Source organism: Callithrix jacchus, chromosome 1 (genome assembly GCF_049354715.1).
Source record: "Callithrix jacchus isolate 240 chromosome 1, calJac240_pri, whole genome shotgun sequence".
Lineage (NCBI taxonomy): Eukaryota > Metazoa > Chordata > Mammalia > Primates > Cebidae > Callithrix > Callithrix jacchus.
In genome coordinates this window covers 118,480,133-118,552,221 of record NC_133502.1, presented here as the reverse complement: position 1 = coordinate 118,552,221, position 72,089 = coordinate 118,480,133, and the positions used below count along the sequence as shown (strand labels likewise).

At 39.3% G+C, this 72,089-nt stretch overlaps 1 protein-coding gene and 1 long non-coding RNA gene across 2 annotated transcripts; one reads left to right on the top strand and one right to left on the bottom strand.

The window, feature by feature from the left end:
• The first annotated feature begins 36,778 nt into the window (after nt 1-36,778).
• LOC144579320 (uncharacterized) lies at nt 36,779-66,418 on the top strand. The gene is made up of 4 exons (XR_013526663.1): nt 36,779-36,970; nt 38,635-38,778; nt 57,565-57,609; nt 59,093-66,418. It is a non-coding gene; the product is annotated as an uncharacterized LOC144579320 (long non-coding RNA).
• On the bottom strand, nt 47,519-54,320 carry LOC100406234 (spermatogenesis-associated protein 31A6-like). The gene is made up of 4 exons (XM_035305576.2): nt 54,077-54,320; nt 52,885-52,978; nt 52,267-52,327; nt 47,519-51,755 (listed from the first exon to the last, which is right to left on the bottom strand). Exons 1-4 carry the CDS (start codon nt 54,305-54,307, stop codon nt 48,191-48,193), a joined length of 3,951 nt encoding a protein of 1,316 aa, XP_035161467.1. The 5' UTR covers nt 54,308-54,320; the 3' UTR covers nt 47,519-48,190.
• Nucleotides 66,419-72,089: the final 5,671 nt, after the last annotated feature.

Genomic DNA, 72,089 nt, shown 5'->3' with positions numbered 1-72,089 from the left:
CAGTCATTGGCTTTGTGTGCAGGAAACAGCAGGACCTAGACCAAGTCCCTGGTGTTTCAGTAACATTAACAATGTTCCTTTGGCAGGTGTGCTAACTTTTGCTTTTATGAAAGGTTTTACAATGACCAAATAGGCAATGAGCGATTCATAAATTTATGGTTTATTGTGAGAAATTTACACACACATAAACAAACATTCACAATACAATAATAAAAGGCAGTAGTTAGGGTGTAATGAACCACAGCAGAGGATAAGGAGACCAGTCCACTTACAGAGAAACTCAAGCAAGTCTGGATGTCTCTCCTGGGTGCTGATCAGTGGTAGGCAAAGCTGCTTTTCTGTGGGCAGTCTTTCAGGGATACAGCTGCCAAAGTTAGGAGAAAGCTTTCAGAAGTCTCACAGGCCATGATTCCAAAAACTCCTCAGAAATTGCCTGTCCCTGGTCCTTTTATGATTCTCTGCATGTGTGCTCACTGTCTCGCTGTTGTTATCTTGGCCACTGGGTCTCAGGGGTTACTGAGCCACAGCAGGTGTTGTCTCATCACCTTAGTCTATTATACAATGCATATCACATGGCCATAAGTGGGAGTAAGAGAGAGATGGGGGAGGTGCCACACACTTTTCAGTGACCAGATCTTTCAAGAAGTCACTCACTATCTGGAGGACAGCACCAAGGAGATGATGTTAAATCATTCATGAGAAATCTACCCTCATGATCCAATCACCTTCCACCAGGTCCCACCTCCAACATTGGGAATTGCAATTGACCAAAAGATTTGGGTGGAGACACAAATCTAAACCATGTAAGCCATTAAAAAGTCCTTTAAGATTTCCAACAGTAGATTTTCTTAAGAGAAAAAAGGGAGGGAAAGAAATATGATATATTCTGACATACATATAGACACAGTTACATGTTTATTTAATCCAGATATAAAGATTTTGCTCTGGCCTCTTCAACCAGGATATTAAAAGTTCAGGCTCACTACCCTAGATTCTGCTATATCTAGAAAATAATGTACATATAATAACTGTACATCACTGACAGTGCAGTGACAGCACAATCTTTTTATCTGTAAAGTGTCAGTCTGTATAAAAACACTATTCAGTTGCCAATTCTTTAATGTTTATCTTCCTTAATGTAAAATCAATATTTCAAAGAAAACTAATTGCACTAGGCATTAACCAACAAAAACATCTTGTCTTTTCAGGTGACTTAGACATTAAAGGATGTTCAAGAACAGGTCAGCTATGAGTAAATGCTAATTGGACTGATAGCAATTTATGAAAATTTTACATAAAATAGGTGAATTTGTCTAGTTTCAGTCTTTGAGGCTGCTAACACTTCGAGAGGGTGTTTTTTTTTTTTTTTTTGAGCTGGAGTTTCGCTCTTGTTACCTGCTGGAGTGCAATGGCGCGATCTCGGCTCACCGCAAGCTCCACCTCCTGGGTTCAGTCAATTCTCCTGCCTCAGCTTCCTGAGAAGCTGGGATTACAGGCACGCGCCACCATGCCCAGCTAATTTTTTGTATTTTTAGTAGAGACGGGGTTTCACCATGTTAATCAGAATGGTCTCGATCTTTTGACCTCGTGATCCACCCGCCTCGGCCTCCCAAAGTGCTGGGATTACAGGCGTGAGCCACCGCGCCCGGCTGTGGGGGCATTTTGTTGTTGTTGTTGTTGTTGATGATGATGATGATGATGATGTTGTTGTTGCTTTGTGCTTTTCTTTCAATGGTCAAGTTCCGCTTCTGTAAGGCTGCTGCAGTTTTCTGGGGTTTCACTTCAGGCTCTATTCATCTGATTTGCTCTGGTGCCTGGAGATGTCACTAAGGAGGCTGGAGAGCAGCAAAGGTGGGTCCCTCTCCTTCTTCTGGGACTTCTGACATCAAGGGGCACCAACATGATGCCAGTAGAATTGCTCCTGTATAGGCTGTCTGACGACCCCTGTAGGAGGGTCTCACCCAGTTGGGTGGCATGGGGAGCAGAACCTGTTTAATGAAGCATGTTGTCCCTTGGTGTAGAGGGTGTGTTTCATGGGGGGCAAACCCACTTGTCTGGACTGCCCAGATTCCTCAGAACTACCAGGAGGAGAAGCTAAAACTGCTGATCCACAGGGACTGCGGCCACTTCTTTCCCTATGAGCTCAGGCCCAGGGAGATACAAATTCTGTCCCTGAGCCTCTGGCTGGAGTTACTGGAGACTTTGCAGGGAAGCCCTTCCCACTGAGGAAGGATGGGTCAGGGTTAGACTTGAAGAGCTATTCTGGCTGCAGATTGCCACAGCTGGTGTATTGGGCTTTGGGGACAAATCTTAGATGAAGCCACTCCCCAGAGGAAAAGTGCAGCCTCCAGCTATAGAAATGGGTGCCGTTCTTCCCTTGTCCAGGTAGCTTAGCATGTTAGGCAGTTGCAAGTCCCAGTGCTGGCTTCTGCCCCTCCTCCAAGGAGCTCAAATGGCTTAGACAGCAGGCAGTATCAGCTGGTGCTGGTCGCCCCTCCCACTAGGAGTTCTGTAGTCCTAAGCAGATTCCAGCTCAGAGGCTGCAAGAATCTTTGCATTCCAGGGTTGTGACACTAGGCCATGGTGGCCTGAGTTCACAAGTGGGGTTTTCCAATCTGTGGATCTCACAGTTCCGTGGAAAAAGCAGTTTTCCCAGCTGAATAGTGTGCTCACTCACTGCCTCCCTTGGCTGGGGGTTGGGGGCTCTCCTCTGTGTGGCTCTCAGGTGGGCTGCCACACCACACTGCTCTTCCTTCTCTCCATGGGTCACATCAGCCTCTAGTCAATGTTAATAAGAGAACCTGGATACCTTGGTTGTCGGTGAAGGATTCACATGCTTACTATGTTTTTATTCTGTGGGAGCCTCTGAATGGTGGTACTTCTAGTCAGCCATTTTGGTCCCACCACCAAATTAATTTTTTTATGAAGACCTCCTCTCAATCCCCCACCCCCACTACCCATCTATGTATTCGAGTTCATGGACAAATAGAATAATCTCCACTAAAATCTGGACAGACTTCAGACTTTATGGACATTTGAAATAGATATTCAAACAACAATATGCAATTTTCTGATTTCTTTTTTAAAAAAGAAAATATCTCTTTCTCTTTTGAACGTAGGAAATTACCTATATTAGCTTCTTATTGGTACTATAACAAATTATCACAAATTCAGTGACTTAAAAATGTGAATATGTTGTTTTATAGTTCTTATGGTCAGACGTTCAAAGCAAGTCTCACCAGGCTACGACGTCATCAGGGCTGCATTCCCTTCTGGAGATTCTAGTGGGTAATCAATTTCCTTGTCTTTTCAGGCCTCTGAAGTCTGCCTATGTACGTTGGTTCATGGCCCCACCTTCTTAGGTCTTCAACTCCAACAATTTACCATACTAGAAACTGGCCTCCCAGAAAGTACACATTTTTATAATTATCTAATATAACATTGTCTTGGTGCCATGGCATAAGAGGATCTAAGTCCCCATTTCTGATCCTCACATGCTTTCTATTTGTTGCATCTCCTGACCCTTCTCCCAGAGTCACATACCCTCTGACCAGAACCAGGAAAAGGTCTCCATTATTAAGGGCCAGTGTGATTAGATTGTGGCCACCTGGATAATCCAGTATTATCTCCCATCTTAATTTCCTTAATCTTAAATGCTTCTGCAGAGCCTCTTTTGCCGTGTAAGAGAACATAATCATAGGTTCCAGGGATTAGGGTATGGAAATTTTATTTAGTTATTTATTTATTTAAATAGGGAATCATTGTTCTATGAAAACATTTTTCTTTTTTTTAAAAAAAAACTATTTCTTGAAGATTGTTTTAGCTGCTCATAAATCAAGAACATCAGGGAACTTTTTCATACTTCACAGACTTTATTTTACTCTAAAGTGTGTACATGGCACAGGGACAAAGAGTGCTTTAAAACAAGACCCTAAGAAACCCATTTATCTGCCATCACTGTTGATGAAGAAGCTAAAAATTACTTTGATACCATTCTAATCGCAAGCTACTGTTTCTCAAGGACAGAAATTGTGTATAGGATCATAGATGAATGTGACTCTTGGAAATGTAGTTTTAGAGCTTCCAACCCATGTTAAAAAATTAAAAAGAGTGAGAGAAAGAATAGAAAAATAGAGAGATAAATATTCATTGCTGTAAGAAAGCATATCCCTAGCAATTGAAATAAATTTAAATCACTAATGTGTAATATAAATCAAGCCTCAAACTGTAAGCTTAATAGATACTTACTTATGTTTGCAATGAAAAATGTTTCAGGTGTTAAATGGTTAATGTGTTGCAAATTCTTTAAAGTGTGTATATGTGTGTGAGTTTATCAATTTCTGTTAAATAACTCCTACTTGAGAAGCTTTATTTTTGAGAACTATACTTCCTGGAGGAATTGTGGCATAAACAACGCTATGAGTTTACCAAACCATTTCATTTTCCTAGACATATAACTAAGCTGTAGTTATAAACCACATTGCATCTTGATTGGCTAATGTCTTTAATTCGCAAGATTAGAAGGTAAACAAGATGTATTATTTCTTTTCTGAATTACATTTAGTAAATGAAAGTGATATTTCCATATTGTTTTTGCCATTCATGACAAGTGACAGACCCATTTGTTCAAAATAAAAGTTTCAAAAGGGAGGAGGGCTGCTTAACCTGAATTTGACTTTAAATGAAAGAACAAACATGCTTTTATTGTTAAGCCATTAATAGTTGAGAAATTTACCTGATACCACAATGTAGCTTACCCTTTTCTGACTATTGTAGATATATTTTCAGATTTTCAGGCAATAAATAATACAGAAATATGTTGATTGGTAACAAATATATCTAACACTGTCATTTCACATACTTTCTAGATTTTTCTCTTTACTTTCTATTTTTTGCATAACATTGTGCTAAACCCCAATTTACCATGTTAGAAACTGGCCCCCCAGAAATTACACATTTTTATAATTACCTAATATAACATTGCCCTGGTGCCATGGCATAAGAGAAGCTAATTCTTCATTTCTGATCCTCACATGCTTTCTATTTGTCAATTTGTATATGTTTTTTCTCTGGTATATATTTGACATCATGGAAATGAGAGAAAATAATTTCCTGTGGGAGCAAAATGACATTGGTAAACTTGGCAGGGATCTGACTGCCATTTCTGCAATTTGAAAGACTTTTTCTTTCTGACATAGAAAATGAAGTAGTTACAAGTGAAAAAATGAAAGAATATTTCTTCAAAGTGAAATAATGTTTTATTTTTAAAACTAGAAGAATTGTAAGAAATATAAGGCCATCAAAAATACTAAGAAGAAAGAAAAATTTTTCATTTTTCTCTCTCTTCTTAAAAAAAATAAACAAATGTGAGTTGTCTCTAAAGGTATAATTAACGGAGATGGGAAAAGTAACACTGAACCAAACTAAAAGTAGGTCAGTTCATTGGAGGTTCTTGGCTGCACAAGCTCTGACAGCTGGCTGAATATTTCTATATACATAGAGGATACATGGTGATTTATTGGTCTTTCCTTCCCTATGCCTGTTATATAAATACATAGAAAAGAAAACCTATAGTTTTTCCTTCTTGCTCAGGAAAAACCTGCATTGGGGACTTGAGTGTAATTATGAAATGGAGTTCGCAATACCCAACTGCACAAAACACATTGCTAATTACATTCAAACACACAGGAACTATGATTGATGAAATAAATTTTGGTACTTTCTGGGCCTACAGATATTTTATGTAAATTTTACTTTATATGCATATATCAACTAATTATTATACTTTAAAATTAAATATATATTTCCTCCTCACTACACACCCATAAAAAACCAAATAAATATTTACATCCTTTCATTTAAAAATATTTTCAAAGTTTTGAAAGCAATGAAATTCTAGGAAAGTCAAAGTGACCCTCTTTCAGTAACTAGCAAATCCTACCATGCTTGATTCATGAGACTCATTTGTCCCATTTCAAGGACATACAGAACAATTCATCACACACACCTCTCTAAGTAACCCATTGTGCACACTGTCTGTTGTGGAAAGCATACTTAATTGAATCTTCTATTCTGGCAAACCAAGTCCTATAGCCAAAATATATTGGAAATCTTTTTGTCTTTGAATTTTGACTTATAAATTTGAGTATTTTTCACTATGCCTGCTATTCTATTCTCAAGTCCATCCTCTTCCAAGAACCATTTCAATCCACTTCTGTTTAGAAGGGTATCTCTTCTTTTTCTTATGTCCTATCACTCTTTGCAGTCAGTTTAATATGAAACTACTACTTCTGCACAATATCTTTTCTACATCAAACCTCTGAAAATGGGCTTCTATTCCTACAACCCCAACAATAACATCAATAAACTTACTTGCTAAGTTCAATAAAAAATATGGCCCATATATCAGTTAAATTTAACCAGAGGTGAGACTATGATACTATTTCTCATTGATTACTTTTTCTCCTTACATGGTTTCCAACAAATTACATTTTGAACCATCCTTATTTACCTTTGTTCAGAGCTCTTATTCCCCAGCCAATTTATCCAGAAAAGTTTCAAACTGTGAGTTTTTTTTCACATTTCCTTACACTTCCTAAAATATTTATGTAAAAACTATAGGCTGATGACTATTAAATTTATATATTTAAATGTACACACACACATTAACTTAGTCTTTAACTATCATTATCTTATATACATATCAAACTTAACGTGTTAATACTTGAGTTTACACCTTAAAAGAACGTATAAGAGACAAATATTTGTTAAATAAACTAAAATTTTTCATAGTGAAGTGGGTAAGTGTATGAACTTTATAATCGGTCACGCCAGATTTAAATTCTAGCTTTGCCACTGAGTATAATCCCGTAATACCTGCTTCATACTGTTGCAATTTTTATGAAGATTAAAGAAGACAATTTACTTATACAGAAAGCATATAGAAAATGCTTAAATATGTTATTGTTGTTAATATAATTTTTAAACAAATTATGTCCTGTTTAATTTTCTCTCTAAATGTCTTTGAAATATATCCCATTTTGTCATCCACACTAACATTGTTTTAGTCTAAGCCCTTAAAATTTCTTGCTAGTATTGCTGAAATGGACCTCTAACAGGTTCCTAAACTTTTCAACTCAGTTCTTGAATACCATTAAAGTAGTCTCCTGAAAAAAAAATAAGTCATAATACTTCTGTGTTAAAAATCATTCATGATTCTGCATGTAATTACTAAATACATTTAAACTACTGAGTAAAGCAGTCAATATTTTCTCCTACTTCTCCAGGCTCACCTCTCATCATTACTCTTGCATTCTATACTACAACTATATTCAGTCACTTTTAGTATTCCTGACGGATCATTCTCACTGTCGCGTTTAGGCCATTTTATGTGAAGCACTCCTATCCTGTCTCAACTTTATCTTGGTTTGCATAGCACATTATTATCTTACTTCAAAATTCATACGAGGCAACAACTCAAGCTTTCCCTGATCTCAGACTAAATTTCTTGTTCCCTTTTTGGTACTTCAGTAGTATTCTGAGCACAAGTATAGCTTTCAATAGCAGCAGCAACGAATTTTAAGCCATTTTTAAAGGCAACTAAAATCATACTCATATGCCAGCAATAGTAGAATTAACATGAATATCATTATATATTATATGTTAAAAGCTCTATAAAATATAACATGCAAGAATAGATGGGTTATCTAATCAAATAGATTAAAACTCAAAAACAAAATCAAAAGAGAATACTGCAAATTAAAAAAAAAAAGCTACTTAAACAGAAATGAAGAATGCTTAGATATCAGTAAATAGAAACATTTCAAACTGAAATGCAGAGAGAGAAAGCAAAAATTAACACTTAACAGAACATTCCAAACCTAAGGTATAATATCAAATCTGCAGCATACACACAATTGAAATCCTAAAAGAAAAAGAGAGACAATATGGCAGAAGAAATACTGGAAAAAATAATGGCTAGGGATTTTCCAAATTTAAAGAAAGACATCAACAGATCTAGAAAGCTCATACAACGCCAAGCAGTGATATGGACAGGAGACAGTGAAATACTGGGTAGAAGAGGGTGGTTCCCTGGCAAAGGAAAAGAACCCTGGCCCTAAATGGGGATGGCCATTCTTGTTTTCACACCCAGAAGTTACCTTTTGGCTTGCCATACCCTGCTTTCTTGTACTGATAAAAACCCCAGACCTCAGGCTTCAGAAGATGAGGAGACAAACAGAAGAGCGCAAGAGTGGCAGAACAGCACTGCAGAGAGAAGAGAAGGAGCCTCTGAACACTGAGAGGAGTTCTGCTGGGGGCAGCTGGAGAGGAGATCTGCTGCTGGATAGCCAAATTCCAGGAGAAGATCATTTTCCCAATCCATCCCCCTTCCATCTTCCCATTCATCCTACTGACAGCTACCTTCACCACTCAATAAAACCCCCACATTCATCCCTCAAGTATGTATGTGACATGATTCTTTCTGGATGCTAGAAAAGGACCTGGTTACAAAGTGGGCACTGAGCTGGTTACCACTTAAGCCAACTGCAGACTGCAAAGCTAAAAGAGTGCACTGTAACACATGTCCACTTGGGCTTTGGGAGTCACAGGCACCCACGCTTAGACACTACTGTGGGGCTGAAGCCCCAAAGTACTCATCCAGCTCCTGCACCTGCCTCTCTGTGTACTCCCCCTCTCCTAAGGGGTTTGAGTAGGTGCCACAGACAAACAGGTGAGCCACACTCCTGTTGTATGTTCTGGGAGGGGTTCAGGAACTCTCCCATTTCAGCAGGATAAGAAAGAAACAAATCTACAACTAAGCATGTATAAAGGAAAATGAAATATCAGGTCCTCCAAATTCCTTATGACAAAGGTAAAATTAATCCTGGAAGCTGAGACACTATGCAGCCATTCTCTTTCCAGATAAATAACTGTTTCTTTGCAACTATGTGATGTAACATTATACATCAATCAAACTCTCATGGAAAAGGAAAAAACCTTAGGAATTTCCTCAGGATTATTCTCACAAAATCACTCATAAGTAAATTATTTGCTTTTCTCAAAATGTATATATGCTTTCATAAACCAAGGAGATGTCAATTGTAACTCTAGATCTGCAATCTAAATCTGGCTCCTAAAACTAAAATCTGTTCAATTCCACACTGATAACATTTATTATAACTAATTTTCCAAGGTTCAGAACAAAGGCAAGATGAGATCAATAACTGCTCCACCCACCCTGAGAAGTTTACACAATTGTTTCTTCCTCTACTCACTTTTTCTTCAGATGTTCACCTTCTCTTTGTTAAATGTAGATTTCCTGTGGATTAACTAAATTCTCGCAAGAATGTAACCATTTGGCTCATTATGGTAACTGAATAGATGACTATAAAGGGGAATTTTGGGGGTGGTAAATCTTTCTATATGCTATTGTGGTCGTGCAAACACTAAAAGAGAAACTTGTCAAAACCTATGTAATTTACAAAACATGGAGAAAAGTTAACATATGCAAACAAAAAATATTTAGGGTCCTAGGAGATCTCATGATAAAATGTGAAATGCTATAAAGCAATCGATATTGCAAATGCATGAAAAAAAACCTCATGTATGTGAGTGTGGTATGAAATTTGCTAAGTAACTTTAAAAATGCTTGGAGTATGCAAGACTAAATGTGAAAGAAACTGCCTAAGTATTGTCTTCTAGATGATAATTTTTCTGGCACATTACGATATGAGCTAAGGCTATACCACTGTTGAAATTACACCAGCAATGTAAAGAGGCTAGAACTGTCTACATAGCAATGGATTCAAACTGAAGCTATCAATATGACCTCATTCCTACTTTAATATGACGGTTCTATCTAGATATCCATCTAGCTAGTATACACACATGTATTTCCCTTCTCTGAGAGCTGAGATATTCTAGAAACAACAAACAATAATACAACAAACAACAATTATATCTTGGTTTATATTATCTTTCTCCTCTACAAGGAAACAGAATTCTTTGAAGAAATAGCTAATTCTAATACTGGTCAAGAAATCTGGAAGGTGACTCTGAAGAATCTTATAGTGTCAGAAAGTAATAAAGTACTCAACCACCACCATCACCACCACCAACAGCAAAACCCAAGAGGATGGAACTAGTGATGGGAGAAACTAAAAGGGATTCAGAAACCAATAGAAAGAGCTCCAAATGACAAAACTGTAATATTTTAAACCACAGAGTCACTTTAGTACAATTGGATGTTAACCCAAACATTAAAAAAAAAAATTGGCTCTGTACTGATACATTTAGATCATTAAACAAATAAATAGGGGGTGAAAACTTACCTCCCTTGCAGAACATTCCAGATAATTTAAGTAGAGTACTCCACCATTAAAGAGGTGAATCTCTTTCTTTAGGTGTGGACTTAAATGGACAAATCCTTTAGCTAGGTGTGGACTGCACACAGAAAATTTCTTTCAGATAGTTTATTTTAGGTAGTATAAAAATGGGAATGAGGAGTGGCTCTGTCATGGAGAAACCTGACAAACACCCCAACTAGGTGATGAAGATCAAATAAATTATACATCATATTAGTAGTATCATGTGTTGAAAAAGGCCTTTTACTATTAAATCACCCTTCTTGCAAAAACTCATACCTCCAGTCTAATTGTAAAAAAAAATCAGACAAATTCTAGTTGAGTGACTTTCTACAAAATACCCGACCAACATTTCTTAGAATTTGCAAGGTCACTTGCAAAGTAAGAAATGTCTAAGAAACTCTTATAACCTGGAGAAGGCTAAAGAGATATAGCAAATAAATTGAGTGTGATATGTTACATGGACTACAGGGACAGAAAAAGAACATCAGGTAAAAACGTGGAATTATGGGTAAAATATCAATTTAATTCTTAATAACATGTTAATATTTGTACATTAATTTTAACAAATGTAACATAGTGTCCTAAGATTTTAATAAGGAAAGTTGCACGTGGAGTATATAAGAATGTTCTGAACTATCTTTGCAGTTCATCTGTAAATTTAACTTTGTTCCAAATTAAAATTTTCTAAAACTTTAAGGTTAAAGTATGGATTTTTTCAGATGTAAGCAAAGAAAATTTCTTGCCAGTATACCTGCAGCACGTGAGATTTTAAGCAAATTTGTGAAGGTTTATTGTTGGTGTATTTTTTAGAATATTTGAAATCAAGAGTAAAAAGATTATTTTATATAAAAAATTGTTAATGTGTATTAACACAGCTTAATAAAGTTTTTTTTATATTTTAAATTCTATAAATTGAATTAAAATGTACTTGTGCACCACCATTACAATACTATATTATTTTATATTTGATCTATATATTTACCTTTATAAGGGGTTTATACTCAAATACACTTTTGTGTTGCTTTTCAGCATCTTTTCATTTCAGAATCTCATTTTAGAATTTTTAGTAAAGTAAGCCTACTGGTAATGAACTCCCTCAACTTTGGTTTAAATGCTAAGTCCTTTTCTCTTCTCATTTTAAAAGGATAATTTTGCCAAATTTGGTATTATTGGTTGGCTGGGTGTTTTTTGTTGTTTGGTTGCTTTTGTTGTTACACTTTAAATATAAACCCCACTTTCTTCTGGCCTCCAAGATATCTGCTGAAAAATCTGCTGATAGTCTTAGCATCTTTCCTTTGTATGCGATGTATCCCTTTAATCTTGCTTCTTTTAAAATTATCTGTCTTTTGCTTTTTTTTTTTTTTTTTTTTTTTGAGATAGAGTTTCGCTGTTGTTACCCAGACTGGAGTGCAATGGCAAGATCTCAGCTCACTGCAACCTCCGCCTTCTGAGTTCAAGCAATTCTCCTGCCTCGGCCTCTCGAGTAGGTGGGACTACAGGCACGCACCACCATGCCCAGCTAATTTTTGTATTTTTAGTAGAGATGGGGTTTCACCATGTTGACCAGGATGGTCTCAGTCTCTTGACCTCGTGATCCACCTGCCTCGGCCTCCCAAAGTGCTGAGATTATAGGTGTGAGCCACCACGCCTGGCCTGTCTTTTGCTTTTGACAATTTTATTGCAAAGTATCTTTGTGTTTTAAGATACACATAAGATGACAGGAAAGGATGGATAAAGATATTTCATTCAAACAGTAACCAAAAGAGAACAAGCTGAACATATTTTCATAAAGCAGAGTAGACTTTAGATTCAAAAACTCACAAAATACAAAAAAGGATACTGCAATAGTAAAATATCACCAGAAAAATATAACAATTACAAGTATGTATATAGCAAGCACTGGAGAAGCGAAATATGTAAAGTAAATGTTGACAAGACTCAAGTGAGAAATGACAACTAAAAGATTTTAATAGCCCACTTTCAATAATAGACAAAATATTCAAATAGAAGATCAATAAGGGAATAGAGGACTTGAACAACACTGTAAAGTAAATGGACTTAACAGAATAAACAAAGTATTTCACCCCAGTACTGCAGATACTTATTTTTTCTCAAGCACACATAGGACATTCTCAAAGATGGACCACATGTTAGGTCACCAAACAAACAAACAAAAAAGTCTTAACAAATTTAAGAAGATAAAAATTCTACACAGTATTATTTTAAACTAAAATTAACAGGGGACTAAGTGTGGTGGCAGGTACCTATAGTTTCAACTATTTGAGAGACTGAAATATGAGAGCTCAGGAGTTCCAGGCTTCAGTGTGCTATAACTACACCTGAAAATAGGCACTGAACTTTAGTCTGGGCAAAAAAGTGAGGCCCCCATCTCTAAAAATTATATGAAAATAAAAAGAAACTAAAACTCAGTTACAAAAGGATAACTGGACAATTCAAAAGTATATGAATATTAAACAATTTGCTCTTGAACAATGAAATAGTCCAAGAAGAAATTGAAGGAAAAATTAGAAAATATATGTGTCAAACTGAAAAGAAAGCACAATATAGCAAAACTTATGGAAAACAGAAAAAAAACACTACTAAGAGAGAAATTTGTAGCAATAAATATCTACATTAAATTTAAAAAACCTCAAATAATCAACCTAACACCATAGCATTAATAACAAGCAAAAGAGAAACAAACTTAACTCTAAGTTAGAAGAGGAGAAAAATAATAATAATAATAAAAGAACAGACATACAGAAACATAATAAAAAAAAGCTATATAAAAATTATTGAAACTGAGAATTGACTTTGTAAAGGATCAACAAAAGTGACAAACATTTAGTAAAACTAAGAAAAATTTAGAAAACATTAAATAAATTAAAACAGAAATTAAAGAGGAGATAATGCAGCAGAAAATGGAAACATTTTAAAAAAGAAAAAGGATGATGAGGCTGGTAGTAGTAGCTCACATCTGTAATCCAAGCACTTTGGAAGGCCGAGGCAGGCAGATCATGAGGTCAGGAGTTAGAGACTAGCCTGACGAACGTGGTGAAACTACCTCTTTCACTAAAAATACAAAAATTGGCCGGGTGTGGTGGCACTCACCTGTAATCTCAGCTACTCAGGAGGCCTCTCAGGAAGCTGAGGCAGGAGAATCACTTGAACCCAGGAGGTGGAGGTTGCAGTTAGCCCAGATTGCAACACTCCACTCCACCAGGGCAACAGAGTGAGATTCCATCAAAAAGAAGGAAAAAAAAAGGGATTATGAAAGTACTGTAGAAAATTATACACCAACGAACTAAATAACCTAGAATAAGTAAATTAGTTTCTAGAAACTTGCAAGACTGAATCATGAAGAAATAGAATATCTGAACAGACCTCTACTAAGACAATTAATTAGTAATTAAAAAATTCCAACAATGAAAACTGCATGACCAGATGGCTTCATTGGTGAATTCTACCAAACATTTACAGAATAATTAACACTAATGTTCTTTAAACTCTTCCTAAAACTGAATCAGAAGGAACTTTAAAAATATTTATTTAGTGAGGTCAGCATTATCCTGATACAAAAGCCAGATAAGAAAAAAAAACATTATTTAAAAAATCCCATAATTATCTCTGATGAATATTGATGTTAAAATACTCAAGAAAACACTAGTAAACCAAGTTTAACAGTACATTTAAAAAGATAATGCATCAGAAACACTATTTCTAGTATGCTCAGTGGCAAATAACTAAAAGTTTTGTTATTTTTCATAAATAACATGGAAAGGTTGCCCACTCTCACCACTTTCATTCAACATAGTACTTGAAGTCCTAGCCAGGGCAATTGGGCAAGAAAAAAATGTCATTCAAATCAAAAATAAAGAAGTTAAATTATATCTGCTTGTGGGAGGCATTGTGCTATATGTAGAAAACCCTATGGATTACACACACACACACACGTGTAAAATTAATAAACTTGCAGGATACAAATTCAACATATAAAAATCAGTTGTGTTTACATATGCTAACAATGACCTTTAGAATTAAAAAAATTCCATTCACAATAGGATATAAATAATAAAATATTTAGAAGTGAATTTAAGAAAGGAGGTTAAAGTCTTATGAATTGAAAAATACAAAACATTGCTGACAGAAATTAAGGAAGAGACAAATAAATAAAAATATATCCCATGTTCATGGACTAAAATACTTTATATTGTTAAAATACTACCCAAAGCAATCTACAGATTCAATGTTATCTCTATCAAAACTCAATTGTAATTTTTTAAATAAATAGAAAGAAACTTCTAAACTTTATGTAAAACATAATTTACCACAAATAGCAAGGTAATCTGTAGAAAGAACAAAGAGAAAGGTATCACACATCCTGATTTCAAACCAAATTTCAAAGCTACAGTAATCAAAACAATATGATAAAGCATAAAGATATATAGACCAATAGAAGAAAATAGAGGGAAGGAATAAAATAATACACGTAGAATCAACTGATCTTTAAGAACTGTGCCAGGAATATGCAATGGAGAAAAGATGTTATGTTCATATTTTCAACAGTTGGTGTTGCAATAACTGGATTTCTACATGCAAAGGAATGAGATTGGAACCTTTTTTTTTGACACCATACACAAAAATCAACTCAATATAAAGACTTAAATATAAAACCTGAAACTATAAAACTATTGGAAGAAAACTTAGGGGAAAATCTACTTGATATTGACCTTGGCTTTGATTTAGAGAATATACCAAAAGCACAGAAAACAAAAGCAGAAATAGACTCCAGGATTTTATGAAACTAAAAAGCTCTGCAAACAAAGGAAATGATTAAAATACTGAGAAGACAATATATGGAATGTGAGAAAATATTTTCAAACCTGACATGATAAATGGTTAGTATCAAAAATAAATAATATATAAGAAACTCCCATAACTCAGACAGAAAAAAAGTAATTAGCTTGATTAAAAAATGGGCAAAGGACATAGACATTTCTCCAAAGAAAACATATAAATGGCTTACTGGTATATGAAAAGTTACTCACCATTATTAATAAGTGGGGAAATGCAAATAAAACCACTATAGGATATAATCTGATACCTATTATAAGATATGCCATTATAAAACAGATAGACAATAAGTGTTAGTGAAGATTGGAGACACTGGGACTTCTGTGCACAGTATGAACATTACTCAAATAATTAAAAATGAAACTACCATATAATCCAGCAATCCTACTTCTGGGTATTTATGTAAAATAAATGAATTAGGTATTTCAATGATATATTAGGACTCCCTCGTTCATTCCATAATTATTCATAATAGTCAAGTTATGGAAACAACCTAATGTCCATTGATGGATGAGTGAATAGATAAAATATAGTGTATGCCTACAGTAAAAATGCTATTCAGTTTTTGAAAAAAAAAAAAAAAAAAAAAAAACAAATTCTGTCATAAGGTAGAAGTTAGGTAAACCTCAGTGACATTTTGCTAAGTGAAATGCTAAGCAGAAGTAAAACGTGAAATGCCACCAGAGGGCAGGAAGAGGGTATGAGGAAGTACTGGGGATGTGCTGTTCTATGGATATCAAGTTTCAGACGTGCAAGATGAAAATTTCTCGAGATCTGCTATACAACATTATGCACATAGTTAACAATGCCATACTATTTATTTCTAATTTCACTAGAAGGTAGATCTTATGTGTTTTTTAACAGAAGTTTTAAAAAGTCAAAGATTAGTGCAAAAGGTATAACCTCTATTTATTTGTATTAAGCACAAGGCAGCTGGTAAGGCCATATTAATCACAGACAAACTAGAATTACAAAAATAGCTACAGACATAAAAAGGATAACTGTATGATAAAAGGAACAACCCATCAAGAATACTTAATAATACTAAATGCAAATATATTTAATAAACATTACTTTAAAACACATCAATATTCCCACCTAAAAGAAACCATTTTCTACCTCTATATTTTTAGTTATGTCTGACAGTAAAAATCATATAAATGACCCTACAAAGTTATTCTATAATTAAACATTGTTCCAATGTTAAACAATAATTAAATATAATTTATCACATTATCATATCCTATTTTAAGCATATAAATTTATGAATTTTGAAAAATGCATATGATCTACATTATCATCACAGTAAATTTAACTTATATTAAGCATACCACTCAGTGATCACTGTTCTGAAAATGTTTTCATATTCAATCAATATTTTACGACTATGCATGTATGTTTGTAACTATTATATTAATTGATATTTCTTTATGAATTTATTATACATTCAAGGTTATAGGCATATGCAATATAAAATGTAAGTACTCCTTAAGTTTACTTCCTGTTCTGGTCTACAGTTGTCATTTGAAAAATATTGAAATGTCTCAGACATATTACACCTTTTTAAGATAAGTGGTATTGAATTACATATATTCAGATTAAATATTTGATTACCTAATCTACTTTATATATATATACATATAGATTAATGCATAAAGGGATAGGTAGATAGATCTATTTGCTCTAGTTGCAGTAAATATATGCAGTTACTTGAAGAGCTACAATGATTTTCTTATTATTGTATTTTTTATGCTCCTATAGCCTGGAAACTTATTTTCTTCTAATTGTTTGGTATTAAAGAAAACTAAATTTGTTTTAGTTTTTATTTCTGTATTCTAAGAGAGTGCACTGCACTCAAGTATATAATAATATTTAATTTTTTTGTCCCTTTACTTTGTAAATTACTCTACATTTTATGAGTCTTTTTCTGGGAGAAATTTATTATTCTTTATATCCTCCAAAGCTAAACTGTTATCAAAATAAACATGTGTTAAAGGAATGTTAACTAATTAGTAAGGGTATACACTGGCCACTTTTTCTTTATATAAATAGGTTTGGCCTCATATTAGAGAACTTCTAAAATTACAATAAATTTACTACTCTTTGATTTAAAAAAATCTAAATAAGCTGATGTATATCTCAATTCCACAAATACATTTCTAGAGCACGTCTAAAGTTTTAAAGCATAAAATGATAACAACAATGGGTAACTGTCCTGTGACACCAAAGTGAAAAGTTATACAAAATAATTTTGGAAATGAGAAACTTATAGAATGGAGAAAGATAAAAAATGACTCTTGGAACCAACACTAACAAATTTTGATATTGGAGTAAGCTTTCTTATGTTTTTGAAGAAAAGTGATTTTACCAAAATGGAATATGAAAAATGCAGACATTGGAGAAATAATTAACTTTTTGCCACTAGTTTTACATATTGCACATTCACTTGCATAAAAATTATTATTTGTTTCTAAGAAAGATTCATTTTACATAGAGATTCACAAGATTTAAGCCTGTGTACTGAAGCTTAGGTGAGGAATAAACTCTGTTAAATAGATTGAGCAGACTCATTATTATTCTGTGTAGTAGCAATTGAGTGGAAAAGATGCTGCATTTGTAGTGAGAGAAGAATTAAACCTGTAAACAGCCTAAATAAACTTGAGCATGAAGCTAACAGGAAAAATAATAAATCTTTTTAACATTTCTTTTCTTCAGCTGCAAAAATTTAGGGTGAATTTACTGTATATGCTCCAGTTATATCAATAAAAGCTATGAGAAAAAAAGATAAATTTGATATATGCATATTTGTGGAAATTACAGATTTTCTTCCACCTTGCACTTCTACAGTTCATTAAGTTTGAAAACTGAACAAATCCCAGATTTAAAAATAAACATCGCTTCTGCATAGTCTTTCTAACTTATATCATGTATCACATTTAAAATGGTTTCAATTTAACTGTAATTGGTTTACTTAAACATAGCTGAGCATATGAGGCTGTAAGTTCTTTCTCAATTAGTTGATGAAACTTCTGTTCTCATTTCCCTGTATCATACAGTTGGATTACAATTAGAAAACGTCTTAAACTTACATGTACAGTACATAATTAAAACATCAACAAGAGAAATTCTGCTCTAATCATACCAATTAACTAGATGTTTAGGTTTTTTGTGATTAAAGATGAAAAATATCTATAAGTAATGATGTTCATTTTAGTGGAAAATGTAATCTATAAAATATATGAAAAAATGAACAAAACTTTCCTTGGACTCCATATCAAAATAATTTTACATGAGTATTTCTTATGCAAAAGGAAATTGAATAAGTTCTCAGAAATACAATTTGCAGATTTTAGAAAACAGATAATTTGAGCTTTCTTTCAAATTTTTCGTTTTCCTAAAGTACTAATTTGCCTACCTTTTAAACTAAATCTCGCCTTTGCAATATTTAATTTTATCTATGGCAGCTCTAGTTAAAAAAGTATTAATAAGAACTTTGCTGTTTTAAAAATGCATATATCATATTATAAAAATAAGCAATTATATAAAATGGCTGGTAAAACTGCAAACAGAAGTAATGCAGTTCAAAATATAACAATAACATACTTCAAATTAGTCATTTTATATGAAAATAAAAGATAAACATTGAAAATTTTGTTCCTAGTTACCAACTCTAAACAAAGAAATATTATTTACAATATATCTTCATTGCTTTTTTTACTTTTTGAAACTTTGTTAATTCATTGATGTTTTAAAAGTCTGCTAATTATATTTGCAAAATAATGCAAAAATAAACATCAAAATTTTGTCATTTAAGAAAATAAACAGATTATTTGTATTCTTATAAATATTTGAAAAAATAAAAATCTCTCAGGATGGTTGTGCTTAGTTTTAATTTCTGAATTTGCTTCTTCCATATGCTAAATTTAATTTCAATTATATTGACATAAATTGTATTGTACATGCCCTAGTTTATCTAGTTCAATAATCTGAGTTACCGCATTATATTTTTTTGCTATCATAGGAAACTATGCATTAGTAAATCAAAGCATTTCTTGATGAAGTTCTAATTTACTTTCCTCTTTGGTAATTTTACCCTTGGTTGCAAAAGAAAGAGAAATCTTAAAATGTTATTTAGAATAATAAGTTACAGCAATTATGAATTCGTTTTATCAAAATTACAATTCTGGAAATGAGTGTGCTGATATCCCATTTTTATGATTTCCATCACTTGTGTCTCAAATTTTTTGCTAAATGAATATCCCTATTTACATTAATATTCCTAATTTTGCTCTCTGGAATATCAGATTATTAAATGTCACCAATTCTCATATGCCTTGTATGCAAATTTAAATTGGAATGTGGAAAACATATTTGCCAGCCTTTGACAAACATCCAGCATTGTATGAACATTGTATTGTAATAGTCTGCAATTTGCTGGTAAACTTTGTATCCAGGGTAAAGCACTGTCATAACCTCTTTGACCTTCTTCCCTTGAGTGGCAGAAGACCAGACCTTAGATGTGATAGTGGAGAGTCTATCAAAAGTAACTCTCATTTTGGTTTCTATTCATAGTTAGTTCTGTTATTGAAATATAGGGTGAAACATTTTACTCATAAGTGAGGCACACCCATACTTGTAATCCATCAGATTCCTTAATTATAAATCTTAGGGTAAAATATGGCTGAATAAAATACAGTCATGCTTTCATATAAAATGTGATTGGCTAACTGCACCTCTAAATTGTAATCTAATAATGTTTATTCTATTAAGAAACAGTATAAGGTTCAAAAAGCAGAATGCAACACAATTTTCACCTTGGGTTTTCTTTTGTTAAATGATAAGAGTTTTATGCATATACTCATAATGGATATAACCTGTTTTTATAGTGAGCTGGTTAAAAAGTTACTGTGCATCCTTATAATTAAATATAGTAAACTTATTTTAAAATATGTGAGTTAAATATAACTATTTTGATATGAAAAATAATATTATATGACACCATTAATATAAGGAGAAGATCATTTTTAAAGGATGAATGCAAGGAACTTACACTGAACATTTGAGGATAGAGACTTGGAATTGGTAGGGAAATAACTTTTTTTCTCTACAGTTTATGCATGGTTATTCTACTTTGCATTTCAAAGATGTGCATGTACAACTTTTGTTTACTAAGAAACTCAGTAAATTTTATCTGGACATTGTGTTCATAGAAATTCTTATTTTTATATTTAAAATCATCTAAATTTAAAACTCAGTATATGCCATAATTTAAGTAGTACATAATTTCCACAACATTATCTCATTTCTATTTCTATTTGTCATAAAAAACCTAACATTTTATACTGTAACATTGTCACCAGCCAAATGACCAACAGAGAAGATGAAATATTTACCTTTCAATTGATACATTGTTGTTAAACATGCTAATTTAACTTCAGTTTACTTTTGTTCTAAGAAAGTCTGCTTCTAGAAAAAATATTATGAGACATTTATTGTAAAGCTCATATACGTGCTTTTACATATATATACACACACTTATTTTATTTCTATATCTATATAGAAATATTTCTATATGGATATAGAAATAAAATATTTCTATATGTATATAGAGAATATGTTTTTCATTTTTAAATATGTATATATTTTTCTATATCCATATATAGAAATTAAAAAAATATATATTATTTCTATATGTATATAAAGAAATAATATCAGGTAAATCTTAGTGGAACTGTAGATGTTTTCCCCTCTTTACAGTTTTCTCTATATACATGAAATGAGGCTTTTTATATGAAAATAAAACATTATAGACACTATCATATAAAAAGTAATTTTTGAAATATTTAAAATGATATATTGATTTTATTAGGAACATTTTTAAAAATAGAAAAATATTTAAAGCAAAACTTAAAATTTAAAATAGTATTATTTAAATTTTAATAATTTTTAATTGTCACATAATTTTTGCACACATTTATGGGGTACAGTGTGAACGGAATACTACTCAGCCATAAAAAATGATGAAAATCTTTCATTGACAGGAATAAGCCTGGAGGATATTATATTAAGTGAAAGAAGGCAGAGAAAGATAAATACTGCATGTTCTCATGAAGCTAAAAAGATGTCATAGTAATAGAGAAAATAGTGCTTACTAGAGGCTGAGAAGGGAAAAAGGGAGGGAGGGATAAAGAGATATTGGTTAACAGATACAACATTATAGGTAGATAAAAGAGTGACTGTAGTTAAGAATTTATTGTAGATTTTCAAATAGCTGAGAGAGAAGATTTTGAATGTTCCCAGCACAAATAAATTATAAATGATTGAGGTGATAAATTTTTTAGTTACCCTGATTTGATCATTACACATTGTACACATGTATCAAATTATCACATAAAATAAGAATTTTTAATGATGGAATTTTGGTTACCCTGACACATCCTATGTCCAAAATCCCTCATATCAGAAAAGGTAGACCTGAGCTCCTGTGAGAGTTTCCAGTGAAATGTCCTTGGTGTAATGGTTTAATTTCAATATAAAGTATTTTTTATTACTTCTATAAATCAAAAAACTTTGTTGAAGGACATTTTATTATCTATCCAGATCAAAGTAAACTGTTAAGCTATTTCCAAACATAACTCTTTTTTTCTCTTTCTTTCTTCTTTATTTCTTTCTTTGTATCCTCCATTTCTTTCTTTCTGACGGACTCTTGCTCTGTTGCCCAGGCTGGAGTGCAGTCGTGGGATCTTGGCTCACTGCTACCTCTGCCTCCCAGGTTCAAGTGATTCTCCCACCTCAGCCTCCCCACTAGCTGGGACTACAGTGTCCACCATCACGCCCAGCCAATTTTTCTGTATTTTTAGTAGAGACAGGGTTTCACCATGTTGGCCAGGCTCATCTCAAACTCTTGACATTAGGTAATCCGCCTGCCTTGGCCTCCCAAAGTGCTGGGATTATAGGCATGAGCCACTGTGCATAGCAGCAAACATAACTGAATTGCTGAGCATTGTTGCATTGTTTTAGGATGGTCATGGTTATTACATGGCTGTTTGGCTTATTTTATGACTGACTAGCCACAGAATAACAGAATAAACTCTATTCTGTAAAAGATAAACTTTCTCTCAGCATGTGTTCCATAAACGGTTTCTTTATAGATTAATGAATACTGAGAAACCTCTAAATGCCATTTGCTTTTGCATATATTCTGACAGTGCCACAATATATACTCCATGCTAAGTTATAATAATAAATGTAGTTGGGAATTTCCTTCCAGTGTTGAAGAATTTTTAAATAAAAATTCTGTTTGATAATGATGGAAGATAATATGCAGTGTTTTCTTATTAATATGTGAATTTAAATAAAATAATATTAGTAATTACAGACTATAAAAAAGTAGAGACATAGAAATATTTTACATCTTTTAAGTAACTTCATTTCTAAGCAAAGTAATTTAATCACAGTAAGTATACATCTGCTGCTACTGAATGGAATTTAGAAATAAATAATTCAATTAAATTTTTATGCATATAAAATCCTTGAGAAGAATCAATAAAGAACATGTATACAACTGATTGTAAAATCAATGAAAACAAAATGGAGCCCAGGAAACTATGGTATGCAATCTGCTAGTTAAAATGTTTCTCTTAGCTCTTAGACTTGATAGCAGGCAAATAGCAACCAGAGACAAGGAAGATCATCTCCACTTCACACAATCCAAGAGAGAACACATTTTTATTAAATATTGGCATCTAATGTAGTAGGAGAGATTAGAAGTAAGAGTGTGTGGCAACACTGCTCATTGTTTTTACACAATGCACCAAAATGTTATTTGTTTTTTAAAGGTTCTGACATTTGATAGGTAAAATATGTATACACTGATATTCCCTGACATTATTTTATCTTCTACTTCAGGATAAATTGAGGGAATAATAAGAAAATACAATCTCCTGTAATTCAATAAGAGTATCAGTAATAATAATAATATTTAAAATTAAGTATTTCAAGCTCTGTATAAATCTAGAAGTCAGTCTTAGATTCAATCCAGGATCTCTTCTAAGTGCTGAGCATATTAAATACACTTAACTTTAATAAGCTCAAGGTGATCCTAGGAATTGTCATCATTTTTGTTACTTCCCTCTTAGACTTTAGTTTCATGATGTTAAAAAAACAAATATGAAGAAATTAAGCCTTACGGAGTTAAAATGTTTTCAAAGAGAACCATAAGTTACAATATTAATTTGTATAAAGTCAGTGTTTACCAGATTTCTGTAAAGCACAACTGTTTGGATTTTGACTTGGATGATTGTATTTTGGTGTTAATCATGAAGTCAAAGCAATGGGGAAGAAGCAGGTAATGGGGCTACAGATGATAAACAGTATTTTATGTATTTGCATGCGACATCCAATAACAGGTGACCGCTATGGAGAGAGATAGAAGATTGGAGGCTCAGAGTGAGATAATGAATAGCCTAAGGAGTTATAAAGAAATATGTGATAGGTGAAGATATACAACTGCATTCTATTGGCAGAAAGATAAATCTAAAAAATAACTAATATAACTGAGTAATAGTGATATTTAAAAATAACTGAGATAACTGAGTGACAGTGGTATTTAAGGGGTAGGAAGAGGGAGCAATTCCAAACAGAGATAAAACATGCAAAAATATAAAATAAGAAAACCGCTTAACTAAATCTAAGGAATATTTTTTTCTCAAGGTAAGCTTGGTAAACAGTAGCAAATGCTGATCAGAGGTCAAAATAAGAAATGTTAAATATTATGGGTTCTTTTTCTTTTTTCTAGCTTTTCTTTTATCACTATTATTTTTAATTGACATGTAATTGCAAATAATTGCGTAGTGTGATATTTTGACATATGCACACAATGTGTAATGATTGAATCAGAGTAATTAGCATATCTATCATTTCCAACATTTATTGTTTCTTTCTATTGGGAACATTCAAAACCCACTCTTCTAACATTTGAGAATATACAATAAATTGATACTTATAATCACCCAGTGCTACAGGGCAAAATAATTTCATTCCATCTATCTAGCTATATATTTTTGTACTTATTAACCAAAATTTGGCTACCCATCCTCCCTAACCCTTCCTGACATTTAGAAACTACTATTCTTTTGTACTTTCATGCAATCAACTATTTTAGTTTCTACATATTAATTACAACATTTGGTATTTATCTTTCTGTGACTCGGTTATTTCACTTAACAATGTTTTCCAAACTCATCCATGTTGCTGCAAATGACAGAATTTTGTGTTTTTAAATAGATAAATAGTATTTCATTCTGCATATGTATATTTTCTCATCTACCAGTGAACACAGCCTGATTCCATATCTTGCCTATTCTGAAGAGTGCTACAATAAACATGGGAGCATACGAACATAGATAGGTCTTCAACATCCTAAATTTCTTTCCTTTGTATATATACCCAGAAGCGTGAGATGATTGTTATATATTCAGTTTTGATATATATGATGAATCCCTATACTATTTTTCATAGAGATTGTACTAATATACGTTTCTGCTAATGGTGTATGAGTTTCCCTTCCTCTACATTCTTGCAAACATTTATTACTTTTTATTTTTCTGAGAATAATCATTCTAACAGGTGTGAGATCATACCTCATTTTGAATATGTTCATACACTGTTGGCCATTTAATGTCTTCTTTTGGGAACTGTCTATTTAGCTCATTTGTCCATTTTATAATTTGATTTTTTTCTTGCTGCCGTATTGTGTGTTTCATGTATATTTTACTCAACTAGATATCAATCCCTTGTTAGGTGAATATTTGGAAAATATTTTCCACCATTTTGCAGGTTGTCTCTTCACTCTGTTGATTGTTTCCTTTGATGTGCAAAAAATTTTTACTTTCATATAAACTCATTTGCCTAATTTTGCCTTTGTCTGTGTCTTTGAGGTATCCTCCATAAAATCTTTCCCCAGACCAATGTTCTAAAACATATTTTCTGTTTTTTTTCCTACTAATTTTATAGTTTCAGGGCTTACATTTAAATACTTAAACTACTTTCAGTTGATTATTGTATGTGGTAAGAGGTAAGAAACTAGTTTTATTTTTCTGTTTATAGATATCTAGTTTTCCCAGCACCATAAATTGAAAAAACTGTTCTTTTACCTGTGAATGTTCTTGAAGTCATAATCAAAAATCAATTGACTATAAATACACAAATCTGTCTCTGTGTTGTCCATCTGTTCCAGTGGTTTATGGATCTGTTTTTATGTGAATACCATACTTTTTGGGTTATTATAGCTTTGTAGTACATTTTGAAGTGTGACAATGTGATTCCTCTAGCTTTGTTCATTATGCTCAATATTTCTCTGGCTATTTCAGGTCTTCTTTGGTTCCATACAGATTTTAGAATTTTTTTTTTTCTATTTCTATGAAGAATATATTATGTTGATAAAGATTTAATTGAATCTATAGACTACTTTTGGTAGTATGGTCATTTTCACCACTTTATTTCTTTTTCTGCTTGCTTTTTATTGATGTATAGAACTACTACTGATTTTTTATGTTATTATTGTGGTCTTCAACTTTATTAAAATTGTTTATCAGTTTTGAAACTTTTTTATGGAACTTTCAGTTTCCTATATGTAAAGATGTGTCACATACATACAGGGACAATTTGACTGCTTCCTTTCCATTTGAATGCCCTTTATTTCTTTCTCCTGCCTTATTGCTCTATCTAGGACTTCCAGTACTATACTGAATAACAATGGTAAAAGTGGACATATTTGATATTAGTACTTCTTTAATGTTAGAAGAACTCACTATTGAAGCCACCAGGTCCTGGACTTTCTTTAAGGATACTTTTAATTACAGAGTCAATATCAGTGTCAAGGAATTTGGGGTGCTTCTATTCTAATTTTTTTCTACTATCGGAAGACTTAGTCAAGGGAATTCCTCTTGGTATCAGATCAGACATGGCCGATAAGCAGCTGCAGTGGAGTTGGGTTCCAGATTCAGTTTCCTGAGGCTGCTATGGGGGCTGGAGTTCTAGTCTCAGAGTCTCATGAACCTTTTTGGCAGGTCGGTTTTGGGGTATAAGTTCACTCTGTATGGCAGGGTTAGATGTAGGCTGCCCAAAAAGCCAATATCTGTGACCCCGAAGCACTCTGAATCACCCCTAAGAGCTTCATTAAGGGGTCCAGCTTGTAGCTTTGGTTCTTCCCTTAGAGGCAGGGCACACAGCATATAAGCACATAGCCCTGGACCAAGTCTGAGGAAGAAGGGGTGCTGTTGCTGGTTTTAAAACAGGGAGCAGGGTATGATTGCAGTTCAGGAAACTGAGACAATAGGGATCAGTGGCAACTCCAATCTCAGGTTTTGAGGCACCCTGTTGTAGTAAACCTAGACCCTGTTATGGTGGGATTCTGCAATACATCAGACTCTGACGCCAGGTGCACTGACAGCAAACACCTTCAAATGGCAAAGCACCATTGTTGTTTGAGTCCTGAGGTATTAGGAAAAGCAGCAAAGGAGAAAGGACTTACAGAGTGCCTACATAAATTGGTTATGAGTAACATATAAGTAAGGAACAACAAACTGCAACAGGCCACAGGAAGCCTCTGAGGAGGAAGCCCTCTCCATGCCTTATGTTCCAGTGCAGGGTTGCCTAGGCTATGTTACCATAAATACTGTGCTCAAGGACATAAAAACTCTTCTTGTACTATGAGGTAGCCAGTCTTATAGCCTCCCTGTAAGGTCTGCATTCCACCAACTGCACATAGATAATAAGCTAAAGATAACCACATGTTGTTTTGTGAAACTCCGGAAACTTCCACTGTTATCAGTCTTTAGAATGACACACCAGTTCCAGCTCACTGATTCACATCACCCTCTCCCTACCATCACTCCACTGCTACCCTATAGATCAAAGTGATTGTAACCAATAAATAGTGTGGATGATTAGAGCTTGGGACCTTCACTGTCTCCTCCAGTAATGAGTGATGGCCCCTGGTCCCACTTTCTCTTAATCTGTTTTTTTTTTTTCTGATTCCTTTGTCACCACTGAACATGGGGTACCCACATGTGATGTAGGGCTGGTTCCCTACACTGAGGGAGCAGGGAACAGCACAAAGATTATTCTTACCATCCCTCTACCCTTTCACTCCTCCTCCAATATCCCAGTGCAGCACAGTGGTCTGTGCAGGAAGGAGGTACCCACAGAGGGAGAAGACAGTGTTGGCTCCTTCTTTGTGAGGAGCACAGCTATACAGACTCTAGACAGCTTTTGTACCTGGATTTAGTGCCTGTTAGGAACACAGGGGAATCCCATGTTGAGATCTATGGTTGTACAGGGTATTGATGGAGGATAGTGGGACCCTTTTGGTTATCATTTTACTATAGGGAAAAATTTCTCCTGGTTCCCAGATAATCACATTTGGAAGATGGAGTGTTGGATCACAGATGGGAGATGGAGTGTAGGAGGATCAGCGGTTTTTTTCATTATGTGGCTATTCTGAGTTTCAGGACTCACCAGGGTGTTTTATAATTTCTTTGATGAACTCCAGCATTAACCACCAGTCATTTTTATTAAGATGTAGTTATTTATTTATTGTTTTGGTTATCTTTGTGAAGGAGACTAGTGTTAGGGATTTCTAGTCAGCTCTCTTGCTGATATCACTCACTATTACATGTATAAAACAATGAACATACAGTTGATTTCACACAAAAAAAGTTATACACTTTTTAAGCATTATAAGTGCAACAGCATTACGGTTTTTCTATTGTCTAATGGTGTCTAATGAAAGAGGAACTGGAAGAATTTCACCGAATTAGAATACATATTTTGAAAGGGCTTACCTAAAAATAATAAACAAATAGTTATAGAAAGAAAATTGACTTGAGGGAAATATTAAATAGCTAGGAAGTCATATTTCAGAATAGGCAACATTAAAATATGAGAGACAAAGAACTTCAATTAACAAAAGTAATTAGATTGAGGTTTCAAATAAAAATGAAAATAAAAAGGCACTACTGTAGATATAAAATTACATACTGATTTACTTTTTCTACAGGCAACTCTATGAGTCATGTTCCAGGATGAGTAGCATTAAAATATCTCCAGGTGATTGTTAAAAAAAACTTTGTAAACAGGTTCTGACCCATAATAATATACAAATATATAGCAAACTATAATATAATGGATTAGCATTGTGTTGGTCAAATACTTTTTGCTAAGTTACATCTTGAAGCTATAACCTATTTTTCAAGCATATTTTGCCATGGAAACATATCAAATGGCAAAGTATTTGATAATATATTAATTATTTTAAATCAAAACAAAACACTGGCAGTATTTTTGCCAAAGCATCAAATAAATAGAATAATTTAACAATTTGGATTTCTAAGTTTTGCCTTATTTGTATGGCAAAGGTAAAGTAGATAGATAGATAGCTAAAAAGATTAAATTATTTCTTTACATTGAAATATACAACTAGAATGTATAAACAACTTTGAAGCAACATTTTAAAACATTGATTGATGAGTCCACCAAGAGAATCCAGTTATAGCATTTATAAACATAATTTGTCTACAGAGGATTTACTTCAGTGTAAATATATAGTGAGAAATGTAAATCAACATAATGTTTTGGTAATCAGCTATATTTGACAGTAAACAATTTACAAAATGCCAAAATCTCCTCTGTAAAATTGGTAATGATAGGTTTATTTAAAGATGTTATATAGAGCTATGTATAATAGATTGAGCAAAAAAAATAACTTTCTATTCAAGTAAAAGTGTTATAGATTACTTAAACTTTATATATTACAAAGGAGTTCTCTATTTTAAAATATTTAAACATAATAAATTTCAATATATGCAGATAAGTTGTTTAAAATTGCTCTAGGATAAAATAAAGAAAATTAACAATAAAAAATGGAGAAAGAATTTTAAAATCTTTAATTTTAACTTTATTTTTTTCAGCTTCAAGTAGCAGAATTCTCAGACCAATTAGTTATATAGAAACAAATAAAAGAAAAAGATTTTTACATTTTTGCATACACAAGGTATCCAATATGCAAATTCTCAACTCCAGATTACTGTAACTTCAAGTTTCAATTTATCTCAATTCTCAAAAGTGAACCCTATCATGTCTATGTTTTCAGGACATAATTACTCTAGAATTAGATAGTACAGCAAATATTTATTTATCATATCCAAAATGCAAGACATTTCATTTGTAATCTTACCCTCAATATCTTGACTTTCACTTTGTTAAGAATAGAAAAAAATGTTCTCAACTCTATTTTTTCTTTAACTCTTCTGTTCCTTTTCCCTCTCCTATCTACAATATCTACTAATGGTCATCGTAGCCATATTGTTTTCTGGTATTTATACATCCATGTGGCCGAAACGTTTGTTTTTAATCTTTCTGTGTGAATGCACAGATAAGCAATTTGAAATATTTAATTTGCTACATTTTTGTTCAAACATATCTCCCTAAAAGAAGGGATGTAGCAGCCTAAGTCTTATAGGTAGGAGACATATAAGTATAGTAAACTATGTAAGTGTGCTACTCATATCCCCTTTCATGTGCATGAGGACAAATATCAGATGATAGCACCTGCATGATTCTTTTCTTGATGTTTCTCTGGCTGCCAAAGTCCACCATGCTTGCCTGATGGGTAGCCTAAAGAGCTCAGATTTAATGATCTTTATTTCCCAATGACTGATAGAAACTGAGGAATAAATATATCAGCTTCTGCATCACTCAGGTGAGGTAACGGTAGGCCACATTTATGCATACTACTGTGAATTATCCAGTGTCATTAAGTTCTAATTGCTCATGAGATAACTTGCTGTATTGGCTTTTTCCCTTGCTTCCTTGTCTTTCCATTTCCTTATAGTCGTTTCTTGAAAAAACCTTTATGATAAATGAAAGAATCCTCAGCTTAGAATCTGTTTCCGGTGAACCTTAAAGAGATATTTGCAGATCGAATTCATTTTTCTCATGGATAAGATGAAAAACAATAGATATAATCTCAAATAAAAAATGTAATTTAGGACAAAATAAGAATTTATTTAAATAAATTGAAAAAAAAAAAGCCCAGCAGAGGATCCTCTATGAAAGGAATTTGAATTACAACATCTAATAGTGAGCAAAATATTGTAAATATGAGGGAGCGGCTGATGCAGGAGATGTACTCCTTTTAATCTGCAGCTACCTATCCCATTGGAATGTTTGGAAATTTTCATGTAACTTGCTACATTTCCATATCAAATATCTTCCTTATATCTGTTTGTTTGGATGCCTTGGGGTTTTCTCCAAAGATTTATGAATTCATTTCCTCACACTCAGTGACAAACTGAATGTGCAATAGAGTTAATGCCCGTGGGAATTCTCTCAGTTAAAGAGTGTCAGTTTTCAGTGAACAAATGATTCAATCTTCTAATTGATGGGGGAATAATACTAGAGGGCTCCTTAGTGGGTTAACAGCAGGAGTGGACCCCTGTGGCCCACAATTGTTAGCTAACCTATTAATCCTTTCTCTTTTTACATCTTACATTCCCATTTCCTTACTCATGCTCCCTGGGATTACCACTCAGATAAACTACCGGAGCACACATCATTGATGTAATTTGCTCCAATTTGAAGAATGCTTTAATTTGAAGAAAGCAAAAATTAAAACAATGGAAAGACTCCCCTGCTCCTGCCATCCTCCCCAAAACATTGCTTATAAAGACTGCCTATAAAGAGTGATACTAAAATGTCTAAATAAGGTAGAAATGGGCTAGAAAAATAGTGAAAATCAATACCATGTGCGTTGGAAATCACGTAAACTTTAAAAAATGTAATCATCCTTATATTTTATTTACTTATTTTAATTTTTGTGAATACATAATAGGTGTATATATTTATGAGGTATGTATTTTGATATAGGCATACAATGTGAAATAATCAAATCAGGGAGAATGAGGTATCCCTCACCTCAAGCATTCATCATTTATTTATTATAAATATTCCATTTCTACTTCCTCAATCATTCTAAAATGTACAAATCATTGCTGACTGTAGTCACCCAATTGTGATATGAAATACTAGATCTTATTCATTCTAACAATATTTTCTACTTATTAACATTAACCATCCCACTTCTCACCCAACCCACTATTCTTTGCAGCCTCTGACATGATTATTTTATTCTCTATCTCCATGAGACCCATTATTTTAGTTTTCAGCTCCTACAAATAAGCGAGATAATGTGAAGTTTGTCATTCTGTGCCTGGCATATTTCAGTTAACATCATGTCCTCCAGTTCTATCCATGTTGTTGCAAATAACAAGATCCCATTCTTTCTTATGATTGAAGATGAAGAGCACTCAACTGCATATAGCCAACATATTTTCTTTACCCATTCAACTGTTGATAGACACTTAGATTTTGCCTCCATATCATGGGAGTATGGATATCTCTTCAATATACAGATTGCCCATTTTTTGGTCATGTAACTAGCAGTGGGATTAGTAGATCACATGGTGGCTCTATTTTTAGGTTTTTGAAGAACCTCCATACTGTTCCCCATGGTGGCTATACTAATTTGCATTGCCACCAACAGCGATGAGGGTTCCCTTTTCTCCACATCCTCACCAGCTTTCATTATTGCCTGTCATTTGGATAAAACTGATTTTAACTCTGTGAGATGGTATCTCATTGTAGTTTAGATTTGCCATTTCTTTGATGATCAGCAGTACTGAGCACTTTTTTATATACCTGTTTGCTAACTGTATGTGTTCTTTTGAGAAATGTCTATTCACATCCTTTCCCTATTTTCAAGACAGATTATTGAGATGTTGATCACCACCTGCAGAGGTCTGTCCTGCAGAACCTGACTTAGCAATGGATTAATAAATACACTCACACAGCAGTACAGTGAACTGACTGGGCTAGGGAGGTCATCAGCTGCTCTCAGAGGACGACTGCAGCTAACCAACCCTTACTCACTGTTTCCCCTAGCATTAATTCAGTATAGATTTAATAACAGAGGTTTGAAGTCAACACGCTTGTGGATATTTAACATGGTTACAAAAGTGGTTTTATGAATGATAAAAGCTTTTGGCTGAGTGGCCCATTAATTGTGCCGTTTGGATAAAAGTGATTTTAACTGTTAATGGATAATCCCCCTTTCACCTCCCCCTGAGAGGACCATCTGGTGCAAAGTTTACATGAGTAAACAGAGTAGAGACAAAGGAGAGACAGCATCCGGCCTTTTTTTTTTTTTTTTTTCTTTCAGAGACGGAGTTTACCCAGGCTGGATTGCAATGGCATGATCTCGGCTCACCGTGACGTCTGCCTCCTGGGTTCAGGCAATTCTCCTGCCTCAGCCTCCTGAGTAGCTGAGACCACAGCCTTGTGCCACCCCGCCCAGCTAATTTTTGTATTTTTAGTAGACACGGGGTTTCACCATGTTGGCCAGGATGGTCTCGATCTCTTGAACTCGTGACCCACCCGCCTCAGCCTTCCAAAGTGCTGGGATTACAGGCATGAGCCAATGCATCTGGCTGGTCTTTAGTTTTCTAATCCATAAAATGAGAAAAGGAGGGAGGGTGGGGGGAGGGGGAGAATCAGTAAAATTTATGAATGGATACTCTGCTTAATACCCAGGTGATTAAGCAATCTGTACAACAGGGCCCTGTGGCACTCATTTACCTATGTAACAAACCAGCACATCCTGCACATGTACCCCTGAATTTAAAATAAAAGTTAAGGACTGGGTGCAGTGGTTTACGCCGGTAATTTCAGCACTTTGGAAGCCAAGATGAGTGGATCACTTCAGGTCAGCAGTTCAAGATCAGCCTGGCCAACATGATGAGACACTGGCTCACCTAAAAATACACAAATAATTAGCGTGGTGTAGGGGTGTACATCTGTGATCCCAGCTACTCAGGAGGCTGAGACAGGAAAACCCCTTGAGCTCTGGAGGTGGAGGTTGCAGTGAGCCGGGATTGTGCCACTGCTCTCCAACCTGGGAGACAAACAGACTTTGTCTCAAAAATAAGTAAATAAATAAATGTTAAATAATAAAATGAAATAAAATTAGAAAAATATCTGTCCAAAAAATTACGGTTATACTTTATTTTATTTTTTTGAGATGGAGTCTTGCTGGGTCCCCAGGCTGGAGTGCAGTGGTGCGATCTTGGCTCACTGCAACCTCTACCTCCTGGGTTCAAGCTATTTTCCAGCCTCAGCCTCCTGAATAGCTGGGACTATAGGCATGCTCCACCATGCCCGGCTAATTTTGGTACTTTTAGTAGAGATAGGTTTTCACCATGTTGGCCAGGAAGGTCTCAAATCTCTTAATCTTGTCCCAAAGTGCTGGGATTACAGGCAAGAGCCACTTTCACGGCCCAGAATTATTGTTATCAGAAACATAAAAAATTCTCAAGGCGGGGCATGGTGGCCCACGCCTATAATTCGAGCACTTTGGGAGGCCGAGGCAGGTGAATCACAAGGTCAGGAATTTGAGACCAGCCTGGCCAAGATGTTGAAACCCATCTCTACTAAAAATACAAAAATTAGCTGGGCACAGTGGCACGAGCCTGTGGTCCCAGCTCCTCGGGAGGCTGAGGTTGCAGTGAGCCGAGATTGTGCCATTGCACTCCAGCCTGGCGACAGAGCAAGACTCCGTCTCAATTTTTTTAAAACAATAAATTAAAAAAAAAAAAAAAGGCCAGGTGCAGTGGCTCATGCCTGTAATCCTAGCACTTTGGGAGGCTGAGGCGGGCGGATCACGAGGTCAAGAGATCGAGACCATCCTGGCTAACATAGCGAAATACTGTCTCTACTAAAAATACAAAAAAATTAGCTGAGTGTGGTGGCACGCACCTGTAGTCCTAGCTACTTGGGAGGATGATGCAGGAGAATCCCTTTAATCTGGGAGGAGGAGGTTGCAGCAAGCTGAGATCCCACCACTACACTCCAGCCTGGATGACAGAGCAAGACTCCATCTCAAAAAATATAGACATGTTAAAATTAAAATTAAAAATTAAAAAAACAATTCAAAGGTTGGGTGTGGTGGCTCACGCCTGTAATCCTAGCACTCTGGGAGGTCGTGGTGGGTGGATCACCTGAAGTCAGGAGTTCAAGACCAGCCTGGCCATCGTGGAGAAACCCCATCTTTAAAAAATAATAATAAAAATAAATAAAAAAAAATTCAAAAACCCAGCTGGGTATGGTGGTTCATGCCTGTGATTCCAGTGTTTCAATGGAACAGAGTAAGGAGGATCACTTGAGCCCAGGAGCTATGATTGCTCCACTGTAGCCTGAGTGACAGACCAAAATCTTGTCTCAAAAAAACAAAAAACCGCCGGGCACAGTGGCTCATGCTTGTAATCCCAGCACTTTGGGCAGCTGAGGCCAGTAGATCATGAGGTCAAGAAATTGAGCATCCTGCTCAACATGCTAAAACCCCATCTCTACTAAAAATCCAAAAAATTAGCTGGGCATAGTGGCACGTGCCTGTAATCCCAGTTGCTCAGGAGGCTGAGGCAGGAGAATTGCCTGAACCCAGGAGGCTGAGGGTGTGGCGAGCCGAGATCACACCATTGCACTCCAGCCTGGGTAAACAAGAGCGAAACTCTGTCTCCAAAAAAAAAAAAAAAAAAAAGGTGGTCGCGGTGGCTCACGCCTGTAATCCCAGCACTTTGGGAGGGCAAGGCAGGTGTATCACTAGGTTAAGAGATCTACACCATCCTGGTCAATATGGTGAAACCCAGTCTCTACTAAAAATACAAAGAATTAGCTGGGCATAGTGATGAGTGCCTGTACTCCCAGCTGCTCAGGAGGCTGAGGCAGGAGAATTGCCTGGACCCAGGGGGCGGGGGTTGCCATGAAACGAGATCGCACCATTGCACTCCAGCCTGGGTAAACAAGAGCGATTCCGTCAACAGGGCACACACAGACCTTTGCCCTACCTGGCTGGTGCCCTATGTTCATTGTACTTCTGAGGTCGCCGGAATGTAAATGTTCATTTCCCTATCTTAAATGAGTAGAATAACAACCAGAATAGTACTTTGAATTCTAAAAGCTCTTGGATCAATAAGATTCTGTCTTTCCAAGGTTTGCATCAAATATCATTGTGACCTATACTATCTTTTTTAATATTAAGCAAAGCTTAATCAAATTTTAGGTTTAAAATACAAGAGTCATTCAAAAGATATATTGTTAGGTAGAATAAAATGCAGAATAGTATGTTGTTTCATTTGGAGGGGAGGAAAAGAAAAGAGAAAATGCTTAATATAATAATTTTTATTTTTATTACTTCATGTAAGAACTTCTCTATAACCACTGATTTTCTAACTTGCTTTCGGAGCAATGTAGAATTTTAGTCATCGCTTCACCGTTAATTTCTTGTTATTAATTCATTGCCATTTTCCCAGCTGAAAGAGAAAACTTCCTTTTAATTTTTTAACTCATTTTGAAACAATTTTAACTTACAAAAGTTACAAAAATAGTAGAGATGTCCATACACCCTTTATTGTGTTTTCCCAAATGTTAATGTCTCACTATCACTCCAATGATCAAAAGCAGGAAATGAACATCAATACGCTACCATTCACGAAACCAGAGACCTTATTCACATTTTGCCAGTTCTTCCTCTGAAGACCTATTCTGGGCTAAGATCTAATCCAGGATCCCACATTGCATTCAGTTGTCAATAGGAGTGAACTTAGCATGTTTAAGAAGCTGGAATATTAGGGCGGATGGAGTATAGTGAGCAAGGAGCACAGAGACACAACACAAAGTTGGACAGAACCAGATTGTGTAGGTAAGAATAAAAAGTACAGATTTTTCCTGAGACCAGTGAGGAGCCATTGCCGGACCTCAAATAGGAGCACCACTGCTGCTGGCAGTACCGCTTGGGACAGGCCCCATCCCAGCCCCCAGCAATGGGCAGCACGCCCCAGGAAAGGGCCCCCCAACCCTCTCCCCTACGCAGGCTGTGGCGCCTCAAATAACCTCCCACCACCAGCCCCCGAAACACCAGCAGTGACACCCTGGATAGTGCCCACTGCCATGGGGCAGGTCACTGCCAAGTCGTCCCCCATGCCTAAGGCTGTGTGGGCCAAGATGGTGAACCCATCCCGCCATCTTATCTTTCTGCTGCGCTGTAGTCTCCGTCAGTGCCAACAACGGCAACAGCGAGGCGAGAGGAGCCCATATGGCAGACTCTAGCCTCCAGCATGGGCGGTGGCCGGCTACTCCCATTTCTCCTCGAAGCCAGCTCGGAGCAGGTGGGCCCGTGTCTGAAATGGCGAGCACCCGCTTGCCATCCTTTATAGACTGGGTTCCTACACTACATGTTCGGATTGGATGAGAGCAAACTTCAAGATCTACTCTAATTGGGCTTTATTTCTATGGTCTGATTGGCTAACCTAAAACTTGTTCTCATCCAACTCGAAGCTATTCTAGCCAGGCTGAGCTGCGGCCCCTTTAAGAGGGTGTGGTGCTTCCGCCTTGAGGCGAGGGCCTGTCAGCGTGTGTGCCCCTACGGAAGCCCGCCCTGCCTGGCCAGAGAGAAGTCAGTGTAGGCGGCGGCTCCCCGGGCTCAGCCCTCCAGAAGTCGGCGGCGGCCCTTGAGAAGTCGGCGGTGGCGCGATGGCGATGGCGGCGACCCTTGAGAAGTCGTCGTCGGCGGCGGCGGCGGCGGCGGCCCGGCCAGAGGGAAGTCAGTGTAGGCGGCTGCCCGGCCCAGCCACAGAGAGGTCAGCGGCTGCGATGGCGGCCCCAGCCCGGCCGGAGGGAAGTCTGTGTAGGCGGCGGCGCGGTCAGAGCGAGTTTATTTGGAGAAGCCGTGGTGGCTTCAACGTGATGGTGGAGGATGAGACAGGTCTCTGTGTTAAACGGCAGGGACTTGTACCCCACGGGGAATCCTCCAGACTTCCCTGCTCCTTCTCCGTGGCTCCCTGCTTTGTCTGGGATGGGTTGGTGGCAGTATGGGGTGCAGCACTGTCAGCGGCGAGGGATGGGTTCCAGGTGCTGTCAGGTGTTACGTTGCCCCCAGTGGCGGGTGTGAGATCCACGACATCATTGCCTGTGTCTGGGAGCTGGTTGGGGGCACTATCCAAGGCTGCATCACCCACATAGGGAGTGGGTTGGGGGCACTGTCTGGGGCTGCAATGCTGGCGATGGAGGATGGTTTAGGGGGTGCTAGACTGCTGTTGGGGGGGAGGGGTGGTGTTAAAGGCGACATGGGGACTACACTGAGACAGAGGTTGGGGGGCTTGTCGGGAGAGCTACACAGGGTTGGACTGCCTGTGGAGTGGGGTAGAGGGTTGGTGGGGGCACTCTTGGGGCCGGATACACAGCCTGAGTGGTGGGGAGGGGGCCGGTGGGTCAGGTGCTCTCAGGGATCTGCGCTGCCTGGTAAAGAGCGGGTGAGTGTGCTATTCTGGGCCGCGTGGGTTGTGGCAGGGGCAGGTTGGGTGCGCTATCAGGGGCTACCCGAGCTAGCCATGGGGGTACTTCCCAAGGTGGAGAGGGAGTTTGGAGTGCTATCGGTGGTTGCACTGCCCAAGGCAGGGAGTTGGTTGGGGGCGCTATCCAGGGCTGCACTGTTCCTGACGGGAAGTGAGTTAGGGCACTCACTATTCAGGGTTGCAGCGCCCGCAGTGAGGGGTGGTTTGGGTGCCATATGGGGGCACCACTGCCTGTGGTGGGGATCTGCTTGGGGACACTATCTGTGGCTACACTGCCGACCCTAGGGAGCCTGTTGGGGTGCTATCCCGGGCTGTGCTGCCCATGGTAGGGGGGTGGTTTGCGGGTGCCATCGAGTGCTGCAGTGTCTAAGCAGGGGCAGGTTAGGGGCTGCCATGACGTGCTACACTGCCAGGGGTGGGGGATGGGGTGTTGGCGCTATCCTGGGGCTACACTGCCTGTGGCAGCGGGTTAGGGGCTCTGTCGGAAGCTGCACTGCCGGTGGCAGATGATGGAGGTTTCAGTGACAGCGGTGGTCTCTTGAGAGAGGAGTGGTCCTCCTCTCCCCGGACTCTAAACTCTAAAGGGCCATCTGCTGCTGTGTGGCGGGCACACATTTCTGTAGCAGACACCATGGGGTGACAGGGCCCTGTGGGTGGAGGTCTCAGGAATGGGAACCAGCACATGGGTGGGGAGGGCCGGCTAGGGCTGAGTTTCTGCTGCTCCTGCTTCCCGAGCACAGCCTGGGTGGTCCCAGTGGTTCCTATGGAGCGAAGCCCAGGCACCATGTTGTCTCCAGTCTCTACTCCCTAGCCAGTTTGGGCCAAAAAGAGATGCTGTGGCCTTTGGAGGGTGGGTGTAAGTGCCTTCACTGAAACTGGCCCATGCCACCCAGTGGCCAGCATGACAAGGTGGGGGTCTAATGCTGCCATTCTCTTGTGTCCCATTCTAGGCTTTTCTGGCTTTGCCTGCCCAGCTGCTCCATGCCACCAGAAGGAAGAGCTATCTGCTGCATGCTGGAGGCTGGACCCTGTGGCACCACGGCTCGCCTCGCTGCAGTGGGTGGCAGCAACGGAGACTGCAGAGTGCTGGAGAGGTAGGAGTGTGGCTGGCTGCCACCAGGGCAGGGACGGGTGCAGAGGTGGCCAGGTGGCAGCCTCTGAGGCGGCCTTGGTCCCTGGGTCACCCCCTGCTGTTATGGCAGGCAGTGCTGGGGTTGCCACTGCTTCTGATGCGCCATGCGCAGGTGGCAGCTACAGTTGAGCCGTAGGGTGGCAGTGCTGGTTTCCGTTTTTCTGTTCCTTTTTGTCCCTGGTCCAGGGCGCTGGTTGCAGGCACTGGTTACCCTACAGCCACTGGGATAGGACTGGGCGCCAGTTCCAGTCCTCCTCCTGCTGCGGGGCCTGATTTAGGCGCCGCAGCAGGGTCTGGCCCTTAGGTCCGCGTTGCTAGAGGAAGCGGGCAGGATCAGGGGTTGCCACCACACTGCCGAATGCCATCTCTAAGTGGCAGCTGCAGCAGAATGCACGGGAGGCTGCAGGGCTAGTCTCAGACAGCCTGGGAGTCGCCCCCCACCACCCTAAGATCCGTGCTTCCTTGGTCCAAGCCCAGAGTGTGGGGTCGCGGGCTCTGGGCCCACTGCAGCACCCAGGATGAGTCTGAGCGCCGGTTTCCATCACCCTGTAGCTGCGCCGCCAACCACCTAAATTAGGCACCATGGTGACATCTGGCCCTGGGATTCCTGCTGCTGGTAGGGGAGGACAGGGCCAGGGGTTGCCACTGATACTGACTTGCACCATTTCCAGGTTGCAGCTGTGGCTGAGCCCATGGCAGATTCTTGCGGGGCTGCTCCCCGAGGGTGTGGGGGTCGGGGAGTGTACTGCCATCCCACCCTAGTGTCCACTTTTCCTTAGGCCTGGCCCAGAGCACAGGTTTGCAGGCGCTGGGCACTGTGCAGCCACAGAGTTGTGACTGAGCGCCTCCTGCCCTCCTGCACCTGCTGGCTGACTGTGGCAGTATCTGGTCCTGGGTTCCATGCTACTGGGGTCAATGTCCAGGGATGCCACCGCTGTTGCCCCATGCCATTTGCAGGTTGCTGTGGCAGCTGATCCCAGAGCAGAGGCTGTCTGAGATGGTCCCAGATAGCCTGAAGGTTGCCTAGTGCACCAGCCGAAGGGTCCGTTCTTTCTTGGCTCACACCCAGAGTGAAGATTGCAGGCTCTGGTCGCTGTACCACTGGCATGGGGAGACAAGTGGTGGGGGGGGCTCCCTTACCTGCTCCACACAAAGCCCGGGTTGTCGGGAGTCAGCTCTCTCTCCAGCATGCCCCAGTCTCATCCTTGGTCAGCCCAGAGCACAGAGGCCCCCTCAGTCCTGGCTCCATATCTTGTGCCAGGCAGGCACAGAGGCACAGAGCCTCAGCAGCTTTGTCTGTGGCTGGGCTAAACTGGTGCCCGCCTCATCTTGACCATCTGCTCAAGTGGGCACAGCCCCCCAGCATTGCTTCCCAGGCAGCACATCTGTTGCCCATGGGGCACTTACTGCTTGGCCTCCCAAAGTGCTGGGATTACAGGCGTGAGCCTCTGCGCCCAGCCTGTGGGAACTGTTTTAAATGTCGGCTTAGAAGAGGAAACATTGAAAAGTGGCGGGGAAACAGCATTTCCTGACTGCACACCCCACACCAGGCATGTATCAAAAGCTCCGCTAGGAAAACATTCAGAGAGGTCTGGTAACTTGCCTCAGGTCACACAGCAAGTGAGAGGCAGAGTGGTAGGCAAACCCAGGCCTGCTGGGCTAGTTTCTCCCCCTGTCACGTGGCCCTGGGCCACCTCTCAGGCACAGCAGAAACCCACCCAGGAAGACAAACCTCGAGGGCTGACAAGTTTGGAAAGTTGGGAAATCTCTCGTGCAAGGCTGAGACCTTTGAGCCCCTGGGGGAGTGGACTGGGGGAACTGGGCCATGCCTTGAACACCAGGCTGATGACATTTACCAGCTGCTGCCTAACGAAACCCACCCCAGGGCCTTTGCCCCAGCTGCCTCCTCACCGCACCCACCCCAGGGCCTTTGCCTCTGCTGCCTCCTCACTGCACCCACCCCAGGGCCTTTGCCCCTGCTCCCTCTTCACCACACCCACCCCAGGGCTTTTGCCCCTGCTCCCTCTTCACCACACCCACCCCAGGACCTTTGCCCCTGCTGCTTCCTCACCACACTCATCCCAGTCAAATGGTATTTCTGGTTCTAGATCCTTGATGAATTGTCACACTGTCTTCCATAATGGTTGAACTAAAGTAATATTTTTCTTAAGCTGCTCATTGGTGATATGTACTCTCAAAGCAAAAACAGCCAAGTATGTTATTTTCACAGATGTCGGACTACGCAAGTGTGTTTTCAAAATCTCTGGTTAACTTGGGTTTCTAACCCTTTCCCTCAACTATGTAGATGGTATTCTAGTGTTTCTCTGAATTTTCTATCACAGAGGAAAAGCCAGGGTCAGCCTGATTTTCATTCATTTCTAAGTGCTTTTCTCAGATCCCAGAATGGTTTAAAGTTTTCCAGCATTTCAATACATATTCTGCCAGGATATGTCTATGTGAGGATTTCTTTTTATAGAACATGATTTTTTTTTAAAAGTCAAGAAAAAATGTACTCTTTGTTGTTGTTTTTTTCATTAGTTTGTTGTTCTACTCTATTCTGAAAATTTTATTGTATTAATCTTGGAGTTTTAAAATTGGGTTTCACACTCTCGTCGTCATCACTTTCATTCTGTTATCCTTTTCCTCTACATTCTTGGAGGACTTCTCCAGTGTATTCTTAATATCACTGATTTGATTTTCTTTTCTTTGTGGTATCAGTCTCGCTGATAAATACCTTCATGTGGATATTTAAATGCTTTTTGATTCCTTCCAAATATTTTTTTTTTTTAATTGTACTTTAGCTTCTGGGTTACATTTGCAGATCATGCAGGATTGTTGCATAGGTACACACATGGGGATGTGGTTCGCTGCCTCCATCCCACCCCCTTCACCCACATCTGGCATTTCTCCCCATGTTATCCCTCCCCAACCTCCCCTTCGTCCCCTGCTGTCCCTCCCTTGGCCCCTGCAACAGACCCCAGTGTGTGATGTTCCCCTCCCTGTGTCCATGTGTTCTCACTGTTCACCACCTGCCTATGAGTGAGAACATGTGGTGTTTGATTTTCTGTTCTTGTGCCAGTTTGCTGAGAATGCTGGTTTCCAGATTAATCCATGTCCCTACAAATGACATGAACTCATCATTTCTTATGGCTGCATAGTATTCCATGGTGTATATGTGCCACATTTTCCTTGTCCAGTCTATTGTCAATGGGCATTTGGTTTGGTTCCAGGTATTTGCTATTTTAAACAGTGCTGTTATGAACATATGTGTGCACATGTCCTTATAATAGAATGATTTATAATCCTCTGCGTATATTACTCGGTAATGGGATTGCTGGGTCAAATGGAATTTCAATTTCTAGATCCTTGAGGAAGCACCACACTGTCTTCCACAATGGTTGACCTAGTTTACCCTCCCACCAGCAGTGTTAAAGTGTTCCATTCTCCGTATCCTCTCCAACATCTGTTGTCTCCAGATTTTTTAATGATCGCCATTCTGACTGGCGTGAGATGATATCTCAATGTGGTTTTGATTTGCATTTCTTTAATAATCAGTGATGATGAGCATTTTTTCATATGTTTGTTGGCCTTGTATATGCCTTCTTTTGAAAAGTGTCTGTCCATATCTTTCTCCCACTTTTGGATGGGTTTGTTTGCTTTTTACTTGTACATCTGTTTCAGTTCTTTGTAGATTCTGGATATTAGCCCTTTGTCAGATGGGTAGATTGCAAAATTTTTTCCCATTCTGTTGGTTGCTGGTTCACTCTGTTGATTGTTTCTTTAGCTGTACAGAAGCTCTGGAGTTTAATTAGGTCCCAGTTGTCTATTTTGGCTTTTGTTGCCAACGATTTTTGTGTTTTAGTCATGAAGTCCTTGCCTATGTTACATGTATTCCTTTTCATCTCCTCCTATTTCATTTTTTTTCATTTTTTTTTTTTTTTTTTTTTTTCGTGAGACAGAGCCTTGCTCTGTTGCCTAGGCTGGCGTGCAGTAGCACCATCTCAGCTCACTGCAACCTTTGCCTCCTGGATTCAAGCAATTTTCTGTCTTTGCTTCCTGAGTAGCTGGAATTACAGGTGCCCACCACTGCTCCTAGCTAATTTTTTGTATTTGGGAAGTAATTGGGTCATGAGAGCATGAATCTACATCACAGGGCTGTTTCCTAAATGCCGGGGCCAGTTTAATTGTCACAAGCTCTCATTTTGCGGAGGAAGAATTCCCACCTGAAGGCCCCGCCACCAGGATGTGGAAAAGCTGAAACCTGAGCTCAGGTCATACCAACTAAATCCAGGTTCCCATCACCCCATGACACAGCCTTCAAGCCCCTTCCCCCTCGAATGATGACATAGCAGTGGGCTTGGCCATGAACTGCCTGACCCTGGCCGGCAGTGAACCGAGGAGACCACCCAGCTGGAAGCTAGGGAGGAGGCAAAGAGGAGACCCCTCAGCAGGGTCTGTTTCTCCTGCCTGGGCTTGTCATGCACCCAGGGCCAATGTGGTCCTAGGGGGTATCCAGAACCCTCCCTTACTCTTCCAGGTGTCCCCAGAGCTTCAGAAAAGTCCATGCTTAAAGAAAGATTCAATGGAAACATTTTCAAAAAAGAGGATACATACATACATACATACATACAGAAGCAGGAGTGTACCAGCCTGGGCAAGACCCCACCTCTACCAAAAAAAAATTAGCCAGGCATGGGGATGCATGCCTGTTGTCCCAGCTACTCAGGAGGCTGAGTCAGGAGGATCGCTTGAGCCTAGGAGTTCAAGGCTGCAGTGATCTGTGATTGTGCCGTTGCACTCCAGCCTGGGTGACAGAGCAAGATTGTGCCTCTAAAAATAAAAAAATTTTTAAAGGAAATATGACTGTGTGTCTGTGTGTCAGAGTGTGCAAATTTGACAGGTGTGTGTGTATGAGAGAGAAAAGACCACACACACACACGCACACGTGATGGAAAGAATGAGGACAGTTAAAGGAAGGAGAGACACACACATACCCTCAGCCAGAGTGACACTGAGAGGCCTGGCCCACTGGCTGGTGGGGCTCAGTTGTTTGAAGTGGCTTGGGTTGAACCAAATAAATATCACAGCTCTAGAACTGGCACACCCGGTACCCCATTGAATTTTCATTTTTTTTTTTTTAACAAAAACAGGGTCTCACTGTTTCTCAGCCTAGTCTTGAATTCCTGGGCTCAAGTGATCTAATTGCCTTGGCCTCCCAAAGTGCTGGGATTACAGGCATGAGCCACCAAGTTTCACCTACTGAATTTTCAGAAAAGCGCCATGAAGTCGCTCTTCTAATCCATGTTACATCTGGTGGGGCTAAGGCTCGGGAGGGGAAGCCTGCTGCTCAGGGTTACTTGTGACACTTGATGAGTCACCTGTGAGCCAATTCATTCCAAGCCCAAGCCCTTCTTCCATGCATCGGCATGTCCAGGTCCCTCAGCAGCAAGGACACAATGTGGGGCCCCCTCAACTGGGGGGTCTCTTCAGGTTTCTTCACGCCCCACAAGTGGCATGTTCATACATTGGCTCTTTCCTTTGTGTGCATTCATTCATTCATTCATTCATTTTTTGGTGTGTCTATTTATTCATTCCTTTGTGTGTGCATTCATTCACTCATTTCTTGGTTTGGGCATTCATTCACTCATTCCTTTGTATGTGCAGTCATTTATTGCCCTCTCCCTCCCTCCCTTCCTTCCTTCTTTCCTGCCTCCCTCCTTCCCTCGGGTGCCTTCTTTTCTCCCTCCTTCCCTCCCTCCCTCCCTCCCTCCCTCCCTCCCTCCCTCCCTCCCTCCCTTTCTTCCTCACACATTTTTGACCCCTCAGGGCTATGCTCGTTCCATGTGCTTATTGGCTTCCATCTAGGTCATACTGGGTAAGAACAGGGAGGATGCTTCTGGGCCATTGGCTGGGACCTAGTCTAAGGCAGTGAGCTGTAAGTGGGAAAGGACCACCATGCAAGAGCTCAGCAGGACATGGAGGCCTGACAAGGCTGGGGGGTAGGAGAAACACATCCTGGGTGCCTTCTCCAGCCTCCTCTCCCTCCTCTCCCCACCCCTACTCATTCACTCAACAACTATCAGGGGCTGCTCGGGGCCTGGCCCCACCTGCCCTCCTCCAGCTCACAGGGCCAGGGTGCCCAGAGAGAATTACAAGACCAGTCTGGGTGCGGTGGTTCATGCCTATAATCCCAGTAACTTGGGAGGCCATGGCAGGTGAATCAGTTGAGGTCAGGAGTTTGAGACCAACCTGGCCAACATGGTAAAAACCCGTCTCTATTAAAAATACCAAAAATTAGCTTGGCCCACGTGGTGGTGCATACGTGTATCCCAGCTACTAGGGAGGCTGAGGCAGGAGAATGACTTGAACCTTGGAGTTGGAGATTGCAGTGAGCTGAGATCATGCCACCACATTCCAGCCTGAGTGAAAGAGCAAGACTCCAACTTAAAAATAAAAGAGAGGCTGGGCTAGGTGACTCACGCCTGTAATCCCAGCACTTTGGGAGGCTGAGGCAGGCAGATCACGAGGTGAGCTGCATGAGTCTTTGCATGAGTTTTCTGTTTTATGATTCTGTGTAAAGTCTCTGAGGCCTTTGTCAGGTGTGAGGCCTCTGTGTGAGAACCAAGAAAGGTCTCTGAAATTTGCAGGAGGCCTCTGTGGGACTGAATGAAGTCTGTCAGTGTGGTCTCTGTGGGGTTCTCTGAAGGGGTCTGTGTGAGGACTCTGGGAATCTCAGTGCTGTGTCTCTGTGGGGCACTATGAGGTCTCTGTGGGCTCTCTGGAGGCCGCAGTGTGTCTCTCTCTGTGGCAGTGAGCGGTCCTGGTGGGCTCTCTGTACGAGATGTCTCTGTGAGGTTTCTGTGGGAGGTCTCTGTGGTCTCCACTGCTGGCCTCGCTGCACCCCATGGGAGACTGAGTAGTGGAGGGATAAGGGCTTGCTTGCGCCTTCCTATGTTCTTGTTGGTCGGCCAGTGTTTCCTGTGGTGCTTCTCCTGGCCTGAGCCATGGGGTCCACACATCCAGCTCCTCCATGTCCCAGAACTCGCCTATCGGTTTCCTGAGGGAACCCAGCAGCAGCCAGGCATGGCCCATCCTCAGCAGTCAGGGTCCCAGCTCTGTGACTCTCTCCTGAGCTCCCCAAGGGGACCGGAGCTGATCTCTGCTCCAGGTCCCAGCCCCTCCTGCTGGTCCTGGCTCTGCTGTCACTGCTGGGTCCACCTTGGAGGCTGCCTCAGTCATCTGGGCCCCAGACAGACCTGGCCCTAGGACAGGCCACATGCTGGGGACTGTTGCTTACTGCCCCCCTTTACCCCAAGTGCCAACCAGTTCCACATGCTGGGGGCAGGGCCATTTCCATTTTCATCTAAATCAGTGGCACTGCCTGGCACGGTTCTCTCCACCATGGGAACGAGGCCCCCAGAACTGGGCCTCCTGCGCGCCTGTATGTGCGCAAGGTACGGAAACTGCCTCTAGAGACCTCACACTCCTCTCCCTGATTTGTGGGGACCTCCTGCTTTCCCATACAGAGAGGGCCCAGAGAGGAGGAAGCGGTGCTGAAAGCAGAGGGAGATAGAGTAGGGATGGCTCCTGCCGTGCGCACCCCCTGCCCATTCTGGACAGGTCACTTCCAGCTGCCTTGTGTGTTCAAATCCTGCCTGCCTGCCTGCCTCTTCCCCTACTGGTCTGTGGGGCAAGAAAGGACCTCAGGAGCCGGGGGAGATTTGCTATGTGACCTCAGCTCAGCTGCTGGGGTCCTTCTAAGTCACCACCTCTCCCCTGGGGGCAGTCCTGGGGCTACCTGTATGTTAAAGGTCACCAGACTCCCAAGTCATGCCTGGGGTTCTCTAGTCCTTGCTTTTTCACCTATCGTCAACACATCCTTTTAAAAATTCAATAGGTAGGCCGGGCATGGTGGCTCATGCCTGTAATTCTAGCACTTTGGGAGGCCAAGGCTGGTAGATCACTGGAGGTCAGGAGTTGGAGACCAGCCTGACCAACATGGCAAAACCCCATCTCTATTAAAAATGTAAAAAATTAGCCAGGTGTGGTGGTGGGTGCCTGTAATCACAGCTACTTGGAAAACTGAGGCAGGAGAATCACTTGAACCCAGGGACTGGAAGTTGCAGTGAACCGAGATAATACCACTGTACTCCAGCCTGGGCAAAAGAGTGAAACTGTCTCAAAAAAAAAAAAAAAAAAAATCAGTAGGTTATCATGTGCAAGCTTACTAAAGATGTTAAGAAATTCATCTTCCCTTATTCACTTTGCTTTCTCACTGGTCTGGCCCTCTGTGTTGGGGGTAAATGCGTTTTTAGGTCTGTGGTCTGGGAGCTGGAACAGGGACAGACCCTGGAGTGGGGCCAGGATGAGCCATAGGCCCCTCTATGCCTGTGGAAGGGGTTGGAATGTCAGAGGCTCCCAGGTCATGGCACCGCCTACGGAGCCCTCACACCACTTTGTAGAACTACAGCGGGATGCAGACAAAGAATTGAAAAGGAGGCAGAGTCCCACCATTGGAAGCCTCTGCACACATAGGCATGCCCTGCCCCATTTACCCAGAACTACTTCTCTGAAGCTGAGACACACATAGGTGAGACAGACAAAGGCAGGTGACCCAGGAGCAGGGTCATTCACTCATTTTGGGCAGGGGAGCTCATGGTCCTCAGCAGCCTCCATGAAGGCCTCCCCACACCCCCCCACTTTTACATCCACAGTGCTGGAAGGTCTGTCCCCACCCCCACTCCAGAGTGCAAGAAAGGGAGAGGCAGTGGGATGGGGACTCTGTGCTTTGTATGTAGGCTGAGCTAAGAGGGCCCATCGCCATCCCAGCCTTTGCGAGGGAGAGAAGGGGCTTCCCAAATGGCAGGCATTATCTACTCTCTCCCAGGATATCCAGGGTCAAGACTTCCCTGGCTTCTGAACTCAGGGCCCACACTCTCCCACCTGAGCTTCCACTATTTTGTGACACATGAAGCTACTTGTCCGTGGCAGTTCCTGGAGCCTGCATGGAGATATTCAGTCCTATGACATCTCTGCAAACCTTCTTCCTACAGCTGCATAACGTTTGAGGTAGAGAGTAAGTAGTAGAAAGATGGGTTGAACCATATCTCTGAGTGGGATCTCCGTAGGTGTTCTCATCTTGTTTTTAGAATTTTTTGTTGTTTGTGTAAAGACAGTATTATGGAAACCTAAGTTTCAGGGAAGGAACTCAGGATGAAGGTGGGCTTACAACACCACTCTCAGAATCCCTCCATGTCCTGTCACTTCTAGAAAACAAGCCCACACCAAGCACGACACAAATAAAAGCCATTATCCTTTCATGGGGGAAGAAAAAAGAGATATTTATTTATTTTGGAATATTAAATGTTCTGTCTTCAGTCTGCCCTGAGGGGAGCTGACTGGGGAGACAGCCTTCTTGGGGAGCAAGAGTTGGGGCTGTCCTGGCCCCGTTGCTCGTTATTGCACCGGACACTTTTCAAGGACTGTTGATCTGTGATATGCTTCTCTCTGTTGGGGTAACTCTGGCTCTTGAGAGTGGCTTGTTGACTGCTGGCTGCATAGCCCAGCATTGTGCTGTGTTCCGGGTGGAAGAGGTGCCTGCGGTTGCAGGGAAACCCACAAACTGGGGCTTGGAACTCCTGTTTGTGCTGATTTACATTAGAGGCACGATGCTCACGGCAAAGTGTCATTTTTTTCTCCAGCATGTGTCCAGCTGCTGCTGTGAGCCCCTCAGCTTCAGCACAGCTGCTGTACACATGTGATCTGTTTTTCACTATTTTCTGGCTCTTGGCAGTGACTGGAACTGGCTTGCTTTTTTTCACTGAAAAGACCTGCTGAAAGAATTGTTTGATGTTTTCTCCGATGTCACTTATTGAAGGAGGCTGTTTCTTTGACGGCAGCAGCCGGAGGCCTTCATCCTGACGGGTTTTTTCTGTTTTCCTGACTGGGGTGAGTTGGGGAGTCCTCAGTTCTTCAAGCCTTTCTTCACGTTTTTCTAAGTTGGGCTTCGCTGGGTTCTCACTGTTGTGAGTAGGGGTAGACATCCGGCTCTGGCTCTTGCATGAGCCTTGACATTTCGGGTTCTTGGGCTCCTTGTACCCCAGGTTTCTCCTTCTGGCTGCCATAAGGTCATGTAGCTCCCGGCAAGCCTGCATGTTCCCAGTAGGCATGCTCTGGAGACGGCCGTGGGACACTTGAGAAGCCAAACTCTCTGTAGCAAGGGGAATGTCAGTAAAACCATCTGGAGGGAGCACAACGGCGCCACAGACTTGAGGCTGGGTCTCTGAGTTAGGGAGTTGAGAGCCTTTACTGGTCCGTGGAGCCTCTGAACCACTCATATCCTTACGTGTGGCTTGGAGGTTTGCCAGCATAAAGGCTCCCAAGGGGACTCTGGATTGTGGCGCTGCCTCCATGGTCTCTCCAGCCTTTGAAGATTGGGCTCCTAAGCTCCTGCTCTGCTGGGTGCTGCCTGTGAGGCTGCATGTGAGGGGCTCAGAAGGCCACCTTTCCTCCTGTCCAGCTGAAGGAGGCTTCAAGGGCCCATGGGCATTCCAAGATGGGATCCCTTGTGGGGCCATCTGGAACTTCGTAAATGTGGGTGAAGACACCAGAAGACTGTCTGGCGTCTGAACAAATGCTTTGGTCAGCACCTGCTCTCTCAGACCTGCCGGTGGTGATCCTCTTAGGAACGTGACTTTCTCAACTTTTGAGCTAGGCTGAGATTCATAGGTGGCTGAGGAGGGACCGGCAAGCTGTGTTAGGGATAAGGACGAAACTTTTTCCAGTTTAAAGAGCTTAATGGGCTTGAGGACCCTGAGGGGTAGGCTCCAGTTGTGTTTGGCCCACAACCTCACAATATGGTGTCCCAGCACCTGTTGAGTGCACGGATTGAGGGAGGAAAGCTCCTGGGATATGTTCACACTGGCTCTTCCACTTCTTGGGGGTGTTAGATTGCTGGTCTTCATGTGGGTGTTAGACAGGGGAAAATCCTGGTTGGCAGCAAGCCAGGATCGACGCACACGAATGGGGATAAAGCCCTCATTAATCTGGCCCAACTTTATGCCCACGTGGGCTTTCAGGATGTTTTCTATACGATTTCTCTCTGTGCATCTTGATAAATCACTTTCCAAGTCTCTCCTCAAGGGCATCTTCAAGTCTCTTTCCGATTCCTCAGAGACTTGAGGTTCTGCCCCCAGAACCTTCCCTGGGAAGCTTTCCATGCACCTGGCTAGATTTTGTGTGGTCTGCCCCCGAATTTGTCCCAGAGGTGTGCACGTATTACTCTCTAGCTGGAACATCACCTTCTGTATGTCCTTGCTGCTTGTGCCCGTGGACTTGGAGAACTTCAAGGGTCTGAGTTTGCCCCCGGCCTGACTTGTCCCTGGCAATTTCTCCTGAAGCTGCATCAGATCCAGAGACTCTTGGGTCATTCCCAGGTTGCTCCGGAGTTCAGGACTGACTGGCAAGTTCTCAGGAATGATTGCTGTCAAGCTGCCCTGGGGAATGTTAGGAGTGGAGGCGCTAAAAACATCCTGAGGTTTTTGGGCCCTAGAGGGTAAAGCCAACCCACCTTCTAGTTGTTTAGAAGACCATTCAGGGCCCTGCATTTCAGGTAAGGTGAGAGCTTGCGTCTTATTCTGTGATGCAGGGCAAGCTACTCCAGAATTATTAATCAGAGATGCAAAAGTAGGAGATTGGATTGGGAAAGAGGATTGAAGACGGGCCTGAACCTCCGCCTGAGCCACGTGTGAAAGCTGGAATTGGGGTGTGGGCGAAATAAAGGGTTGGGACTCAGGCCTCAGATGGGACAGGTGCTGGGCCTGGTAAAGCAGTGGAGACATTGTAGTCTCTGTTTGAACTGGGTGGACTTTGGGAATGCCATTGAACAAGAAAGGAGAAGACTGTAAAGTATAAGATCTGTCAGACACCCAGGCATTAGCCTCCAAGGATTCGCTGTGCCGAGAGGGTAGGCCCCAGAAAAGCTGACTATAATTCTTCTGAAAATGTTCCTTCAGGATTCCAGGATCCAAGAGCTTCTGAGGACTGGATGATTGCTTCAAGTCTTCCATGTCCCAGAAAGGTTTTAGGGTTGTGGTGTCCTGCTCAGCATTCAATGATTTCACCAAATTCCCCAAAGAATTCAAATGCTTTTCCGTGTTTGTTTGTTTTGGAAATGATCCATCTTTTTCATTTTCCTCCCAAATGTTGATACTGGCTCTTTCTGTGACTTGTATTCCCACAACATTCTGGCCATCAGAGCTGAGCAAAAAGGGGCTTCCAGCTTCCATCTGACTGTTTGTGGGGTCTCCTGAGGACAAGGATTCTAGTGGGTGGCTGGAAAGATGATCTTGCTGGACCGATGGGTTGGAGACACACCAGGTTCTGGTAGTTTTCTGATACCAGAATGCAGGCACAGAGATGTGACTGCTTGAGCCGCCAAGGCCTGAGATGGCTGGGCCAGAAGTCGCCAAATCCTCACATGGAGATGAGCTTTGATGGATGGTGCCCAGTGGAAGCGCCACTGAGTCACAGTGAGATGGAGTCGTCAGAGTGGAGTCCCGCAGGGGAGGAGCAATGAAGCCTTTCGGAGGAGGTGGAGAGCAGGCCAGAGGATCAGGGGTGTGTGGTGGGTTAGCGAAAAGCGCAAGTGGCTCTGGTGAGGGGTGTTCCAGAGGAAGGGAAGGCTCTGCTCGTTGGGAGGCACTCAGAGGGGAGACTGAGGTGGCCATTGGGCCTGGTGATGGGGTGGAGACCAGAGGCAAAGGATGCTGGGTTTGAGGATCCAGGGAAGCTAATGGGGAAAGCACGGGAGTGGCATCTTGCATCGGCTTCTGAGGGGACTGGGAGGCTCCATCAGGCGCTCTTTTGCACTCCTCACCGGGGGGATCTGGACCAGAGAGCTGATCAAAGTCGCCTTTCTCAGGATGCGGCCCCAGGATGCTGCAGGAGACAGGAGGCACAAGCTGCAGCCAGGAGCAGGTAGGGCCATAGGGCATAGTGGGCACGTGGGCCCCGGCCCCTCCACCGCCCAACACCTAGACCCTCAAATTCTCCCATGTCCCTCCACCGCCCCACACCCTGATTCCTTAATTCTCCTTTGCCCCTCCACCGCCTCACACCCTGACCTCCCAATTCTCCTCCTATGCCCCTCCACCACTCCACATGCTGACTGCCCAATTCTCCTATGCCCCTCCACCGCCCCACACCCAGACTCTCCAATTCTCCTATGCCCCACCGCCCCACACCCAGACTCCCCAGTTCTCCTCTTATGCCCCTCCACCGTGCTGCACCCAGACTCCCGAATTCTTCTCCTACCCCTTGCTCCAGGGTTTTACTCCCATCCTCTGTTCCCCTGGTCTCCCCATCCCAGGTCAGCTCCAGGCTGCCGTTAAGGCCCTGGGGTCAAATCCCAGCCCGGTAAGAAGGGTGCAGGGAAGGGGAAGTGCCTCACCACTGCAGTTGTGAAAGCAAGTCCAGAATCCCCTCCAGGTCTGTCAGGGGGTCTCTAGAAGCTGGAAATCAGGAGACCGGGTTAGGGCAGTGAGGGAGGGGCCTGGGATCTCACAGGAGACTGAGTGGATGTTTCTTGAGGGAAGACCATGGGGAGTCAGACCCTGGAAACCACATGTCTGTATCCAAGGCCACATGGCCTGGATGGTGATAGCGAGGCACGGAGAGCAAGGTTTTGTTGTCCACAAAGGGCTTCCACACACAGACCCCCCATCCCCATAGTCCTCACAGCTGCCCTGTGTGGAGAAAGGACTGGGGTGGTCTCAAAGAGGAATCAGCCTTAGCAGAGTTGAACAGCTATCCACAGCCCCCTCACCCCACTCCTGATTCAGACAGGCATTGGTCTCCTCCCCCTACACTGTGCCCTGCTGGGGAACACCCAGTCCTTGGCCCACCATGGTTTCATGCCAGCACGGAATCTGAGAGGGATCCGGGGTTCTGATTTCCTTCCTAGGAGCCCCCACCTCAGGCTTCTTCAATTGATTTCCTTAGACAGAGTCACTTTTCTCCAGGACAGACAAGATCTAATGAACTCTAGTGTGCCCTGGCAGAGCCTTACCTTTCAGACTGCAGTTTTTCTTCCTGCCTTTGGACCTCCCCTTCCACTGACCTTGACACTGGGACAGAAGATGACCCTGGGAGAGAAGGTGATCCTGGGAGACAAGAAAGGGCAGGGGGCTGAGACCAGCTCTTGCTCTCCGCCCCCAGTCCAGCCACGGCGCTCACGAACCGCACAGCTCTCTCGTCTTGCTCAGGGAGCGGTGTGCTTCCTCCCACTCATGTTTAAGTGGATGATAAACTGCTTTTCTTCTTAGAAAAACACGAAGAGGGGGCCAGTCGTGGTGGCTCGCGCCTGTAATCCAAGCGTTTGGGGAAGCCAAGAAGGGTGGATCACCTGATATCAGAAGTTTGAGACCGGCCTCACCAGCATAGTGAAACCCTGTCTCTCTACTAAAAGTAACAAAAATTAGCCGGGTGTGGTGGTGCCTGCCTGTAATCTCAGCTATTCTGGAGGCTGAGGCAGGAGAACTGCTTGAACCTGGGAAGCAGAGGCTGCAGTGAGCCAAGATCGCCATTGCACTCCAGCCAGGGTGACAAGAGTGAGCCTCCATCTCAAAAAACAAACAAACAATAAAACCCATTACAAAGAGGGATTTACTATATGAGGAAATATATATATTCTATATATTTCATATGTAAACTATAATATACATAATGTATAATATATAATATAATGTAAGTAATGGTAGAGGTGCTCCTCTACTCAAGAAACACCCAGGCTCAGGTTCACTGGCACACCTGAGCTGTCAGGTAGGATTCTGCTTCTCAGGAGATCAGAGGAGACTCCAGGCCCAGGTGTGAGGGTTTCGGAGGCTCAGCACAGCCCCCAGGTCACCCCAGACAGACAAGGCTGGGCCCCCAGCCACCTGCCCCAGGAAGGGGCTTATGAGCGCCCCCCCCCACAGAGACCTCCCCCATGTCCTGACTGGTCTTCACCACTGAGTCCTGGGGTTTGGTTTTGCCCTGACACCTCCTGTGCTCCCCCTGCAGATGGGCTTAGAGCTTGGGGATGGAAATCCCAGTCCCGACCAACCCCTGGCAGTTCTGTCTCTCCCTGGAAGGACCATGTTCTGGTCTCTCCTGACATATCCCATTGCAGAAGTCTCTCCACTGGATTTGGAAAAGTAGAGCTAATAATAGAAAGAAAGGAGAGAATTGTGCTGTGTGGGTCTGGCATGAGGGCTCCTTACCATTCTCTTCTCCCCGGGCGATGCTGAGGATGGATCACGATGGAAGTAAGAGAGGCAGGGGGCTAATAGGAAATATAACTCCACGACAAATACCAGGGTGAGGAAGATATCCAACACCCATGGTGTAAAGCTGGGGGTGTTTATCCACAAATCACTAAGAAATTCTAGAGGAAACGGAGTATTCTTCATCTGAATAGGTATGCTGCCTTCAAGCAACTGAGCTCTGGGCATTCCCTTGCAGACTAGGGACTGGGGCCCAGGCCTGTGTCACAGAGCTGGGGCCTTCACATCACAAAGGGCCTCTGATGGGGGAGGGGCAGCGAGAAGGGGAGGCTGAAGCACAGCCCCTCCCCACCCCTCAAGCCCAGGATCCCTCCACCCTCCCACCTTCCAGATTGCTCCTTCCCCCTAAGTTTTGTCAGTGACAGAACTCAGCCAATTTTCTGTTCTTTCTCCCTGGAATGCAGATATTATCTGGTTCCTTTTATCTGTTGGAGACGGTGGTATGAGGTTATCTATTTTATAATCCTTGAAAATCTGAAGTTGACTCTGAAACTTTGATTATGTACCAGGGATTTTTATTCTCGGAATCTTATTCGTCCTCAACTCCAGCTTTCCCACACAATGTTTTTGTCTTATATCAATCCAGGGACAAAATGTAAATTTGTTTTACTCTTATTTAGTTTTGTAAATTTTGAATAGTAAGGTTTTTTTTTTTTTTTATTGTTTCCATTTCACTTTCAATCAAAGGGACCTACCCACATACAATTAAGATAATTTTTTAAAATTTTATTTGTGTGTTTATTTTCTTTATAGTTCTGGAGTACATGTGCGGGACAGGCAGTTTTCTTACACGGGTCAATGTGTACCATGGTAGTTTGCTGTATCTGTCATCCCATCACCTAGGTGTTAAACTCAGCATGCACTAGCCATTTTTCCCGATGCTCTCCCTACCACTGCCCTCCCCCAACAAGTGCCAGTGTGTGTTGTTCTCCTCCCTGTGTCCACATGGTCTTGTTCAGCTTCCACTTATAAGTGAGAACATGTAATATTTGCTATTCTGTCCCTGTGTTAGTTTGCTGAGGATAGTGGCTTCCAGCTTCATTGTGTCTGAAAAGACATGATCTGATTCATTTTCATGGCTGCATGGTGCTCCATGGTGTATATATACCCCGCATTTTCTTTATCCAGTATACCATTGATGAGCATTTGGGTTGATTCCATGTCTTTGTTGTTGTGAACAGTGCTGCAGTGAACATACACGTGCATGTATTTTTGTAATAGAATGACTTATATTCCTTTAGATATATAATGATATAAACACCATCATATATAATAACATATAATATATATCTGATTAATATATTCTTGCTAATGCATATATAATATATATTTGGTTTGGGTGTACATTTCTCTAATCATCAGTGATGAGCTTTTTAAAATATATTTGTATATATGTTTAAAACATATATAATGTATGTATATATATAGTATATATGCATATATATTATATACTTTATATACATGTATATATACACACTATATATATATATTATATGCTTTATATATATATATACTATATATGATACATACTATATTATATGTATATATATGGTGTATATATATATATAGTATAAATAAGAGCCCAACCTCACTCTTTGCATGTGGATATATACATAGTATATATACATAAACTAACTCAAACTGGATCAACATAAGACTTAAAACTATAAAGGTCTTAAAGCATAAAGGAAAAGTTTCGTGATTTGGGTTTTGCAAAGATTTGTTGGATCAAAGCCACCAAAAGCACAGCCAATAAGAGAATAGATTTAATCAAAATAAAAGTGTTTTGTCCATCAAAGGACACTATCAGTAGAGTGAAAAGGCAACTCATGGATTGCAAGAAAATATTTGCAGATTATACATACATATATAAGATTAATATTGAGAATGTATAAAAAAATGCCACGTTGATACTTACACGGCCACTGGTTTTTACTTTTATTGCATTTGGATGATGTGTCTTTGGCCAGAGCTTTATTTTGTACCCATATCTGTTTCTATGTTATATTACCTATTTGTTTACAATAGATACCTTTGTTTTTTTTGAATCCAACTTATAGTCTCTGTTGATAGAATTTTACCTCTATTTATTGTAATAATGATTTATCTGATTGTATGCCTTCCATTTGATGTTCTCTAGCTCTTTTTATTTTCTGCCTTTTCTTTATATATTTTGATTGGATGGATGAAATTTCTGCTCATTGTTTCCATTCTGCACCCCATTTTTTTCTGTTTTTTCCTGCGATGATTAGGAACGTTTTATCATAGGACATTATTAATTTTCTCTTTAGTGGCCTCTTGATCCCATTGTCACATTGTCCCTTTTTGTAATTATATATATTTTGCAAGAATTATTACTGAGCAGTATTTTCCTAATTGAAGATTTCTCATGAGATTCATTTTACATTTATTTGGACTTCTTCTTCCGGTATTTCTCTCAAAGATAGAGATACTCTCTGCGAGTGCTATTATTTCTGAAAATCTCTCTCTTGCCCTGACAGAAGAGTGATCTTTTAGTTGCTGTTTCTGACATCATTTCACTTTCAGTAGTGCAAATGAAGAGTTTTCTTATTTCCTTCATTCTTTCTCTGAATAGTCTGGTTTTTCACACTTAGAAGTGTTTTCTATTTATAAATTTATCCTATGCATTCAATAATTTCCCCAGACTTGTTCATTGATTTAGTTCCCGTTTGTGTGTGTGGAGGAGTTTATGGCCTAGTTTTGTCAGCAGTGGGAGATGTGTTTGTGTACTAAGGCACCAGTACAGGTACAGGTGTGCCTAGGATTGGGACTCTTAGGATGACTAATGGAGATACAGGCATGGAGGCCAGTCATGGGGACATGGGATTGATTGGTAGGGAGCCAGGACCATTAGAGTAGAGGAATTGAAGGCTCTCTGATCAGGAATTGTAGGATGAATGATTCAGGGCTCATGGGCAGCAAGGCATGGGAATCAGTGAATCTGAGATTTCAGTAATGGCTTTGGGAGTAGAGTCACTGGGTAGCAGTGGACACTTAGAGCAGATTAAAGAGTAAGAATGAGGAGTTAGGTACCAGGGTTGGTGATAACTTAAAGGGCCTGTGAAATCAGATAGTATGATAATGTAATAGAACAGTATGTCCTTTGGATATTTTATAAAATATTTAAGCAATCCACAATTATTGGATATATAAATGTTTCTAATTTTTTTTGACAACCACCATGTTGGATAATCTAATTTTTCTTTTTTATTAACCATTTTATGGTAAAACTTTTGCACTTAAATCTTTGTATAATATGCGATGATGGGATGACATTTTAATGTTGTAGCTCTAGAAATAAATTTTTGAGTAAGGTACATGGGCACTAAGTGATGTATGTGTCCATGGGTGACACTGGCACACTTCCTTCTCCCATCTATACCTCTGCCCATCTGTTTTCTCAGACCTCTGCCCCTTCGTCTGAAGAGCCAAAAATGACCAAGTCCTTGGTAAGTTCTTATTTGTTCATCTATTTATTTGTTTCTTTCTTTTACTTTTAGTGGATTTAGGAGACATCTAACAATCTCTATAGTAAGATGACAAGACTAGATAAATAAAAACTAAGATCAGAGAAAATGAAGACGAGACTGTCAACCCCAGGTCAAGTTTATAATATATGGTCTGACATGGTTGTGAACTTTGAACTGTTAAATTGTCTCTGATCTTCCTGAAAGACATAGCAATAATGGACATTGGATATATGGTTTATATTATTAACAAGTGATTTATCATAGTTCTTGATGTTTTAGAAATTTTTTGAGAGATCTTCAGATGGATAATGACAGAACAGTCTTCAACAGTAACCCTGTTGAAAGTGCACCAACAGGCCAGACTCGGTGGCTCACACCTGTAATCCCAGCACTTTGGGAGGCCAAGGTGGGTGGATTCCCTGAGGTCGGGAGTTCGAGACCAGCCTGGCCAACATGGTGAAACCTCATCTCCACTAAAAATACAAAATTTAGCCAGGTGTGGTGGTGGGTACTTGTAATACCAGCTACTCAGAAGTCTAAGGCAGGATAATTGCTTGAACCTGGAAGTTGGAGGTTGCAGTGAGCCAAGATCGTGCCATTGCACTCCAGCCTGGGCGAAAAGAGAAAAACTCTGTTGAGAGAGAGAGAGAGAGAGAGAGAGAGAGAGAGAGAGAGAGAGAGAGAGAGAGAGAAGGAAGGAGCACAAACAGTTTTTCTGTTTTTGTCTTAGAGAAAAGTGCTTCTGATACTTTACTTGCATTTGAATTCAGATTCTGATTTAGTAGATATGGGATGGAATGTGAGAATTTTTATTTCTCACAAATTTTCACAGAATATCAGTGCTCCAAAGACTACTTTCTGAAACAATCTTGTTGGGGTTTTATCATGAATGGGAGCTGAATTTTGTTAAATGCTTTTTTTGTACCAACCGATGTGATTATGTGATTTTACTTCTTGAATCTGTTGGTTTGGTAGATTACATTGATTGATTCTTGAATATTGAACCAGCCTTGCATCTGTGGAATAAATGCCACTTGATTGTGGTATATACTTTTAAATTATTTATATTTGCTAATATTTTGTTAAGGATTTTTGTATCATACTTAGGAAGGGTATCTTTCTTTTTTTCCCCCCCTCCCTCCCTCCCTCCCTCCCTCCCTCCCTCCCTCCCTCCCTCCCTCCCTTCCTTCCTTCCTTCCTTCTTTTGGTACTATTTCTAGTTTAGGTATCAGGATAACCCTGGCCTCATAAGTTGGAATGTGTTCTTTTATATTGATTATTCTGCCAGAAATTGTGGATAGTTTGCGTTTTCTTTTTCTATACTTTGTCTAATTTTTGTGTCAGGGAAATCATATCCTCACATAATAAACTGGGAAGTATTCCCTTTTCTTCTGTTTTCTGGGGAAAAAACTGTATAGAATTGATGTTGATTATGTTAATTCTTTTTTTCTTTTTTTTTGAGATGGAGTTTTGCTCTTGTTACCCAGGCTGGAGTGCAATGGCCCGATCTCGGCTCACTGCAACCTGAGGGAGGAGGTTTAACAATGTAGTGGGAACCTCAGTGTGTCTCCTCCGTACCCCTCACATTTAGAACAATACAAGAGCTTGAGGAAAACCTCAGCAGTTGAAACTATGTCATGGTTCAGCAAAGAAGAAGCTCCTGTCACGGATATTCTCATTGAGTGAGTTGTGAAGCTTGTTGACTTGATCAGAATGATCACCCAGCACGCATGTTCCAATACGCTCATTTGTTATATGAACGGCTGCAAAGTCTAAGAACAGGTCTTTAGTCGTAGTCTGTTCACTTGGTAGCACAAGTTGGTTGTGGATGCAAGAGTGTGGCCAAAGTCAACAAAAGCTTCTATGAGAATCACTTATGTGGAATTTATAATAAAAAGTAGGGTATATGATTTGTAAATTGTAGCCTACACATGTATTATATCTAAAATTTACTGCAGACATGTGTGTGTCTTCTTGGGAAGTTGGGTCAGTGTGTGTACCTGAGAATGTAAGAAAGATTTGTTTTGGACTTTGGGGTATGAGATACATGGGATGGTTGTGTGTATGTGAAAAATGTTCTTAGTTTGCAATTTGATATGTATTTAACTGGTGAGAATCTAATGTATATTCACATATGTGGGTTGTGGTATCTGTGTGGCAATTGCAGATTAAAGAATGTCATAACTGGACTGGGTGCAGTGGCTCACGCCTGTAATCCCAGCACTTTGGGAGGCTGAGGTGGGCAGATCACCTGAGGTAAGGAGTTCAAGACCAAACTGGCCAACATGGTAAAACTCCATCTCTACTAAAAATACAAAAATTAGCTAGGCGTGGGGGTGCACGCCTGTAGTCCAAGCTACCTGGGAGGCTGAGGCAGGAGAATCACTTGAACCGGAGAGGCGGAGGTTGCAGTGAGCCAAGATCCAGCCACTGCACTCCAGCCTGAACGACAGAGCGAGACTCTGTCTCAAAAAAATTAAATAAATAAATAAATTATTGAATGTCGGAATCAAAGAATGGGGTTTCAGGGTGTGTGTGTGTGTGTGTATGTGCGTGTGTGTGTGTTCGTGGTGGGGGTGGTTCTGTGTATTTTGATGGTACTGTGAGATATTGTGAATATGTGTGCATACATTTGAAAAGGCAGGTAACGTTACATGTTTTACTGTTTTGTGTGTATTCAGAGTAGAGGAGTTTTATGTATGCTCATGGTGTCTAGATGAGAATTTAGGTGTACATTTTTGGTATGAGGAATTTGGAGGCAGAAGGATGGCTGGGTGCATTTGGGTGTTACAAGCTATATGTATGTAATCTGAGAATATGGACAGAATATAGTTTTCATGATGGAGGCTTGTGTATGTTTGTATTTGGATCTGTGAGTATATTGTGGATGTATTATTCAGGCATCTGGATGTTTGAGTTGGTGTAATCTGAACAGTGTGAATTTATTCAGGAAATGTGATAGTTGTGTGTCCATTCTAGAGCTGTGTGTATGTGGTTTGTGCTTCTACCAGGGGAGTAGAGGATAATTTCCTTTTATTTCCTATTTTTATAGCATTTTATGTAACTCATAAAACTGTCTGCATAAAAATTCATGCAGAGTTGCTAGAGAGCATACGATTTCCAAAAATGTCCTGGGTTTTTTGTTACATTAAGTTTTTCTAAGGATGCACTCAAGTCAGTGGTAAAATGCAGACATTATGCAATACTTCATTGTCTTTAACAAACCATTCTCATTATTTTGTCTCCACACCGTTTTAATTCTGATACCCACTTTGTGCAGGGTTTGCTAGAACTAGATGTCAGAAAACCATTAAGGCAGGACCTACAAGAGGTAAATATTTCCAAAGAGCAGTAATAGCCCCTTGACCCCCACCCCCACTTCATATATCCATCCATTCAGTCCGTCTACACAGCCTGGCAGGGTGCCACCTCATGACTTCCACTTGGGAGTCTCAAGATCTCTTCTGGATTGGGCAAGAAGCAAACATCTGGGGGGAATTTTGGAAACTGAGGCCATCTCTACAGGAACCCATGTGGCGGTGCTGTAGTGTGGTCGGGCTGGTGACTCTTACCAATTAAACAGCCAGTTCACTCACCACTAAGTAGATCCCACTGGTTGGTTGATGATTGCTGCTGATGTGGTCCCCTCTCCCCCACAAAACTTGCACACGGTCGCAAAGGACTTCACACTATTTCTTCCCCTCTACTGCTGAACAAGGGGCATCTTGACTCTTCCAGAATCAAATGTAAAAGGCAAGGTTGGTAAAATCAGTATCCATCCCACCTGAAGCTATGATTAGCCATTGTGCACAAACATGGCACTTTTATTTTCTATTACTTTATTTTTTTGAGACAGAGTTTCGATGTTGTTGCCCAGGCTGGAATGCAGTGGTGGGATCTCGGCTCACTGCACCCTCTGCCTCCTGGGTTCAGGCAATACTCCTGCCTCAGTCTCCTGAGCAGCTGGGATTACAGGCACGCGCCACTATGCCCAGCAAATTTTTTGTATTTTTAGTAGGGACGGGGTTTCACCACATTGACCAGGATGGTCTCCAACTCTGGACCTCGTGATCCACCCGCCTCGGCCTCCCAAAGTGCTGGGATTGCAGGCATGAGCCACTGCGCCGGCTTTTTTATTTAATTAATTAATTAATTTTTTTGAGACAGAGTTTTGCTCTTGTTTACCCAGGCTGGAGTGCAAGGGTGCGATCTTGGGTCAAGGCAACCCCCTTCTCCTGGGTTCAGGCAATTCTCCTGCCTCAGACTCCTGAGCAGATGGGAGTACAGGCACGCGCCACTATGCCAAGCTAATTTTTTGGATTTTTATTAGAGACGGGGTTTTAGCATGTTGAGCAGGGTGGTCTTGATCTCTTGACCTCGTGATCCACACGCCTCAGCCTCCCAATGTGCTGGGGTTTCAGGCATGAGCCACAGTGCCCGGCCTTTTTATTTATTTATTTTGAGACGGAAGTTTGCTCTTGTTCACCCAGGCTGGAGTGCAGTGGGGAGATCTCACTCACCACAACCTCTGCCTCCTTGGTTCAGGCAATTCTCCTGCCTCAGCCTCCTGAAAAGCTGGGATTACAGGCACGCACCACTATGCTCAGGTAATTTTTGTATTTCTAGTAGAGACAGGTTTCACCACATTGACCAGGATGGTCTCCAACTCTGGACCTCGTGATCCACCCTCCACGGCCTCCCAAAGTGCTGGGATTTCAGGCGTGAGCCACCACGCCCGGCTTATTTATTGATTGATTGATTGAGAGGAATTTCGCTCTTGTTTACCCAGGCTGCAGTGCAATGGGGAGATCTCGGCTTACCTCAACCTCTGCCTCCTCCGTTCAGGCAATTCTCCTGCCTCAGCCTCCTGAGCAGCTGGGTTTACAGGCACGCACCACTATGCCCAGCTAATATTTTGGATTTTTAGTATAGAAGGGGTTTTAGCATGTTGACCAGGATGGTCTCCATCTCTTGACCTCGTGATCCACCTGCCTTAGCCTCCCAAAATCCTGGGATTACAGGCGTGAGCCGAATGTGGGGTAAAGAAACTTAACTGGGGAAGCTTTTATTATCCCTAATCTTTATCCTATAGTATAACCTACTGCTCTAAGGTAAGAACTGGCTGCCTCCAGCCAAAACTTCTACGGAAACTAATGCAAACCCCTCAGCCTTCCAAAGAGGAAGTTTACAACTTTCCTTAATATTTCCCTTAATGTTTTGCCAAGTACCCTGAGTGGATCTCAACAGATTTTTTTCCTACTGAGTTGGTAGACCTCTTTATGAATTCTGATAACAAGTGAATTAATAAAGTGTGTAATTTCCAAGTAAGTAGGAGAGCAATATAAAATGAGAGAAAAATGAATTTTAGAAATGCAATAAAGAAGACACACAAAGAAATAAAGTGAAAATATTTTTATATACAAAATAAATACGTTAGAAATAAGTCTAAATATTTCAAGAATTATATATAAAAAGACTTAATTCATGGGTTTAAAAGTTACTTATGACATTAAATAGTTTTGCTCAAAGCTATTTACAAGAGATCTACCGAAAACATTAAAAAAGAAAAAAAATGGAATGATTTGAAGGCAAATTATATGCAAAGACATACCAGGCAAAACTGATCAATACAAATCTGGTGTTTATATTGTTCTCAGATAGGCTTTAAGGTAAAGAAACATCTCAAAATGATAAAGGTGATCACTATATAATAATAAAAATTTCATAGTTTTTATGAAAGATACAATTTCAAAATAGTATGTTATTAATATCATAGTCTTGTATAGAAAATGTATAGAACTACAGAAATTAACAAATCACTATCATCATTAATGATCAAGCAAAAATTATGATAAAAACAAAAGAAATTAACAGCAAACACCAACAATTGTTATATAAATACTTTTGTAGAAATTATCAAAATTAATTAAATTTTTAAAATTAACTAAAAATTTTAAAGAATCTAAAAATAAATCTCGTGTTCTTGGATTAAGGCACAACATCATAACAATAGGAAAGCTACATAGTAAAAAAAGGATATAGAATCTATAAATTTATAAAAGGTATTGTAAAGTGTATTTAACTATTTACTGTGTTCTAAATGTATTCACATATTTTGTGTTAAATAGGTATAATATAAAAATCTAAATGAATATAACAATTTGAATACATGTTTTTTTTTTTTAATCCCGGTCAAAATAAGGGTATCAATGCTTAATAACTCTAGATTTTGGTAGAAAATATACTGTAACTTCAAAAAGTTAAAGAGAAGCACTAAACACAGAAGTGGTAAATGTACCTACAGTGTACAAATCAAGAAAAGAGGACTTAAAATCTAACCTAATGAAAGGTACAGAGGAAGCAGGAAGAATCCAATATGAGGAAGGTAAGGAAATACAAAATTTAAAAAGTAAACATGGATCAAAATTAATTTAAAAATTAAGAAAGTTATATGGTGATTATGAATAGCACACCAAAACTAAAATCACATGGAAATACCAACTTATGTTATATAAATCATTCCTAAGTAAATTTCAGAGAGACCTGGAAAATTGAGGAATATTAAATATTCATACATTAGAAAACAGAATAAAGTAAAATTGCAAATTTTACCCAAAGTATTTCATGTATGTTCAATTCAATCCCAATCAAAATCATAGTACCATGTGGTTGTATATGTGTGCATGTGTGTGTGTTTTAATATTTGTGAAGGCGTGGAAAGAGATTGAAAACTTATTCTTAAATTTATTTGAAATTCCAAGGGTAAAAATTGCTATGGAAATTTGAAGAAGCACAAAGGTAGAAAACATACACTATGAGATAACATGATTCGTTATAAAATAAATTAATCAGAAGAACAAAGTGTTGCACTGTACTGAGATAAGCAAACATCAATAGAACATCATAGAGATCTTCAAATTTAGTACATCCATAAACGCTCATATAATTATAAGGATGAAAACACTGCAGTACGGAAGAAAATGATGATATCAGGTCAACTGGAAATTCATCTGGTAAAGAAATTTATTTTCATTTCTATTCCTATTATAAAGAAAAAAATCTAGAGGAAATAAAACTGTAAATATAAAAGGTAAAATAGTAAGGCTTGTTGGAAGAAAACATATAAATACATATTAATACCTTAAGGTTGTCAAAGATTTAAAAAATATTACACAAAATGTATTAATAATCAATTTAAAATTGATCTTTTGGCTGAGCCTGGTGCCTCACACCTGAAATCACAGCACATTGAGAGGCCAATGTTGGGTGGATTCCTTTAAGCTCATGAGTTCCAGACTAGCCAGGAGAACATGGTGAAACCTGGTCTCTACCAAAAAAAAAAAAAAAAAAAAAATTTCCCGGGCATTGGCTGCTCACTCCTGTAGTCCCATCTACATGAGAGGCTAAGACTGGAGAACTGATTTGATCTGAGGAAGCAGAGGCTACAGTGAGCAGAGATCATGTCACTGCACTCCAGCCTCTGTAACAGTGAAACCTTGCCTCAAAAAAAAAAAAAAAAAAAAAATACACACACACAAACACGTATATATGTATATATAAGCTCAACTTTGTTATGAAAATGCCAGTTTGTTTGTAATATTGCTAAATTTAAACCAATGAGGATAAAATGAAAAAAGGACAATGCCAAGTTCGGTGATGATATGGACAAATAGATTCTCTGCTTTGTAGTATCTACTAAAGCTGAATTTATGCATACCCCATTCATTACCCAGCTTCTGTTCTTGGTTATGTAAACAACATAAATGAGCACATGTGTTCATCAATACATATGTACAAAACAGGTCATAGACACGTTATTTATAATTACTAAAACCTGGAAACAACTGAAGTATTCATTAAGAAAATAGGTGGATAAATTATGGCACATTCATTCAATGAAATAACATAAAAGAATAATGATCTATAAATTTAAACACAAATAATAGATTATACACTTTGGTTCAAAATGGTTGTTAAAATGAGTAAAAGCACAAAATGAAAAAAATATACAATTTTATTGGTGTCAGTACCATCATTTTCAAATAAACTATAATATTGTTTTAAGTCAAATGTTTCTGCAAAGATCTGTTGTTAAAACTTATGGAAATAAATAAATAATTATTAAAGCACCATGTTAAAATAAGTAAATACAGAAATCCCTTGATATCTGTGCAGAATTTGTTCCAGGACCCCTGCCAATACCAAAATCTGGGGACACTTAAGTCTCTTATATTAAAAGGTGAAGTAGTTGCATATAACCTTTGCACATTCTCCTGTAAATAATGTGTACTTTAAATCCATCTTTAATTACTTACAATAGCAAATACAATGTAAATGTTATATAAATAGCTGTTGCATTGTATTGATTTTATTTGTATTTTTATTGTTGCATTATTTTTTAAATTTATATTTTAGTGTTTTTGATTTATGGATGGTTGATCCCTTATGTGGAAGGTGTGGATATGAAGGGCAGACTTGAAATAAATTGTTATTTTCTTAGTTTGAGATTACACATTTCTATTACATCTATCCAGCTCTAATCATACAAGTGAATTGGAATGAAGGTTTGACATTTACCATTCATTACTGCACAGATTTTGCTTACTTACAAAAAGCTGTATATAGGCAAGAAAGAACAGAGATGTTTGTAAAGCATAAAACAAAACCTCCTGATAATTCTTATTAATACTAATTATGTATAAGTATATTATGCTTTAAATCATAAGAACATTATTCAATATCTTATTTAAAAAATATTACTAATGTAGTTATGTATAGATACTCTCAAAGTGAACAAAATATTAAAATATTTTTAAATAATTAAAAAATATTTAATTATCAAAATTACTATCAATAAAAAGAATAATATAATAATATTATAATGATAATATTATAACCCAGTTACCAACTTACCAAATCTATAGATTAGGTATTATTGGATTAATTTCATTCTTTTATTAAATGGGTTAAATTTTGTAATTATAGGTTCAAGTGACCTGCCATCTCATCCAAATGAATATGTTAAAATTTGCAACCTGGATTAGAAATTACATCAAAACTCATTGAGAGCCAAGTTATTTCAATGTCAAATGTAAAACTTTAAAAGGGCAGAAAAAAAATTCTATTGTGGGACAATTAGTTTCTCTCTACAAACTCACATGTCTTACTAAGCTCCATTTCTTCCTTCCTCAGTTTTCTGTCCAACTTCATCATTAATCAGGTTTAGGCTCTAGCCATCTAAAAATATAACCCAGGTTTACATTCTTTATGTTGAGAGATAGTATTAATCACCTCCTTTTTCTCTAAAAGGAAAATGCTTATATTTCCCGTCAGATTAAATGGCATCTGGGACATAAAATGCTCATTATTATATCATCTCTAATCATAAAATGTTAAATTCTGTTAAATAATAGATTCTAAAATATATGTGAATGTAAAAGCATATCTGTGCATTCTGTTAAATAATATACTATAAAATATCTGTGCATGTAAATGAACAATGTGTCTAGTTGGAAATCTGGAGTAGGTTACTGTCCAAATAAGATTCTTTTTTAAAATTTTCCACACTTATGATTGACAACTAGGGAGAATTATTAACTTTTGTACTCATTATAAAACCAACACAATTATCTTAGTAAAACCGCCAAACCCACTGTAGATTTATATGAGCACAAAAAATTCATTTGACTAACTTCATTAAATTATAAGTTGTACATGTCATTCCTGGCTTGTTATAAAGACTCAAAAATAATTATCCAGGTAACTTCTATGATGCCATTAATAATATGCTTGCATGAAACATTAAATATTGATTAAATGCTGCTGAGGCAAAAAGTTGAGAAAGTAATAGCAAATAAATACATTTTTATAAATGAAAAAACCCACATCACACTGAAGAAAGAAAAAGGGAACTTATGTAGATAGAGGTATTAGAAAAGTTGCAGCTTTGAAAAACCTCTATAAGAGAAAATATTAAACTTCTGTATAAGAGGCTATGACCAGATAATTATCTTGACAAGTAGATTCTACTACAGATAGATTGATCGATTTAAATTTTGGTTATCAACAATCAGAATGAGACGGGGTTTGGACACGGGGGGAGGCTCAGCTTGCTCTGGGTGGGCTGTGTTCTTCCATGCTCTTGGTCCCTCACTCACCCAAGAATGGGAAAGGGGCCACATCAGGGTCAGTGAGCAATTAAGTAAATACAGAACCCCAAAGAGTTTTGTAGAAAGTGATTTATTTAGGCAGAGAGAAAACAAAAGGAGAACGGAATTGAAAAGAGAAAGAGCAGCTTCCACGAGGTCACGGAAGGGGTTCCAGACATGGAGTCTGCTTGGATGTGGGGGACAGGGACTTTTAGCCTAGGAGGAATTCCTATGCCCTTTATGTGTCCTGACCTGTGAAAAGAGTTCCCTTAAACTTTCTCTGGAGTGATTGATCTTTGATTATTTTCCTGCACGTAAACAAAGACCTCTTAAGATCCCAGATGGAGAGGTGGTGGAGGGGAGGTGTGGCACTGGGAAGTTCTTGCCTTTGAAACTACTCCCCCTTGTGGACCTGGGAAGAGAATACATTCCCTTAAGAATTTTCCATCTTTTACTTTCCAAAATCAGTTGAAATATTATTCAAAACAATACATAGATTACAAAGAGGTACGGATATAACAGTTAATAGTATTCAAATTATATTATTTCATAGGAAAGTTTATCAGTAAATTTACAAACCTCTACTAAAAATATATAGTATCAAAAATGTCTAAGTTTTATATTTGCATTGGTGCTGTAGATATGAGTAATTAAAATGGTAGAATCCTTATTGTAGTACAATTTTTTAAAAGCCAGATACTAGGCAATGTTTTTTATACTTGATTAATTTTAACTTTCATACTTCTAAAAACTCCCTTAAGATACCTACATATCTAATTTTCTCAATGGATATTTGAAACTCTGAAATATTTTTTGGTTTCAAGCTTGAGCTTATCATTTTGTCTCAGAAGATATAATTATTATTTCTACCAAGTAAACACACACACACACACACACACACACACACATACACACACATTCCTTTAGATATGTGAAGTGGTAAACCACATGGCTCTGCTCTGCAAGTTATAGTTTCATTCATAAGTATTTAAACAGGATGACAGTCATGTGTATATGTGTTGAGATTTATTTTAAGAACAGTTATATTTTCATATTTAGCAGTTGTAAGTATCTAGATGGTGCTTAAATTTTAAGTACAAAGTAGTAAATTTATTAACATGTTAGCTAGAGACAAGGAGATATACATGGAAGTGGCTTAAAGTGTATCTCTAGGACATAGTGGCATGTGGGAGGAAAAAAAGAACATAGGAAGTATATATGAAATTATATGTCTGTGTACTTTTGGTGCAATTACAATTTAAATAAATATGATACACATAGGTACATCAATTATTAAATGCATGTTACTTTGTTTTCTGAGATTGCAGTTTTTCTTGTATTAACAACTGTATACATAGAGCAATAACTTGTGCAGAGCTTGTCTTCGATTACTTTAGTTTAACACCACAGTTACCTTGAGTAGTTTGATTTCTTTAACAAGTTTTCATATATTACCCTCTTTTTAATAAAAGAAATCAGCAATTTGTTATTATCTATGCACTGAAGCTGAAAAGATCTTGAGGAAATTTCTTTTTGTTAGCTAAAAAAAAAAAAACAAACTGATGAAAATTGATGACTATTCAATATAAACCAGTGAAGATAGCAGATTAAGTTATGTTAGGTTGATAAAGTCTAGTGTGTAGACTTCTAATTTTAATTTTTCAATTTAACTTTTAATTTTAACTTTTTCTAATTATAAAAATTCATTAAGAATTTTAAAAACTTGTGAATGCAAAAATATGTCAATGGCATGTCATCATGAGTATCTGGATTAAGAAATAATGTAAACAATTTTTATAGATCTGTAATGACTTCAAAACTAAAGACATATTGTTCCTCACTTATGCTCTTTGAAACAATCTGAACTGTTGCAACAGAAATAAAATTTCACTTCAATAATTTAGAAGAATTGAAGATATTTGGAGATTTATCTTAAGACATTTAACATTTTTTAAATGCATCCCACTTAAAGGCAATTACAATGAGTGGGGTGTAGTGTGTACTAAGATAAATACTATTTTATAAACACATTTGTGTTATTTAAATTCCAACAGAATTATCAAGAAACTTGTTAGCCTAAAGGAGAAAAATGTATAAAACAATAATTTAAGTGTACTCTTACAATTAAAGAAAGCATTACAATTTTTCTATTTTGACACAATTAATATTAATTTTTTCATTGAAAAATAAGTATGTGATATACTCACTGATATTCCTCATATTATCTTTAAATAAAATCTAATTTTTATATCTGTATTATACCTGTCACAGAGATACTATTTTATTGTAAGAAAAAAGCAAATTTGACATGTTTATTTTCCCTCTTTCACAGAATCTTTCTCATAATAAATACTACTTAGTCCCAGAAATTACCTTAGGATTTCTCGAAAGTTTTACTAATGAAGCACATATATTTCAAAGGGGAAACAGTCGTTAACTTTATTAATCATTTAAAAACTATGTAACCTTACATGAAGGATTCTTTGCTAAAAATTTAGTGGGATGAGGCAAATTAAACCTGTTATTTTGCCTGAAATCACACCATAAATTTTGTCATTGAATTATGAAGTCTCCTTAAAAAACTGTGGACCAGTTCTGCCAGTCTGTGCCTCTAAAATGTGATCAAGAGAGGAAGATTGTGCCCAGCCTAGGAGGGAAGAGTAAGATAGAATACTGAGAGAAGGAGGGGAGAAAAAGTGAAAGTGTATCCTTTTTTTTTGAATCTAAATAGTAAAAGATGATCGAATTTGACTAAAGATCAAACTCCAGTCAGTTTAGACATTCTTCTTTAGCAAGGATGAATTAACAAGGTAAAGAGTTGTAGAAATTTCCTCCTTTATGGTGTAAGATTGGGAGACAGTGAGAATTTGTTAATTGTCCTTCCAACTCTGAACACACTTTTTCCAGTATTTCTGTACTGTTTAACTACTTGCATGAAAATCCTAGTTGGTATTAGGAAAGCAAAACATATATTCAAAGCTTCTGTCTCAAGAGTTCAATTCTCTTCTGCTGTTTATTTAGCAATCTCCATTGGTCTTTAAGAACATCAGTTAGTTTTACTAAGAAAAGATGTAAAACTTAGACATGCAAAGGCTCTTCTACTTTTTAATATATGATTTTGACAATGTTTACATGTCTACTAAATTTTATTTATCTCGTGTGTGTACTTATTAGACTCATTTTAATATATGAACACTTTTCAGAAATTATAAAACTCTGATTTTATCCTGAGTTACAACTGCAACACAAAGGAATTAATATGTAATATCTAACTGCTATCTTCTGTTACTTTGATATCGTTTCCCCCCTTTCAAAGCATAGGTAACTCTGAAATGTATTAAAATGCTGAATAAGGAAAATAATGATCATTCTGAGTTTGAGTGTACTTTGGACCTGATTACTACATATAACATATTTACAAAATTTTATAATATAAAACATTTATGACTAAGTAACTAATAAGTGATTATTTGTATGTACAGATTAGGCAACATTGTGAAACTAGTACTACAGTAGCAACAACATGCAGAATTATGTTTTAAGAACTGTAAAAAGTGGTAACACTCTCTTTGGCATAGTCACCTCTTCCATTGAAATCTGTCTACAGAAAACACAAACAGCAGTCTGTATTTGGTTATTCTATTATATGTGAAAATGCATATTTCAATGAAATGTTTCCAAATGCTTCATTTTTCACAGAATAACTTGAAGAACAGAAGTATTTTATTAACTATAAATTAATTACAGCCCCACTATGAGAATTAGGGATAAATTGTTAAAATGATCTAGCATTTTTATGATGTATATATTCAGTACTCAACTCTTGTCATTATTAGTATTATTATTATCATGATTCTTTCAAAACTTTGCACAGGGCTTCTATCTCTATTGCTCTACGCTACCCCAATGCTAACATCTGGGAATGTCTGTTGATAAAACTAGCTCAAATATGCCGTGGAACAAGGAATATAAAGGGATTACTTAAGACATTTATTTAGTATGTATACTTAGGTGCTAGATGAGTGCTGATTAAGTCTTACCAGTAAGAAAGTAAGACAAGTGTAAGAAACCATAAAAAAATTACTCTAGTTGGTTCTACATTCAAAAGGTCTATTTGCACAGGGGAATGATAATTTTTGTCTTAGACTTAAAGCAATCTAATACTGTAAGCTAATACTATCATATGCTGTTCTTTCATGTCCTCTTAATAAAAATGAAGCAGGAAAAAAGAGAAACTCAAAAAGAAATTGAGTGGATCGGTGTGACCAATAACAGTAGGAATACTCAGCGTTGCATTTTTCCTTAGACTCT

Excerpts from the sequence above, each read along its gene's own strand:
- LOC100406234 (XM_035305576.2), bottom strand. The coding sequence starts at position 54,307 with ATGCCCAGAGCTCAGTTGCTTGAAGGCAGCATACCTATTCAGATGAAG. Across the intron at positions 52,979-54,076 it reads CGCCCGGGGAGAAGAGAATG|GATCACCTTCTCTCCCAGGG; the intron begins GTAAGGAGCCCT and ends CTTGTCTCCCAG. Across the intron at positions 52,328-52,884 it reads GAAAAACTGCAGTCTGAAAG|CTTCTAGAGACCCCCTGACA; the intron begins GTAAGGCTCTGC and ends CCTGATTTCCAG.